This window comes from Muntiacus reevesi, chromosome 1 (assembly GCF_963930625.1).
Source record: "Muntiacus reevesi chromosome 1, mMunRee1.1, whole genome shotgun sequence".
Lineage (NCBI taxonomy): Eukaryota > Metazoa > Chordata > Mammalia > Artiodactyla > Cervidae > Muntiacus > Muntiacus reevesi.
Genome location: NC_089249.1, coordinates 245,519,429 through 245,591,517, shown reverse-complemented (window position 1 = coordinate 245,591,517; position 72,089 = coordinate 245,519,429).

Sequence of the window (72,089 nt, the reverse complement as noted above, 5' to 3'; positions counted from 1 at the left end):
TGTTTCCCTATTAAAGGAAGAGGAAGTTAATACCAAACAGAAAACTCTTATTGCTGGGAACCTACAGGAAGTGATCAAAGGAAGTAGGAACACAAACTCACCTGTCCATATAGTCAACTCTTGAGTGATTTTTATATCATTGAACAACCCTATTTTCTCAATACGGCAGCAATACAAGCCACTGTCAGATTGGACAGGATTCTCTATGGTCAAAGACAAATCCCTTTCACCAATATTTCCTTTTAGTTGATAACGTCTGTCCTTCTGAAAACTGACTTTGTGTCCATCAGTCCAGATAATGTTACTTCCGCAGCTCAGCAAAGAACATTCCCCTCGGCCCCAGCATGCGGTTGTGATTTCTCCAGTATATGAGCAGGGTAACGTGACAGACTGACCCTCTACTCCAGTCATTTGACTTGGACTGGCTTTACTGACGTCACTTGACTGACGATAAGAGGTTACACCATCTGTAAATAAAGAGACACCAGAGCATGAGAACATGTGGTCTCAATATTTTAATTTTAATCATTTTAATTTTTTTCATATAGCTTATTTGGTTTGAAATTATGTGACTGTATCTTGAGTTTTTAGAATTTAGTATAAGCAAATTTCCATGTTAACATGTTCTCCAGCAGCATCACTATTTACTAGATGTGATTGAAGATGAAAGATCATAGAGACATTTTTCTCACTTGATGAAAACATCCTATACTTCCCAATAGGACAGATTTTCTAGAGAAAATATCAGGATAAAAGTCAAATGTATGTTCAGTCTTTTTGGTGAATATGATCAAACTTTTCTCCAAAAGATTTGATTGAAACAAATGACATCTAGTAATGCATGATTATGTGGCTATTCATCCCGTACTTGACAGGTGTCTGTTAATTAAATATGTAAAACATACTGGTTGCTTTTCCTTTCTCTTAGATTCAATCACTGTCTTAACTGAAATCTGGTTTTGAAACTATATTGCACTCAAAGTTTTGATTTCCAATTTTTATTTGAATTTTCCAATGGCCATTGAACATAGTCACTTCATAATACCCTCCCTTATTTAAATTAAAAAAAAAAACAGGTCTAATATTTTATTAAACGTCATTGACTAGAAGGCAGAAGTCTTGTAAACTCTTTTGAAGTCAGTTCTTAGTAAAATGGGTTTATAACACTTTTAGGAGAAATCAAGTCTTATGGGCTTTAGGGTCATTCAAAAAAATTCAAGGAGGTATCTTGAGCAAGGTACAATGAATCACAGTCCACTTAACCCAGGCAAAACTGAAAAATTGGAGAACATTCAGTAAAATGCTAAAGTTTGCCTCTTAGAAACAAACAGGCAGGAAAACTCTCACCTGTGGCAGTGGCTTAAACACCCTGCATTGGCAAAAAGTTCCTAAAACAAATATGAGATTTAACAGCTAATCATAGCCAGGACTTCCCTGGTGGCTCAGACGGTAAAAAGCGTCTGCCTACAATGCTGGAGACCTGGGTTCGATCCCTGGATCAGGAAGATCCCCTGGAGAAGGAAATGGCAAACCACTCCAGTACTCTTGCCTAGACAATCCCATGGACGGATGGAGGAGCCTGGGAGGTTACAGTCCATGGGGTCGCAAAGAGTCCAAAGGGACTGAGAAAGTTCACTTTCACATTTCATGGTTAGGACTGGGCTGTGAGTCTGGGGAATGCTTTGGGAATAAGATACTCATTGTTACATAGTATAAGAGTATTTTCTTCACTGGAATTCTATTTTTTTTTTTTTTTTTTTGGTGTATTTGTTTTATTTTTTTTTAATTTTTTTTATTAGTTGGAGACTAATTACTTCACAACATTTCAGTGGGTTTTGTCATAAATTGAAATGAATCAGTCATAGAGTTACACGTATTCCCCATCCCGATCCCCCCTCCCACCTCCCTCTCCACCCGACTCCTCTGGGTCTTCCCACTGCAGCAGGCTCGAATACTTGTCTCATGCATCCCACCTGGGCTGGTGATCTGTTTCATCATAGATAATATACATGCTGTTCTTTCAAAACATCCCACCCTCACCTTCTCCCACAGAGTTCAAAAGTCTGTTCTGTACTTCTGTGTCTCTTTTTCTGTTTTGCACATAGGGTTATCATTACCATCTTTCTAAATTCCATATATATGTGTTAGTATGCTGTAATGTTCTTTATCTTTCTGGCTTACGTCACTCTGTATAATGGGCTCCAGTTTCATCCATCTCATTAGAACTGATTCAAATGAGTTCTTTTTAACGGCTGAGTAATATTCCATGGTGTATATGGAATTCTGATAATATTTAATTTTGTGTAATATCACTTTGGGATCACAAAGCTAATACATAGTAATTTTAAAAATTTGTTATAGAAGTATAATTTTAAATTGTACTTTTACTCATATTCCACCTCTAAAGATTGTTTTTAAATTTTAGGATATATCTATCACTAATTTTCTCCCCTCTCTCATAGAATGTTTTGAATTAAAATATTTTATCTATTAAAAAAAATTTTCCCATATAGCACAGATGGGGAATCTTAGTTCCCCAATGAGGGATGGAACCCACACCCACTTCATTGGAAGTATGGAGTCTTAAGCCAATGGAAAATGGGGAAGGTAACATATTTTCTTTTTTAAAGAAATAGTTGCATATGGTTAAAAAAAAATGAAAAAGCACAGTATGGTACAATAAAGGACTCATCTCCTTCCTATCTGTCCCCATTTCTTCTTTCCGTTCCCTTCCATGCCATGATAACAATGGTTACTGTTTACTGCATACACATGAGTAGCTCATGCATACACATGAACAACACAAATGGCAGCAAATGCTCTGTATCATGCCTTGTTCATCTAGCTCTAGATTTTATAATTCTTAGGGTTTAAGCAATTTCTTTGGCTTAAGGTTTCAGCCTTGTTCTTTGCTCACTAGTTGACCCCATTATTTTTAAACAATGCCCTAGAAATCTACCCTGCTTGACCATACCTACATACTCGCTACATTCCCCCATCCTCAGGGCTTCCAAAGCACAGCCCACCTGTTCACCTACCTGTCAGAAGGAGTAAGAGGCCCAGGATGGCTACCCAAGGGTTCATGATGCTACTGGCCTGAAGGAAAGAGAAGGTTGTCTGGTTTGTATGCTCCCAGGCAGATGGTATCAGATTGGACACCACGATGTGCCTTTCCAGGAGTTCCAAATAGCTCAGGTTCCTTATGCCTCAGCACAGAAATTGAGCCAGAGCCTGAGGGATGATAGATGAGAAGTGATCCATTAAAATAGGATGCTTGTAAGACTTACAAGGAGACAGGTGACCACGGTGCTGCCTCAAGTACTTGTGGGTTACATTTGTATAACCGAAGAAAGAAAGAGAGGGGAGAAGACCTCCTTTTTTTTCACTGTTAGTCTTCTTGGATGGGAGAATGTTTGATCCTGGATGGTGCATCCGGCACTGTCATGGCACTATGGAAAAATTATTCCAGGTCTCAGGACAATGAGGATTGTTCAGTTTGAAATGTCACATATCCAACTCTGGCAAATGTTTTAATCTCTACAAATATCAGTTTCCTCTCCTTTATAATGAATACAATAATAGAATCACCCCAAACATCTGGACAAGGGTTCACAACAAGATAATGCTCTGAAAACATCAAACCCAGCCCTTTCCTGTAATAAGCACCCAGTAACTATTGTTTATTATCAACAACTCCAAGAATAATATCGATAGTCCAGAATGCTCCCCTGTGAGATGTTACATACGAAAGCTTTGGTATAGTGGCAAGTCCCTATTCAGCACTTACACTGTATCATCACAGTAATGATTATTTGATCAGAGGGAGGTGCCAGTCATCAGACACTGTTGAGACCTGCACAACAACAGGGTTTCCCCGCCATACGGTAAGAGAACATGAAACAAGACACAAGAATTCAGAGGGATTCAGTTAGACAATCCCATTCAAGATTCAGTGAGGATCAGGGACCAACACCATTCCAAGGTGAAGGTGCTGAAACTGAATCCAAGCCAGCTTTATTATACTTTCAGCCATGAATGAAAAAATATGCGGGGAGTTAAACTATAACTCAAGTGGCCTTTGGAGCCAAAGAACAAAATGAACATTAACCATTGAGTAATTTAGGAAACAGTAATCAATAACAAATCAGTAACTAAGACTAATATTCTTATTTATAGATTTTCCACCAGATATGTAAAACATGTGACTCTGAGATGCCCGTTGAAAAACAGGCTGGGGTCAGTTTTCTGACCCCAGGATCACATCTTGTTTTAAAGATTATGAACTGTTCCCTCTGGACTTGTTCCAAGAGTCTCATGCCTTATAGCATCTAGTTTATCAATAATTATAAATTTCTTTTTGGCCCTTGCCAGAGCCTGCTTTTCTTTTATTCTTCCTATCTCCTACATCTCCCCCTTTTGATTTTGCACATGATGAGAAATGGTGAGAAATGCTAGTTGCTGTTGTTGGCTTCGTTGTCTCTTGATCATTCTTCTCCAGGCTATACAGAAACATAAACACATAATTATTAGCAGTCCCATAACCAGAGCAATTCCATATCCAACTGTCTTGATCTGTTTTAAGGGATTAAGAGAAAAAAGATTATTAGCAACAGTATCAAGAACACCTGATCCAGAAATTACACAAAGATGTTTATTAAAAGCTTTTAATATATCTTGTTGTAGATATTGAATATCTACAGAAATATTATCTTGGTTCAATTGGTGTTGTTTAACTTTATCCCATTTGAATTGAGTCTTATTATATTTGAAAGCCATTACACAAAAGGAAGTATAGTTCCAATCACATCCTTCCTTTTGTAAACTGACTAGTTGATATCCTAATAAAATAACAGATTTTTGAAGGTCAGCCACTTGGGAGGCCAACTTTCCATCAATTTTTTGTTGAGTGGTCCAAAGAAAATTATCATCTTTATGCCATTCTTATACAAAATGAACTGTTTGTACAGATTTATGAAGAGCCTTTCCAGCTATGCCTGCCGTAGTGGTAATAGCTATAATGCCTAAGATGGCAGCAATTAGCAATCCCAGAAAACGTTTAACATGTTTAAGATTTTTCAATATTTCTTCAATAACATATAATGTAGGGCTTTCTTGTCAAGGTCATTGTAAATCAACTGGAACCCATAGCCAGGTCTGGTTTTAAGAATGTAAATACTCTGCCAACTTTCAATAAAAGGAATGGTATTATTTATACATGTATAAAATGAACAGGTAAGACATGTTACTAATCACAAATTGGGATCATATTTTGCTGGTCTGATCATAAAAGCAAAATGAATTCTTACACAAGTCTGAATAGTGTGGGTAGAGATTTCTGTAAAATTAAAGGTAGATTTTCAGTCATTTAAAATATACTCAGTATATGGTTCCTTCCAAGTGATTAGTTCTTTTAATGCCATGGGTATTTTCCATATTTCATCATGAATAGGATACTGATCTAAAGGAGGCACAGGGGGAGCTAATCCTATCCCATGCCATATGAAGGGTTGACTAGCATAAATACTAATTGTCTTTTCTTTATATACCCATGGGGAAGACACTTTAGATTCTATAAGTTTGGGGTTCCTCAGGGTCCCCAATCAATAATGAAGCCTTCTGCAACATTTAATAATAAGTGACCTTCTGAGCCTTTGCATAATTTCCATCTAAACCAATTTTCAATACCACGGCTAATTTCAGCAACACAATCAGGAAGATCAGGTGGATTCATCATGCTGGAAGTTTCTTCTTTTTCTAAAAAAGTAAGAGCAGTTAACAGAAAGAGGGAAGTCTTATCATCATTTGATTCTTTGACAACTGACAGCCACTTTTGATACCCGGTTTTAAGACATATACTTCCAAAACCAATACAAATAGGAGTGGCATCAGAGCCAGTAGTATAATTTATCAACTGACTACCTTCTTCCTTTATAGCCTTTTTTCATGTGTCCCAATTTTTCATGTTGGTGACATCTTATATCTGTCTTTTTATTAGCTTTAGATAATGCTTGAGCTAGAAGTTGCACTTTATATGGTTCTGACCCAATATCTTGGCAAACTTTAAGATATTCTTCTAGAGGGGTACCCAGTGCTTTGAGAGGCTGAATCACCTTTTTACATTCTGAGTTAGCATTGTCATATGCAAGAACTTGAATCAGCAAACCTCTCAAACCAGGTTGTACAACTATTTTATTTAACTTTTGACATAACCTGACAATAAAATCTATGTAAGTTTCCCCATTTGATTGTTTAATTTGGGTAAATGAAATCAAGCCTTGTCTGGGTGAATTTATTCTCTCCCAGGCTTTTAAACATCATTCTCACTTGAGTGAGTAACTGATCATCAAATTGTAACTGAGCTTGAATGCCAAAATGTGCCCCGATACCCATTAATTGATCAAGTGTTATATCAACTGGCAGGTTGGCTGTTGCATTTCTGCGAGCTTGTTGATTTGCTTCATCTTGCCACCGGGTCCTAAACTGTAAAAATTCTGAGGTGGATAGACAAGTTCTGGCTATCATTTCCCAATCACAAGGAATTAACCGTTCAGCTTGTGAAAGTCCCTGAATTAGTCCCATGGTATAAGGAGAATTAGTTCCATATTGGGTACATGCCTGTTTTATCTCCTTTATAGTTTTAAATGGTATGACATTATAATCATAATGCATTCCTCCTTGTGGGAATTGAGGATCTGGTGGGATTTGAGTTACAGCCACAGGGAGAACTAAAGCATCTTCATCCCCCTGCAACTGTGCCATACGAACTCCCTTTTGTAAAGGCGTCATTTTGTTAGGCACAGTTATCTGTGGTTTAAAAGCAAATCCATCACCCCAAGGGATTTCAGGATTGAAAGGAGGGGGCTCGACCAAAGGTGCAGTTGGTCGAGTGAGAAAGATCTATTTTGACTTCTATCATTCTTTTGGCTCTTCTTTTTCATTTTTATTGATTGCTTCTCTTCCTCATCACATATGTTATCATATAAATTCATTTCCTCCATTTGCTCTTGTATTTGTTCTACAGAATCCCCAGAATCCAAGGTTTCAGTTTGCAGTGGTCCTGAAGCTGTGCTAATAAGATTCCCTACTGACCATACAGACAGAAGAATCTTTTCGCCGCATTGGTAGGCACAGCGCAGGCAACACATAACTTCTCCCCATTCCTCATGCCTCAAAGTCCCTTTATCTGGATCTAGCCAGTAACAATATTTTTCAATGGCAGAAAACAATTCTTTAAAAGAGGAGTGAGATATCTAGACCCCCGAACTTTTTAACCAAGTTTTTAACACTTGCATATAGTCACTATGCTTAGAAGGATTTTGCCCCATCTTTACCCTGATTGACAAATCCGCAGGGGTGTACTTACCGCCTACTTTCCTTTTCCGCCTACCTGGCCGGATTTCCCTGCGTTCTCTGCTGCTAGGAGCTAGCCTCACAGACTGGATTCACTTTTGGGTCCCTGTTTGGGCGCCACTTGTTGAGACCCGCTCAACAAGCAGGGTTTCCAAAAGTACAGTACTGCGAGAGAATATGAAACAAGACACAAGAATTCAGAGAAAAGTGAGGATCGGGGACCAACACCACTCCAAGGTGAAGGTGCCGAAACTGAATCAAATCCAGCTTTATTATACTTTCAGCCATGAATGAAAAACTATGCGGGAAGTTAAAATATAACCCATGTGGCCTTCAGGGCCAAAGGACAAAATGATCATTAACCATTGAGTAATTAAGAAATAGTAATCAATAACAAATCAGTAACTAAGACTAATATTCTTATTTATATATTTTCCACCAGATACATAAAACATGTGACTCTGAGACTCCCATTGAGAAACAGGCTGGGGTCAGTTTTCTAACCCCAGGATCATATCTTGTTTTCAAGATTATGACCTGTTCCCTCTGGACTTGTTCCAAGAGTCTCATGCCTTATAGCATCCAGTTTATCAATAATCATAAATTTCTTTTGTGGCCCTTACCAGGGCCTGCTTTTATTTTATTCTCCCTGTCTCCTACAAGACACCAGTCCCAACCGAGGCATCTGTAGGTCCACCCAGCCCCACATTTCCAACTTCCTGTTAGACATCACCCAGGGGCACCTCAAATTCAAGATCACCCAAATATTTTTCATTCTTTCTTCTGGGGTTCCTTCACCAGTGAGCCCATCACATCACCTACAATCCCAAGTACAGAGAATCAGTCATCCTTCCTTCTTACTCCAGTCACCAGCTCATCTCAATTCCAAGTCCTAATGGCTCTGGCTCTGTCCCTTCTCTGCTGTTACTGCTGCCGTCACTCTAGCTTGCAAACTCCTCTCCTGTCTGAATAACAGCAGGAGCCTCCTGGGGAGCCTCTCTGCCTCCAGGCCTCCTCCTCTCCAATGCAGCTTCCACAGTCTTGCCAGCACAGTATCTCCAAAAACAGAACTGAAAGTGCCATTCCCTTCTCCAAACACATGAACAGTTTCTTAGGACCCTGGGGTCAAATCTAAGTTCCTCAGTCCATCAGTCAAAGCCTTTAAAAGCGTAGGCTACTCCTAGCTTCCTGTCCCCATTAGATTAAACTAGACTCTTAAACAATCACAGAGATTCCATGCTCCTATAAGTCCCCCTATCTCTGCTCAGACTGTTACCCCTCCTGTTCACTCTGCTCAATGAAATGCTCTCATCCATGAAGAACCAATTCAAGGATCTCTGAGACAAATCATTCTGGCCCTCTTTTCCCAATTAGAATCATGCTCTCCTTCCTTTGGTTCCCCAGGGCACTTCTTCACACTTCTACCCCCAAACAAAGCCCACTGAGTGGTTATTTGCTCACCCCAGCCTTTGTATCCCACACCTTTATGGACAGAGGTCAAGATTGCCTCATTTGATATGTTGTGGTCCCTGCATAGAGAAGCAAGAGGTAAGCCATGTTTAATGCATCATAGATTTGAAAGGCGTTTACCAAGTATCATGCTACATATTTCTATGTATCCAAATGAAGTCCCAAGAAAAAGATATAAAATCTCATCTCCAACCATTTTTCCCTCTAAGAATCCCTTGATTTGCTGGAAAGGCCAGCTTTCTCAGACCGTGGAGCTTCGGCTGGTTTTGTAAAACAGAGAGACGTGTAAGAACAAATGCTCCTAAAAGTTCCCCATGCCCACTTTTCCACCATCCAACCCTGAGACCAAGAAAAACCTATTGTAAGAACCTCAAGGAAAGAAAAATGTGACTATTATCAGAGCAGTGTTCACTTTATTTCCAGATTTCCTGGATTGACAGCCAAGTCATGCATATTTGGGGTGCATTAAAAACTGCTTGGACTTCATACTGTAGATGAGCATGAAGATCCAATTCAGGGCTGAGAAAAAGTGAATATTGATACTTGAGGAGCAGATAGGAAAACCTGCCCTCAGGGAGCTCTCCTGAGAGACAGTTGCTGCCAGTCACGGGACAAACGGTAACTGTACATGGGGTCAGAGGAACTGGCCTCTGGTCTCAGCAGTCTCCCTAACTCACTGCAAGCCCGCTCTCAGCTCACTGGCCTTTTCTGGGCCTCACTTTAATATCAGTTTCCTACTGACAACATCACCCCTAGGGGTCTATGGGCCCAAATTGAAACCATCTGAAACCGAGGAACAAGTCTAAGCTCTCCCTCTGCTTTGCTGAGGGAAAGTCACACCATGTCTCTGAGCTCCATTTCTAGGCAGCCACAGAGCGGAGTTAAGGATTTGCCAGCCTGGGAGGGTTTCTTCAGATGGTGTCTGCAGACCAAACACATTCAGAGGACCCTAGAGCAGGAGATCCATCTTTGAGATGTCTTATAAAATAAACAATACAAGTCAGGAAGCCCTTGCATGGCATATGTGACCACAGCTCTTTTTCCAAAAAATAACAATGTCTGAGCCTAAATCATAGAATGGAGCCTCTCTATTGAGTGATGTGAGCAGGACAAAACAACTGAGAGGCATCAGAAGATTAAATATGTCCATCCAGAGGAACAAAACCTAGAGAGAAACAAAACAGAGTTCTGTAGAGCCATGTAAAAAGGAGTCAGTGGAGCTTTCAGAAGCTCAGATTTATTCTAATCGTGAGATTTTTTTTTTTTTTTAATTTTTGTCTCTTCCCCAAGTTTGTAATTTTGCCACCCATCAGCTGTTCCCCTGGTGTGATGAACAGTGGGAAAAAAATCATAAAACCAAAAAAGTTCTGTGTACTTGGAAGGAACTAAGTCAGCTGGGATCTGGTAGATGTGGCCTCTTGCTCCCCAGCCGGCCTGGCCTGAGAATGAAGGTGGGTGAGTAGGAAGAGCAGCAGAGATGCAGTGAGAAGAGGGGGTGGGAGTCCCACACGAGGGCTCTCATTCAGTACCAGGAATTATGGACCAGGCACTCTCATGCATTTTCTAAGTCAACAGCCCCATGAAACATGTACTCTTATCTCCATGGTACATTTTGAGGAAAGAGATTTAGAAAAGCTTAGAACAAGAACTTGAGATTTTAAAAGAAAAAATTAAGCATACAGTGGTGGAGCTGAGACTTACACTTTTCAGTTGAGGTCTTTTAACCTCCACCTAGAGCTACCCAGATGACTGGGAGGGGAAAGGACTAGGAAAAAGGATTTGGGATGTTATTGAGGTAGTAAAAGTGAGGCTGAGGCATAAACAGGGAACTTAATCTCAGGCCACTGGATTTTGTTTAGGAAATGACTTAGTTGTGTGGGTCTCCTCATGCTGGCTTCAGGCTCCTGACTCAGTAGAGATGCTGGGTCTGTAGGAAACAATTTGGGACCATTTCACACATCCTGTGACCAAATGAGAAATGAAATTAATCCTCAGGCTCAAAGGAATGATCTGAGTTCCCATCTAACTGAGGTGTAACAGTTCATATTCCCCTAACAGACTGCATTTACCTGGGGCTAGGAGACCTGGGAGAAGGCAATGGCACCCCACTCCAGTACTCTTGCCTGGAAAATCCCATGGACGGGGGAGCCTGATAGGCTGCAGTCCATGGGGTCGCGAAGATCGGACACGACTGAGCGACTTCACTTTCACTTCTCACTCTTATGCATTGGAGAAGGAAATGGCAACCCACTCCACTGTTCTTGCCTGGAGAATCCCAGGGACGGGGAAGCCTGGTGGGCTGCCGTCTATGGGGTCGCACAGAGTCGGACACAACTGAAGCAACTTAGCAGCAGCAGCAGCAGCAGCAGCAGCAGGAAACCTATGAGAATGTTAATTGTGTTGTTGTTATTGCTGTTTGTTTGTGTTTGAATCAGGTTCCTCATCATTTGGGGCATTGCAGAATTCTTGGAGAATCTAATAAGAGTTCTAGAGTTTTATGCATACACAATTATATGTGTGTGTGTGTGTTTATGTTTAAAGTGGCCTTCAACCATCCGCTTGCCACCCAAAAACTAAATGGAGAAACTAAGAAGGAATTGGGAATATTTAGTCAAAGCAACAAAAATCCCACAGAGGCATGCAGGTTCTCTGAATAGGTTGAAAGCATTTTTATGCAAATGAAGTTTTATTCAATAAGTGGTTCCAGAGGGTAGATGGGGTAGGGGCACTGGCATGATGTCAGAATGGCACCAGAATTGAGCAGACTTGAGTTAAATCAAGGTCTATCATCTACCAGACAAGTGGTATAACCCTTATGGATTCTAAAATGTTAAGTGATAATGATATCTATTTCATAATATTTTGTCAAAAACCAAATGAGCTAATACACATAAAATGTATAATGTTGAAACAATGACAGACTTCAGTATGTGTTAGCTTCTCTAATAACTTTGATCCTCCATATCTTTACTTGTAAAGTGGGAATAATATTTGCACCTGGCTAGAAGGTCATTGTGAGATGTAAATAAGAGAATACATGTTAAAACCCTTATACAACGGCTAATACCTACCTAAAGCCTCCGTATGGATTATAAAAGTTTCATTACAAATACTATAGGGGAAAAGGAAGGTCAATGACAAAAATAGGATATTTTATTTCAGACTGGAAGATAAGGCAAAATAAAATAATATCTAAAAGTATGGAATCAGAGCTAGAATTCCTGGATCTGGCAATCAAGGCTTTGCAGCCTTGAGAAAGCTATGCCAAAGAGAGACAGAAGCATTGCTAAGAGGGATTGAATGACATGGCCCATGAGAACAGTTGACCCCACACCAGCACATGATCTGTGCTCAGTAAACCCTGGTTGAGTAGATGTCACAAAGGGACCAAGAGATCTCCTCTTCAACAGTGCCACCTATGGGTATGGTCACAAGTGTTCTCTCTCCCAGGATTTATCAAGTAAAATGAAATTATCAGGAGAAAAATTTTATAAAAGATATTAAATTTAAAAGCACACATTTCTTTGAACCTAGCATTTTTCCTTCTTGGTCATTGCCCTAGCTGGAAAGACACTTGCTTCATCACTTAAAGAGATACCTACAAGGATGCTCACTGCAGATTATTTAAGAATGAAGCTTTGGAACAACTAAGTGCCCTTCAACGGGCAATGGATACTATAAGTATTCATATAAAAAAAATGGCCTGGGTGAGGCAGCATGGCTGCCCAATCGCTCAGTCCTGTCTGACTCTTTGTGACCCCTTGGACTGTAGCCTGCCAGGATCCTCTATCCATGGGATTTTTCCCAGCAAGAATACTGGAAATGGCAACCCATTTCCTCCTCCAAGGGATCTTCCTGACCCAGGGATCAAACCTGTGTCTCCTGTGTTTCCTGCATTGCATGCAGATTCCTTATTTCTGAGCCACCAGGGAAGTACAAAAGACTACACAGCAAATTAACATAGTGATGAAGATCTACATGGACCAATAAAGAAAGTGGTCCAATGTTTAATGTTAGGTGAATAAACATGCAGAAGGCTGAAAGTATATTTCAGAACTTTACACATAATGCTGTATATTTCTATAACTCCATACATAAGGGACTAGGAAAAGATCTGAACAGTGATCACCTTCAACTAATATCAATCATTAATCTGGAGAGGAACTGGGATTAAAGACAGGGAGTCAAAGAGCATGCTATTTCTACATTTTAAAAAATTTATCTCTAACGAAAATATATTTTTGAACTGTTTGTAAATTTTGAATAAATTAGTAGCATTTTGAAAGATAAATGTGGGTTTTTCCTACTAGCAGTCCTAGCTTTAGATCCCCAGACTGGTTTCAGAAATGAGGCAGAGAAGGGAAGGAGCCAGCGATGATGCTTTTAGCCTGTTTCACTCTTATCCCAGCTTGCAGGAGGATGTAGGCGGTGACCACAGTGCTACCCAAAGAGCAGAATCCTAGACAAGCAGGCAGGTGACAGACTGTTCCCATGGCCAAAGGCAAATCCCTCACAGCAGCACAGTCCCCTTATCTCCTGACTCAGAAGTCACCAAGTCATTCACTTCCTGCATCAAAATCTGGGATTTCAACTGAAGAACCCAAACTTTAGACACTGGGGGAAAAAAGGGAAAGGAGAAAGCAAACTTAGGTAAATGCCTGTATTCCTATCTGGGGAGGCCACACAGTTGCCCTAAACTCACTTCTGTCATAAAAAAAAAGAAGAGCAAAGGTTTACTGAGTAAACCTTTTATTTAGTACATGGCAGACAGTGTTCTATGTGATCTACATACACTCTCTCATATAATCCCCAGAAAGAGATAAGGACTGGGGTTTCATTATTTCCATTTGACCAATGAGGAAGCCAAGGCCCAGAGAGATTAAGGAGCTTTGCCAAAATCACAGCAGAGAAGAGGTATCATGCAGTGGACACCAGAACACACACATGAACCATTCTACTTCACTGCCCCCTACATTCTACTCTCACAAGCATTGATTTACTTACCTCATGGAAGTCTGTTTTCCTCTTCCTGAATATAAGCTTCACTAAGGTAACAACTACCTTTTGTATGTCTACTAGCTAGCCAGGCACTCATCTAAATTTCATATGCATGAGGTTACACAACAGAGGCCAGAGACCCCTAGGGAAAAGTAGTAGCAGCTGATAATCAAACCCAGGCAATCCCCTCTAGCACCTCCAAGGATTTAAATTATTTTCAGGATATTCTCCACCCCTGGACCCTAGTAAACACCTAAAGAAATCTGGCTAGAGGGAGGAAAGGACAAATGAATGAAAGAACGCTCCTTCCACTATACAGAGTCAAGGGGTCTAGTGAGTTCACCCTCTGGGGCTTCAAGGAAGAAGACCAGTGTATTTGGAAATGGAATGAGACAGCCGAACTCCACCCAGCCTAGAGTGGACAGGCAAATATTCTAGAGATGATCTACCATGGAGAACTGCACAAACAAATCAAGTCAATGGTCTCCCTCACTCTCTAAAATCCACAGGGAGGAACAAGCCACAGACACTGTCTTCACACCAGCGTGTCCCAGGAGGGCTTCATGGCTCACAGGACCCAACAGTCATCCCTAGTCATCTGACTCAGTGACACTCTGTTCAGTGTTTCCCCTCAACCTAAGGCGAGAGGAAAGAAAGAGAACCACATCCACGTACCCTTGGATGTGAGCAAGGCTGTGTCTCTGAAATTGCCTCTGTCCTTCTCTGAGAGGTCCTGGGGTGGACACTTTCTGATTCTGGATGAGAGAAAAGTATGATAAGTGCATTTAAAAAGAAGTATTTGTGCTGAGTGCTGGGATTTGGAGTTATTTTTATAGTTGTCTTTTTGCTTTCCTATGTTTACTTCAATTTTTTTCCCCAATGATTTTAAGTAATTTTTAGAATCTAGGTGAAAAACTGCAAATGTTGTATTCTAACATGATGATTTTAAAGACCAAAGGAATAAAATTTACATATAAAAATTGGCTTAGGATTCATGGACCTTAGGTCACTACTCATAGTATAATGGGTTTGACCAATTAAATACTATAAAATTGTTTAAGTTAATCCAGCTCCTATTGAGGCAGCAAAAATGCCTAAGTCTTCAAGCTTTCTCATGTTTCTTTTCTGAAAATCTTACCTCAGAATCAGAGGTTGAAAGATGGTGGGAGCTCTGGTAAGTCCCCATAATTATTGGAGCTAGTGACTCAGTGAGAGTTCCAAGATAGAGTATTAAGAAGGTTTCAGCAGGAAGGGAGGGACAGAGTAAGAATAGAGAGAGACAGAGTGGGAGAAGGGGAGGGAGAGAAAGGACAGAAGGAAGAAAAAAGACAAGTAGAATCAGTTCTGGGTCATGAAGATATTTTCGTACAGTTCTGTGTATTCTTGCCACGTCTTCTTAATATCTTCTGCTGCTGTTAGGTCCACACCATTTCTGTCCTTTATTGAGCCCATTTTTGCATGAAATATTCCTCTGGTATCTCTACTTTCCTTGAAGAGATCTCTAGTCTTTCCCATTCTATTGTTTTCCTCTATTTCTTTGCACTGATCACTGAGGAAGGCTTTCTTATCTCTCATGGCTATTCTTTGGAACTCTGCATTCAAATGGGTATATCTTTCCTTTTCTCCTTTGCTTTTTGCTTCTCTTCATTTCATAGCTATTTGTAAGGCCTCAGATAGCCATTTTGCTTTTTTGCATTTCTTTTTCTTGGGGATGGTCTTGCTCCCTGTCTCCTGTACAAAGTCACAAACCTCCATCCATAGTTCATTAGCATCTCTGTCTATCAGATCTAGTCTCTCAAATCTTTTCTCATTTCCACGGTATAGAACTTCACAACCCAGATAATCACGAAGGTGTGATCACTCACACTCACCTAGAGCTGGACATCTTGGAATGTGAAGTCAGGTGGGCCTTAGGAAGCGTCACTATGAACAAAGCTAGTGGAGGTGATGGAATTCCAGTTGAGCTATTTCAAATCCTAAAAGATGATGCTGTGAAAGTGCTGTACTCAATAGGTCAGCAAAGTTGGAGAACTCAGCAGTGGCCACAGGACTGGAAAAGGTCAGTTTTAATTACAATCCCAAAGAAAGTTAAGGCCAAAGAATGCTCACACTACCGCACAATGCACTCATCTCACATGCTAGTAAATTAATGCTCAAAATTCTCCAATCCAGGCTTCACAAAGTTCTGGGAGGCCCCTGTCTTTGCCTGAATGGGCTCATGGCAGGATTCAGGGCCTTGAGAGTGTAAAGCCAGCAGAAGCCAGAAGACAAGAAACAGTAGTCTGCACCTGACTCCCACCCCTGTCGTTAGCATCGCTGCTGTTCACGAGGAAGAAAAGCCAACCATCCATGTGTATTTCTTGTTGCTTTCTGGAGTATAACGCTGCAGTCCTACGAGGACTTCCTTTCGAGTTTCTGGCATTTTCAGAAGAAACAGGGGGAAGAGAAGGAGAAAGAGAAGAGAAAGTACTGTTTGGTATCACTCAGCAGTGTTTGTCTCCCTTGAGAAGACTCCAGTTTAAAATACAGATTAGCTCCTACAAAACCACCCCAGGCTGACTTTTCTCTTTGATGGTTTCAGTTTGGGGCTTACCCATCACAAATGATTGTAACACAACAGGATTCTGTCAGGCCAGGGTAGGAATTTTGAATATTTACCTGCAATTTCCAGCTCTAGGGAATAATAACTAGGAGAAAAACAGCATTAACTAAATTGCAGGATATGAAAACATGCTGAATTTCCCCCTCCTGGTTTTCTGCTCCTGGGTATTCTACAAGTCACTTTCCCTTGAAACATGCTCTCTTGTATGAAATTATAAACCTTACAAAATCTGTCACATTTCTCCTTTTGCCTTGAGTGCCAGGAAGCTTGGGGGAAACAGTGATCAATTTCAAGAATGCTTAGCCTGGATATTTGTTACATTCGGGCCTCCTCTATGTGTGGCTCTGTATTCTGCTTCTATGGAAAGTTTTTCTTGCACAGAAGCCTTTGCATCCCTGCCGGACTTCTCCCCTGCCCTGGGACACTGCTGTCACTCCCTGCTCTCTGCCTGCTTCCTATTCCTTCTGCTCCACCTCCTCTGACTTCCTCTTTCTGGACACGCAGCCCTGGGTTTCTTGTACACTCTGAGGTTTGTATCTGCTCCCTGGGTCCTGATGACTCCCAAAGCAGTATCTCCAGCTCAAACTTCTTCCCCAGTTTGATTCGGATTCAAATCTGTCAGCTACTTATTATGCAAATAGTGTTTGCATGTTCCTGGGGTACCTTCCATCCGTGACTCTAACTTTGAGCTCCTCACCTTTCTCCCCCTGCCTTGCACATCTGCTCTTCCCAATCTGCTGACACTGGGTCAGGCAATGGCCCAGTGACACCAGGAAGAATAAGCTTCAAGTTATCTGAGACTCATATCAGTTCTGAGACTAACTCAGCTTTGAGTTATCTGAGACTTATCTCTTCCAGGAGATAGTGAAGGGCAGGGACGCCTGGGGTGCTGCAGTCCATGGGGTCACAGAGACTGGACGCGGCTTAGCTACGGAACAACAGCAGTACTTCTCTACTGTGCTGTAAATTTCATGCGGGTGGGGTCACGCCATATTCATCTCTGCATTCTTATAATGCCCAGCACCATGCTTAGCCCTCGGTAGATTCTGGTTTCCTGGTTGAACTCAACTATGTTACAAATAAATGATTCCATGTCTCAGCTTAAATTTCACATTCTCAAGAATGTGACCCTCAAGAACAGGTCAGTCATCTTTATGATATATTCCTCTGATATCTTATACTATTTCTGCCCAGAGTTTTGCACAATTACTTTTCCAGCTATTCACAGTATTTGTTTAGATTTTGTTGTCTGTACTAACTTGTAAGGGACTTACTAAAGAGCCTTTACTGGTGGCTCAAAGGTAAAAAATCCACCTGCCAATGCAGGACACAAGGGTTTGATCCCTAGGTCAGGAAGATCCCTTGGAGAAGGAAATGGCAACCCAGTCCAGTATTCTTGACTGGGAATTCCCATGAACAGAGGAGCCTCGCAGGCTGCAGTCCCTACGATCCCAAAAGAGCCAGACAAGTCTTAGCAACTAAACAACAACTAAGTTGTAAATTCCATTGAGAAGGCCGACAGTACGGCTAGAATAGTGCATGGCCTATTATAAATGCTTAATAAAAATTTGTTAACCGATAGACCGAAAATTTTTCTTTCAGGATAAAAGTCCTGAATTTACCACTGGTGGTTAAAGAAAAATTAAATTCAATTGCCTGGTGGCCTAATGACTCACTCTACCCATCTATAAAATGGAGATGCTCCTGGGGGATAATATTAGATAGAAGATGAGCTTTAGATAGAAACATATCAAAACAAAAATGGATAAATAAATTATGCAAAAAAGGAAAGCCAGGATTAAAAGATTAAGTACATCAACTAAAATGTTTCAGGATGTAGCATTTTATTCTCCCATAGGAAATATAAGCATTATTTTCTCTTTCTCCTCAGCACCTGAGACATCATTTCTTGTGCAAAATGAAATCGAACCAGAACAGGTAAAAATTTGCATGAAGTATTTTGAAGTATATGACTTAGAGTTTTAAAATCCACAATAAATGTTTGCAGAAATGGATTAAGGGAAGCATATCTATCCAATGGCAAAATGCATTACAACTGTTATGAAATAGTGAAGGAATTTGTAGGCACTCTTGGCAGAAATGACATTGATATCATCAATTCTATATGTATAGATGCTTTGAAAAGAAAACAAGAAATATATATATATATATATATATATATATATATATATATATATATATATATATAAACATTGAAACCATTATGTGGCCCAGGATTAGGGACATCCTACAGCATCAACACCTGTCTCCAGCATTCCTCTTATTTCCTGAGCTTATCCCTCATTCATTCTTATTATTACAAAAGTGATTCAAACTGCTTCATGGGAATCCTTCAGGCAGTATAAACAGCCTATAAAGGAAAAGTGAAGGTCTCACCACTTCTTCATTCTTCCCTTTCTCTCTCCTCAAAGAGAGGTGACTGGGCTGCCTTTACTGCCTTGTAAGAGAAGGGACTGGCAGTAGAAGGGATGCAGCCTGGCCTGGCCAATGGGACCTGGTGTAGCCCCCAGGGAACTGCATGCTGCCCAAAGAGCGGTGCTTCTCAGACTATTTGGTGTCAGGACCCCTTTATATTCCTAAAAACTAGAACTGAGAAATTAAAAACAATATGAATTCATTAAAAGGGATAACAAATGTGTTAACGCAAATAATATTTTATGAAAAAGAAGGACTTTTCCCATTCTCCCCTGGTGGTCCAGGCATAAAGACACTGTGCTTCCAATGCAGGGAGTGTAAGTTTGATCCTTGGTTGGGGAACTAAGATCCCACATGCTGTGTGGTGTGGCCAAGAAAACAAACACAAATAACCTACTTTTTCCTGAATGAAAAAACTATTAGCGAGGAAAGTGGCATTGTTTCCTTTTTTGCAAGTCTTATTAATGTCTGGCTCAGTAAGGGATAGAGGATCTCATGTCTGCTTTCATATTACATCATCAGAGCCTTGACACCTTCACATTACAGGTCATACAATCACAACCTCTGGGAAATTGGAATGCAGGTCTCATGAAAGAATGACAGTAAAAATAGCAAATAATGTGTCCTGAAAATCATTTTGATCTCATGGAGGGATCCCCTGGCTATACTTTGGGAATCACTGCTACAGAAAATTTGAGATCGAGTTCCACTTTCTCTTTACCTGGTTACCTCTAGAAGTCTAAGTCAGCCAGGAGAAGAACATGTAGTGACATGTAGACTTGGAGTTTCACAAGTCCACTTGAATGCCTTCAGTGACAGTGAACTCACTATTGCACCTAAAGAAGTCCATTCAATCTCAGGGCACTTCTGACACTTAAAAACATTTAAAACAAAGTCCACGGAATCACACCATCATTTTGACTTACCTCTAAAAGGCCCAGATTTTCTATTATTTTCCATTCACAATTATGTATCTTTATAGATGACCATGGTGTCACATCTTAATTCTTGCTTGGGGAATTTAATTTTGGAAACAGGCAAGAGTTGATCAGAGTAAGGGAAGGTGAATAACGTGGATGTTCAAACAGGGCCAGTCCCTGGATGATGTGACTGAGGCAGTCCAGATCAGTTTGTATGAGTATATAGTCCATGGGAACTGGCTCCTCAATAAGAACAGGTTTATTTAAACACTTTCAGAGTCAGTAGCATGAGGAACCATGGAGAGAGGTTAAAACAAGCAGTCATTGACTGAATGGAAAGAATGTGCACCTCAGTGAGAGGCCTCTGGCTGGGAAAAAATGTGGAAAGTCAGCTGGGGCTGAAAGAAATTTGCTGAAAATACTTCCATGTATGTTTGAGGCAGTAGCTACTCATGAAATAGGTGCACAGTCTTTCCAGGTAGCCATGCTTTATATTTTGACTCTCTTGACATTACTTTAAGAGAGGGAAAAGGTACCAGTCTTATCACTTGACCACTACAGCCTCTAGATCCCTCCATTGTTAGTTCACATAAATAGAGCTGTTAGTAAAAGCAGCCCCTCCCACCCGAACACTTGGAGAACCACCCACCCAGGGCAGCCAGCCTTCTGCCTCCTCACCCAGTGCCAAGATGAGTGGAAGGGATAGCCTAATAAGGAAGGAAGGAAGGAAATAACTAGCAGCACACAGGTTGCTTCTTTGTTTGGCTTGGCTTTCCCCTCTATGTTAAGTTAAAATAACTTAATGACCAGCAGGCTAAATTCAGATTTAGAAAACTGGGGATGGGTGGCTGGTGCTATGGATCTAGAATCAGGTACAGGGCCTTAGTGTCCCCATCTGGAAAGTGGGATGGGACTAGATGAGCTTGTACAGACGGTCAGGTTTTAATATTTTGTGGGTTAATGAGACATCCCATCCTTACTTAGCTGGTGCTCCCTACCCACCTTCTGAAACCACCACCAGTACCACCACTGACTTGGGTCTGGCAAAAAAGATGACAGCAAACACCATGCCCCCTAAACCTAATATCTCAACTCAGTGAGTATATTCATGTCTTTTGCCAGGAGCCATCTACTATCTTCTCCCAAGTATATTTCTTGGGAAATATATTTCTTGATCAGATTCAGAAACACTGAAATGAGTAATCACAGTATTTTACAAATAATAATGTCCTCCAGGAGCCTCTAGTAGTAGCTTTCAACCCTAGCTGAATGCTGCAATTATCTGGGGAATTTTTATGTTCATTTATGGTCATTTCCACTTTTTAGGAGGTCTCTTGGTAATTGATCTGGGGTGTGTGACCTGGGCATCTGATTTTATTATTTATTTATTTATTTTTAATGCTCCAAGTGGTTGGCGAGAATCACTGCTCTCACGCTGGGGTTCTGAAACTAGGCCCTGCAGAACAGCAACCCGAGCATCTCCTGGAACCTGTTAATGACACGCATTCTCCTCCCCACCTCACACCTACTGACTCAGAAACCTGAGAGGAGCCCAGAGGTCTGTGTTTTAATTTGTTTTAAGTTAAGATGTGCCTTAGAATTTGAGAACTATGGCAGCATATAATTTCTAACAAGAAGGTGGAGATTTTAAGGAAAGACTCTTCTGTAACCAGGGCCCAGGGATGATTGGCATGGCCACAGAGGTGGGGTGAGGGTGGGGTGTTCGTTTCCAGCAGCCAATGGCCAAGGTCCCAGTGGAGTCATCAGCCCTCAGTCAAGCTAGCATTACTTTCTGCTGGATCCTGAGGGTAGCTTCTAACTACACTCACCAACTTCGCTCCTTTCCCTCTGCAATTTGCCCTCCATGCTGTGGCAGATGAATCTTCCAAATGCACATGTGAGATTCCTGTGTCCTATTTTCCACTCAAGGGGACTTAGAGGAAACACCCTCAGGCTCTGCCCCAGGCTGCAGTGGGGGACTCAGAGGCCGGGCAGCTGATAGGGAGGAATGAAGACGTGGGAGTGAAGTGGCCTAGACTGACATGGAATGTTGTGTGTCCACTTACAGGCACTCACACCACACTTAGTAAATAACATCTTCGAACTGGATGGCCACAAACTGGGACAAGGCAGTGTGAGAGTCAAAGGTTTAGGGGGTGGAGGGTCGGAGTCACAGGATAAAGAATGAACACATCCAGAATTCTTACGCTGAGACTCCTTGATCAGAGCAGGCGGTTGGCGTACTGGTTCCTCTTTCCCTCTCTGGGCCATCAGGATGAATTGGTAGCATCTACAAACAACCCCCTAGTATCCACTGTGTGGGTGGCCCAGAAGAGAGAATCGCTTCCCTCCAGAGCTTAAAACCTTAAATGAGACAAAACCCACATAGGAAACGCAATAGACAGGAACCAGTGTCATGTTTCCCTTTCCACAAGAAAAGACTTTAGTGGAGACAGGGCTCTGACAGTTGTTTTTCCACGGGAGGACCACAGTCAGACCTTGAGGATTTAGAGCAGCCTAATTCTGCAACCTGGACCTTGGCCTTTCTAGGCTAAGTGAAAGAGAGAACATCTCATCCTTAGAAGTATTCTCTGTGTTCCAGGGTCTCTACCACTTTGAAATATATACATTACCATGTAATGTTCTAGCCAGTGCTAGAACAGAGAGCTAAACCACAAACCCTAGATTTATCTGTATGTACTACATGCTGTGCTCACTCATGTCTGCCCCTTGCAACCCCATGAAGTGTAGCCCGTCAGGCTCCTCTGTACATGGGATTCTGCAGACAAGAATACTAGAGTGGGTTGCCATTTCCTTCTCCAAAGGATCCTCCCGACCCAGGGATCAAACTGTGTCTCCTGAGTCTCCTGCATTAGCAGGCAAATTCTTTACCACTGGGGAGCCCCAGGTGATAGGATAAGAGTATCTATGGCCATATGATAATCTTCTCAGAATTTTCTAATTCCACTTGGATCTGCTTGATTCTTTACTCTTTTGAAGTCACATTCCTTAAGTTCTTACTGGGCCTGCAACTCAGATTTCTTTCCCTTATGCTTTTCTTTCCCAGCACGCACGTGACTCTGTTGGACTCCCTCCTCTGCCCAGAAAGGAGGAATCGGACACTGAAGTGCAAAGCTTGACTGTTGATTTCTTAGAGCTGCTGCCATTAATTAGAGTGACCAATTTGTCCCAGTTTTAAGACTGAAAATTCTGGCATGCATGAACCTTACCACCTTGGTGTCGAAGAAACTGGGATGGTTGGTCAGCCCAAGTACAGAACTCAATTGGAGATCAAAAGCAACACTCCTCTGAGTTCTTTAATATAGTGTCCCTGTCCTTGGCTTTACTTCAGATTTTTTTTTTTTTCCTGTGACTTTGCAATTGGATCCACGTGGAGTTTAATTTTGGAATGGTTGCTCAGACTGTAAAGAATATGCCTGAAATGATCCTGTGTCAGGAAAATCCCCTGGAGGAGGGAATGGCTCCCCACTCCAGTGTTCTTGCCTGGAGAAGTCCATGGACAGAGGAGCCTGGCAGGTTATAGTCCATGGGGTCTCAAAGATTTGACATGACTGAATGACAATCCCTTTCACTTCCAGCATTGGAATAGACTACTAAATCTATATTCTAGACCCTTGTTCTGCAACATGTGGGCCTCAGACAGCTGTTGTTATCACCTGGGAGCTTGTTTGGAATGCAGAATATCAGTGGCACCCCAGATCTTCAGAATCTGCATTTTAACAAGACCTCTGTGTGATTCACATGCACATTAAAGATCAGGAAGTACTTGTCTAAAGCACTGATCTTCAAATGTGTCTGTATACTGGAACCTTGTTGGGAACTTCAAAAAATCCTGAAGCTGGATTCCCCTCTGCTCTCCTGGTTTAATTGCCATGGGGGAGACCTGGGCTTCAGGAGTTTTGAAAGCACCTCGGATAATTCTATACAGCCATGTTTGCAAACCACTGGTCTACAGGGAGGGCAGCTTTGCACCAGAAAGCAATGTTGCTAATTAATCAGGATATCTCTTGGCCTAAGTTACAAGTTTATGTGGGTCTAGTACACCCATGTGATTTTGCTCAAAGAAATGATCAATAAAATTTCTCAAGAAGATCTTAGGAGACAAGATAATGACCTCAAAGTCCCAATTACTGTGGACAAGGCCCATTAAAGCAATTAAAAACCAAGATATAATATTTGGTCTGTAGAAAGTGATAATAAGAAAACAGCAAAGATAAACAGAGAAGGAATGTCTGAGGGACAAGGGGATGCTATTAGTCTGTTAAGAGGTATCAGAGGGATAATGAGATGGCAGTAAGATGACAAGGGAAATGTGGAGAATGGGTTCAGTGGAAACCTTTGTGTAGAACAAGCAACTTGGTCAAAAGGCAACCCTGTGCGCTCTGACACCTAATTGTGATAGGAGTCCCCATGTATATGTGAATTTGGTGAGAAGAGTACTACAACCAAGCAGGCATCATTGTAGGTCACTGCTAGTTACAAGGAATGGGCATCTTAGCTGCGACACCAGGTCCCTGCTGGTCACGAGGAACAGGTAATGGTTTTAGTGCTCTTCTAATATGTGAAGATGCAAAAATCCAAGTTCATAAAAATTTTCTCCTGAAAATATCTAATTATCAGAAGGCCTGGTCTGCCCTTTTCCCCAGAGAACAGAGCGCCTCATTCCTGATCTCCACCCTGAGCTTCCTTCGGATATGTTAAAAGATCAGCAGCTGTAGGGGGAGTTACTCAGTCCTTGTTGAGCCAGATGGGGAGTGACATTCTTTAGCTGACAATGAGATGTTAGTCTTTGTGACTTTCCTTGACTCTTCCCTCTTGGCCCCGAGATGGCTGCCACAGCTCTAAAATACCCTTCCACAAAAACATCCCAAGCAGGAAGGAAGAGGCAGATGGGAAATGGGACTTTCCCCCTAATATGATACTTACTTTTTATCAAAAAGGGAAATATTTCCTAGAATCAAGCAGAGGACTTCCCCATATATTTCACTGCCTACACATTTCATTGGGTCACAGAGCCATCCTTTAGCAAGGGGGACTGAGCTGTCTGGGACCAATTTACACCAATGATTACAGGCCCGCACACTGCCATTCAGCCAGAACTTGGGATCAGTGTGCATGGGGAAACTGGGAATATTTGTTGGGTAAACAATCTTGATTTCAACCACATTCATTCATCTAACAGAAATGTGCTGGATGTCTCCTATGTGCCAAGGGTCCTCTCGGGTGCTGGGGTCTAAGAATGAACTAGACAGACCTGTTCCTCATTCCCAGACACTTATAGTCTCTAAAGCCTTTTCTGTCTTTATTAGGCTAAGTGCAAAATATAGAGACTTGAATCACTTCTAACGTACATGAACGGCAAAAAGAAGGAAGGGAGGAAAAAGAATGAAAGTTTGGAATTCAGCCTGCACACGTCGTTGCAGCGGTGCCTTTGATGCCAGTGCCTGGAGTCAGTGGAGGACGGAGGAAACATTCCACCCAGGAGTTGAAGGCGAACTAGAGCAACAGTTCTTAGCTACAGTGAAAGTTGATAAACTCGGTAGTGAGTGATCAGCTTGGTAAAAGTGCAGTGCTAGAGTAAGGGAAGGGACCACTTCTGTATTTCTATGCTGTCTCATGCTTTCCTAAGCATTTTCAAACACATAGCAGTCTGTGTCAGAGGAAGGGCAGAACTCTATTTTATAGAGGACATAAATGAAGCACAGAGAAGTCCAGTGACACCCCTGGTTCCCTCGATGGTGAATGAGATCGAACTAGAATCAAGCGTCCTGACTCCTCAACCCAGGGGGTCAGTATCATCTTCATGGGGTGCCTGCCATATGCACCCACCTTTGCACTTACACCTACTAACAGGGCCAACAGTCAGACAAACACGATTTGAGCACTTCTGTGTGCCAGGCACTGCCCTAAGCACTGTACATGCATTAATTTGTTTTACCATATCAATCTCTCTGTGAGGGAGCTGCCAGTCTTATCCCTGCTTGAGAGATGAGGAGGTGGAAACTCAGATACAGAATAACTCGTCTGCAGCCCAGCTGGGACTCAAGCTGCAGACCAGCTCCAAAGCCAAAGCTCCACCCTGTGCCGTGGCCCCTCCAGGCGCACACAGTGCTGGGGTGACCTCCCAGTGATTATGCTGGTGTGTGAGGTGGGAAGGGTAGATAGTCAGCTGGGAGTTGTAGGTCTCCCCCTCATAACCTCAGTAAAATCAGCTGTTCTCCTTGCATATATTGTCTGAATACAACCTAGAAATGGGGCAGGGGATGATGCCATGATGAAAAGGACACGATGCCAGAGGGTCTTAGGCCTGGGTCTCACAGTCTCGAAGAGACTGGCTTAGATTTATTAGCAAATGTGGCTGTGTTTTCAGGCACAGAGACAGTGATCAGAATTGAACCTTTAAGGCATACTACAAATATACTACAAATATGGCCTCCTTTCTCCCTTTTAAGATAAACAAGGGATAAACAAGAGAAAGAAAGGCAGAGTCCTGGAGAGCCTGCAGAGAACCCAGTCTTCCTCCCTGGCCTTGCCTCATCCCGCCTCTTATCTCCGCGCTCCACTCGGTTATCTCTTCCCTCTGCTCTGTTCTCTTTGCCAGCCCAGCCCCCCTTTCCCTCTGAGATGCGTTCGGTGTCTTATCTTCCTTCAGCAGCTCCATCAACAAAATTCTATCATTTTTTCCCCTCGTGATTCAGGATGCCTCGGCATCATTTTAATCTATTCCTCTGAGCTTTGGTTTTCAATCTCTTCCCAAACTTAATCTCAGACCCTTCATCACTGAAATGAAAAAAAAAAAAAAAATGGCCCAACGAGATTACATAACCTGAGACTCCCTTCTGGCTGGGGGATCAAGATGATTAGAGAAGACAGTCCAGTCTTGCTTCCCCATAATGCCCTGGTCTTGCCATGGTGAAAAAGGTTTTTTTCCATTAACCAAAGACTCGGCATCAACTAATGCTAAAACCTCCTCTTCTATGCCCTACATTTTTAAAACAATTGTTGAAACATTTTATAAACTGTGGTATATGGAAAGAGCATAGGTCTTGGAGTCAAACTGGCCCAGAACCTGAAGCTGCTCCAGCCTGGCCAGGAGGCCCAGGATACACTGCTTTTCTTCTGTTAGTCTCAGCTTCATCATCTATAAATTGGGCCTGATCATGGGGCTCTCCTCATAGGTAAGCATTAACTGTAGCAATGCCAGGAAAGCATGGCACAGGGTGGGTGCCCCGTGACTGGTAGGTGCTACTGTCATAGTTCCCTCTCCAGCCCCACAAGCTCAGAGTCAGTGTTTATTAAAACTCGCTGGCAGGACCTGCAAGCTCCTAGCGTGGATCAATCCTGTGGGCTAGTGTTGAACCTGGGGACTGGTGGTCTATCTCAGAAGCTGAATGAATGATCTGTAGTTATCAAAATTTAGAGAGCATGAGAAGCATCTGAAGTAAAGTGAAGTAAAAGTTGCTAAGTCGTCACCGACTCTTTGCGACCCCATGGACTATACCGTCCATGGAATTCTCCAGGCCAGAATACTGGAGTGGGTGGCCTTTCCCTCCTCCAGGAGATCTTTCTGATCCTTGGAATCAAACCGAGGTCTCCTGCATTGTGACCAGATTTTTTTACCAACTAAGCTATCAGGGAAGCCCACAAGAAGCATCTGGGAACAATGCTAAAATGCATACTGTTTGTGGCTCAGTCCCTAAGTAGTATCCAGCTGGTTGTGTCTGATCCCACAGACTGCAGCACACCAGGCTTCCTGAATTTTCTCAAACTCATGTTCATTGAGTTGATGACCTTATCCAACCATCTCATCCTGTGTCGCCCCCTTCTCCTCCTGCCTTCAATCCTTCTAGCATCAGGGTCTTTTCCAATGAGTCGGCTCTTCACATCAAATGGCCAAAGTGTTCGAATTTTAGCATCAGTCCTTGCGATGAATATTCAGGGTTGATTTCCTTGAGGATTGACTGGTTTGGTTTCCTTGCAGTCCAAGGGACTCCCAAGAGTCTTCTCCAGGCCCACAGTTTGAAAGCATCAATTATTCAACATGAAACTTTCTTTTTTTTTCTTTTAACTAAACTTTCTTTACAGTCCAGCTATCACATCCATACATGAATACAGGAAAAATCATAGCTTTGACTAGATGAACCTTTGTCAGCATCTATCTCTCTGCTTTTTAATAAGCTGTCTGGAGATGCTGATTCAGTGAGTCTGGAATTCTGTCCTATTACTTGTGTTTTTTATAACTAACTCAGTAGAGCTCTGAAGCAGGGTGCAGGAGACCCTCTAGAGCGGTTCAGAGGCCCACGTTCACACAGTGCTCCTATTATCCTTCCCAACTCCTGACCTCTCTGCCTGGACAGGCTGTGCAGAACTCTGACCTCGTTTCATCTTTATCTTTGTGCCTGGTGCTCGGCTCTGATTGCTCTTCTGTGGTCCACCATGGTCGACCTCAGGGCGTTGTCCTAGTGTCTGTGGTTCTTTCTCTCAGGTATTACTCCTGGTTCACAGCTAATTTTCTTGAGCACCTCTGAGGTTTGGCTTTTGACTTAATTCTGTTTTCCATCCTAAATTCCCCCAAGGTAATGCTGGCCCTCTTGTGACTTCAGTACATCTGTTGATGGTTGTCATTTGCTGTCCTTTCCTGCCTCTCATTCATGTCTTTGGTACCCACCAGCCACCCCTTTGGATTTCCAGTAGGATGGAGAATTTTGGACTATGGTAAGAGCACCATTTTGAATTTGAATCATAATTTTAAAAGACCAAGAATGTGGAATGTAGACAGTGCATTGAATGTTTATGTTACTGTATGTTGAGTTATTTTCTATTTGAATTTTAAATCCATCTTATAGATCTTGGTTCATTATGGGGGTTTTCCACCCCTACCAAGTGGTGAAGGCTATAAGAAAATTGCTCTGGTTTCTATCTGAATTCTTTCTTTGAAAAAAATTTGTCATTATATATATATACACACACACATATAGAACATAAAATTTGCTATTTTATCCATTTTAATGTATAATCAGCAGTATAATTACATTCACAGTGTTGTACAATAATACATACATTATATATTTCCAAACCTTTTTAATCATCCCAAGCAGAAACATGGTAACTATTAGGCAGTAACTCCCCATTCCCCACTTCCCTCAGCCCCTGGCAACTGCCATTCTATTTTCTGTCTCTGAATTTGCCTGTTCTAGAGATTTCATATAAGTGAAATCATATAATATTTGTCCTTTTATGTATGGCTTATTTCATATAGTGTAATGTTTGTAAGTTTCATCTATGTTGTAGCATGTATCAGAACATCATTCCTTTTTATGGATAACTCATATTCCATTGTACGTATACACCATGTTTTGTTATCCATTCACCTGCTGATGGACACTTGAGTTGTTTTTACTGTTTGGATATCGTGAATAATGCTGCAGTGAAGACTGGTGTATAAGTATCTGTTAAAGTCCCCGCTTAGTATTTTTGGGGGTGTATATCTAAGATGAATTGCTGGGATATATGGTAATTCTACATTTATCTTTTTGAGGAACTACCATGCCATTTTCCTCAGTGGGTACACCATTTTATATTCCCACCATCAATGTACAAGGGTTCTAGTTGTCCTACTTTCTCATCAACACTCGTTATTTTCTTAAAAACAAACAAGTTTAGCCATTCTAGTAGGTATGAAGTGGTACCTCCTGGTTCTGACTTGCATTTCACTGATGGCTAATGACGGTGAGCCTATTTTTCGAGCCATATGTTTATTGGTCATTTGTGTATTTGCTTTGGGGAAGCATATATTTAAGCTCTTTTCCTATTTTAAAATTGGATTTGTTTTTTTGTTATTGAGTTGTAGGCATTCTTTATATATTCTGGATGTTCATTTCTTATCAGATACATGATTTGAAAGTATTATCTCCCATTCCATAAGTTTTCTTTTCACTTTCTTGATAATGTCCTTTGCACAAAAGTTTTTAATGTTGATGAAGTTCATTTTGTCTATTTGTTTATTTTGTTGCTGGTTATCTTAGTGCCATCTTTAAGAATCCATATCCAAACCCAAGGTAATGAAAATATACCCTGGTGTTTTCTTGTGAGAGTGTCTTGCCTTAATCTTTTGTTGTTGAAATAGAGCTGATTTACAATATTGCTTCAGTTTCTGGTGTACAGTAAAGTGATTTAGTTACGTGTATATATATTCTACTATTTGAGGTCTTTCCAGCTCTTCTTTGGTTATCCACTGTGTCTGTCGGTTCTTACTCTTGTTGTCTTAATTTCTTATATGCCTGGCTATCTTGATTGTATGAGCCCCAGTATAATCTGATCTTCTCCAGAAAGAACTTTTTGAATTTGCTTTTTCTAGGCTTTTTGTCACCAGTCTAGGGTTCCCATAATTCATCTTCAAAGCTTGAAGTTTCATGAATTACTTAGATGACTTGGTGACAGTTGCAAGTCAGTTTGACCACAGGTTCATCCTGATCCTGAGGGTATAGCCCATTTTGTCCTAGTTTATGCTGGATAGTGGTTTATCAAAATCCCTCACTCTGGTGAATTCTAGACCTTGACACTTTCTCTCTGACTTAATCAGGCAGCCCAAACAAAATTGCAGATATCCCTTCCAGATCAGAAGATGCTTCTATGGTAAAAGAAACTTCAAGTTGTACAATTATGTCTCGGTTTAGCATATTCTTTTGTTTTAGATCTAGTCGTTTTTCATTATTTTGTTAGCTCTTTGATATTTTAAAGAATATTTTTAAATGGTTTGTTCAGGTTTTTTTGTGTCCTTAATTGGATGGTTGGTGTAAATTACCTAATTGATATTACTTAATCAACTCATCTTGAAAATGTTTATTTTCCAAGTAGCCCTGCCAGTGTTATTAATAAAACCAGTTTCTTTGAAACAAAGGTAAACAGAATGAAAAGTTATGTTTAGTTTCACAATAAGATGATAAAATCTGCTTAATAACATAACTTGATTTATTCTCAATCTAAAAAGTCTATTTCCTGGTCTGTCATACATTTAATGTGGAGGACAGCAGACCGATGTCTATCTAGAAAAGAGCTGAAGAACTGCCATTGGGAAGAGAAAAGTGTCTTGCTCTATGTGATTCCAGAAGGCAAAGGACTGGGAATGGAAATTCCAAACCTCAATTTACATCTAAGTAAAGGATTGCTTTCCTAAGACAAGTTAGAGTAATGGTCAGTGGTGAATATTGTGTAGAGTAGGATTTTGGTCAGTAAGTATTCATTTGTTCTGCTTTTCTATTTGGACTGACTCCTTCAATACCTCTCTTCTTCCCTTTCATTATCATTCCATTGCAGCTGACTCATCCACCTGCCAACTGTGGCATGTAAACTGAGCCTGGGATATCAGAGCACTGTACAGACCTACCCCACTTCTCACAATGATGAATGAATCAGGGATGGGCCCCAGCCCAAGTTAAGCCAATCAGAGCCAAAAACAATTCTGGGTTTCTTTGAGTTATCGAGGTGTGGAGCTCTACCTACTGGCTCTGAAGGACAAAACAGAGGGCTGCAGCTGCCATTGTGCCACCACAAGAGGAGCCCACTTGGGAAGAAGAGCGCTCAGAGTATATATGGGGATAAAGTTTAAACCCTGGTGACGCTGATGGAGTCTTGATTATGCCAAGACTAAAAGTATGAAGTTAGATTATTCGTGTTCTGAGATAGGATGCAATAAATCCCCATTTTGCTTAAGCTAGCTGGAGTTGAGTTTTCTGCCACTTGAAATAGAAAGAGCTTTATCAAAAATGGGTAGTAAAGCCCCCACTGACAGCATTTACACAAAAGAGGATGACCAGCCTTCAGACTAAGTTGGAAGGGCCACCCAGGTTGTGCAAAATGTTGGCTTTGAGGACTTTTGGCTTTCAGTTCTTGGCTTCTCCAAAACTCTCCATTATTTGCTTTTGTCCTACTCAGTAGGCTGGTAGTTTCATAGAGACTCCCAGAGGACTGCATTAGCTATCTCTCGGGACTGAGTAATATAGAAGTTAATATGTGCCCAGGTCTGGGATGCATATTTAATGGAGAAATCCATAATGTTTAATCCTGAAATGAATGATTTATAGAGAGTTAGGTTATTCACTTTGCACTTAATTTAGTTGTCTTGTTTAGCCAAAGCAAGGCTTCCTAACAGGATTTTCATCATAGCCTTGGCTGAGTAATGAGTTTCTTTGCCAAGATGAATTACTGATTAAACCTTTGTATCATCTGCCTGGCAAATTAAGGAAACTGTTTCATTTTAAAGATGTCCATATTCAGGTATATATGCACAAAAAATGTTTGAGTATTGTCATTTACTTCTCCAGCATTTAATCATCAAAAAAGTATTTATGGAAACTGGATCTGAGCTATATCATGGTGTTGTGTTATTTTTAAATCCCAATAAGTAATAGTCCCCATCTGTGGATAAAAATGTTTTCTCTCCTTTTGTTGTTATAATTATATACATTTTAGGTCCAGATGTTTAAAAATAGGAAAATTTCTTTTCAAATCAATATAATATCAAGTACTTAATAATGATGACAACACTTTTATGATGTATTTAATTTTTTAAAATGTTTTGTCTCAATTTCCTCAATGTTTAATAGTTAATTAACACTTAGCATGTACCAAGCATGTTGCTGGGAACATTACATGGGTTATGTTATTTAATTTTCATGCCTTCCTACAAACTAGCTACTATTATTATCCCCATCTTAAAGTTAGAGAAATGGAAGGGCTGAGAGCTGGGAGGGTAACTAGCTTCCCCAAAACCACGCAGGCTCTCATAGAGCTAGGGTGTAAACCCAGATGTTCTGACACTGGAACCCAAGCTTTTAACCAATATCCTAAACAAAGTCCACAAATCCCATGGTTATTAAACATTTGTGGCCATCTGCGTAGGAATCTCACAATCTATCAGTAATCTTTGTGAAGTTATGTCATCATTATCTCCACTTGTCAGAGGAGGAAAGTAAGACACAGAGAGACAAAATGACAAGTAGTCACATTGCTTTTCATTTGACTATAATTCCTTTCATTATCAAACAAAATCAAAGTGTTAGCGCTGGATTAGACAGGACTTTCACTGAGGCAAGAAATTGTTATTTGAGTCCCTTCACAATACTTCATACAGTTATAATAGAAATAAAATTTAAACAATAAGTGCAGATATAAAACAAAATCAAAGCATTTCATTTCCTCAAAGTCAAACTAAGCCTATAGCCTGGGAGACTGTAGGGAAAGTACATTTCAGTCATTTCTGGAGGCTCCATTCCCTTTCCCTCGGTCACATCCAAGTTTTGGAGACATGAGCTATTGCTAGAAGGTGGGGGAAATAGTTCTTTATTTTCAATCCATTCTAGACTGCACTGAGATCCCCATTACCAAGTCTGAGTGGGGAAAGTGGAATCTCTTGAAGACAAATGTCTCAGTTCCCTTTGTGCCAAGGCTTTGTTCCAAGAATGTTTGTTCACCCAGGTGAGATCTTCAAGGACTGGAGTCCAGCTCCCCCAGTCCCCTCTGGCAGGCACTCCACTCTCCAAAAGCAGACCACATCTATTGAATCTAACACAGCAGAAGTCTCTACAACTTTGTGGATTATCTCCATCTCCTGCCCATACTTGGGGCATCTCGTCTTTTTTTCCCTCTTGCTTTAACCCTTCTATTGCATTGGCACTGCTCTAGCTCTGCTTGTTTTGCCTGCGTGCATGTTAAGTCGCTTCAGTAGTGTCCAGCTCTTTGTGACCCCATGGACTGTAGCCTGCCAGGTTCCTCTCTCCATGAGATTCTCCAGACAAGAATACTGAAGCAGGTTGCCATGCCCTCTTCTAGGGGATCTTCTTGGCCCAAGGATGGAACCCTCATCTCCTATGTTTCCTGCATTGGCAGGCAGGTTCTTTACCACTAGTGCCACCTGAGAAGCTCTCTGCTCTTCTTGCCACCCTCCAAGTTCGCCAAGTACAAGATCCTGGAAAAGAGAAGTTAAGAACATTCTGGGATCAACTTCTCTTATCTTTGCAATGCAAACTTCCCCAGAAGCAGGGGAGCACAAAAGTCCCATTACCTGGTCTGGGTGTCAGGTTGAGACAAATGAAAGAACAAAACATGGACTATATCTCAAAAAACATCCTGCCATATGATGTGATCCTTTCACTTCCTTCTCAAAGAAGGGAACCAGCAAAATAGCCCTAATTAAGTCCTGCCCTATTCCACTTCCAGAATATTGATTTCAAGTCCAGGTGCTCTGCTTTGAAAGGGTTGTGAGCCTACTAAAGAAATGCAAGACAACATCTTAAGAGGAACCAGGAATGCTTAATTAGGGAACACAAGCAGAAAGGCTATGCTAGAGAAGAGAGCTGAGGGGCTTTATAAGGAAGAGACTGTCCTGATAGGTAGAAGGCCAGAAAGTTGCTCTGTGGTCCATAACCTCAGGGAAACTTCTAGAGAGTGTCACTCGAGTGTATGCTCCTCGGTTTTTTGTCTCATCACAACAAAAATTTGGAGTGACGGACATTAGAGCCCCTTGGCTTGTCACAGCTCTCGGAGGACAGACTGTGTTATAGCTCTTAAATAAATCAGTGTTACAGCTCTATTTATTTAGATAATAGCCGGAAAATCCATCTTTGAGGCGTGAGGGCACGTTGATCCAAAGATGCGAAGGGAAGATCACCCCAATGTGCGGGAGGAGGGGGGGCAGGGGTGGGTGGGGAGAGAGAGAGAAGAGTGCTTTTGCTCCTCTTTTTATGTTTTTTGTTCCCCCTGGGCCTGTCCTATGCAAATTGAGCTTAGGCAGGAGCATTGTTTGTTTTACCTGAGGTTCTCACTCCGGTCCTCGGACCTTCCTTTGTTCTATTTTCACAGGCTTTCCCTTCCAGGTCTTTTAGCCACCGCCATTTTGGACTCTTTTCCCCTATTCTAACTACCTAACATTCCCCCCTCAAGATATGGGAGGCCCAATTCTTTGGGAATAGGGGCATTGAGGTCTCTCTGGCTACTTCCTGCTGAATGGAGACGGCGAGGGTCATTGGGCCTCCCCTTCTTGCTAGTCTCAGGCCTCAGAGTACTTATAGTGGTGTCCATCTAAGGGTGACTGATATTTTCCGTGGTTGGCTGTAGTTTTATATCCTTGTTGAACTGGCGCTGCATGTCGTAGCTTGACCTGGGCAGAGACAAGACAGGTTAGACAATTGACAGTACATGGAGCATTCATAAGCAGCATCAGTATGGCATAACAAGGACAGAGGGGCATTAGCCAATTTCAAATTCATATCGCCAGGATGGTTCAAGTCCCTCCTTGTTCAGGGATCAGAAGATCTACCTCCTGTCTGTTTTGGAGACAAGCTGTGTTGGCTCTTTAGAGCTGTCTTGAGAAATCTTATCCCCAGAGACCAGATTTTGGGGTTGTTTATTAGAATGGCACTCATTTGTAGTTTTGAATAGGTATCTGAGATCTCCCAGGGGCTCACAGGTGTATTGAGTGTCCTCTTCTGTTTTCTTCCATGGCTTGACTCGTGAGTAGTGAATCCAGGAGTCATGTCCTGGCACCTTGACCGCTGTGGGAGTAGAAAGTATTACAGGGTAGGGACCCTTCCATGTGGCCTGGAGTTGAGCCTTTGGGGACCCATCTTTCCAGATTTTAATTAGGACTTGAGTCCCTGGAGCATATAGTGGCGAATCCTTAGAGTCTTTTGGGTCCTGGTTCATACCCCACAAGCGTATATCCTGTTGAAATTGCCCAGTGGCTATGGTGTAAGACTAGAGGGTCTGAACCTCTGGATCTAGGAAGAGGTCATTGACATAAACAAAAGGTCTCCCATATAGCATCTCATAAGGACTAAAACCAACCTGTTCCTTAGGGGCAATACGGTACAGAGGAGAGCTATTGGTAAAGCCTCCTTCCATCCCAGGGAGGTCTCTAGGGTTATCTTTTTTATCGCTGATTTTAAGGATTGGTTGGCTCTTTCTACTTTTCCTGAAGACTGAGGCCTCCAGGCACAATGGAGATAATAAATAATGCCCAATGCTTTAGAGACTCCTTGGATGATCTTAGAAGTAAATGATGTCCCATTGTCACTTTGTAATGACCTGGGCAGACCAAACCTTGGAATGATTTCATGGAGCAGTTTTTTTACTACCTCCTCAGCTTTCTCAGTCTGGGTGAGAAAGCCTTCAATCCATCCTGTGAATGTATCTATCATGACTAATAGGTATTTATACCCTTGAGAAACTGGCATCTGGGTGAAGTCCATCTTCCAGTCCTCTCCTGGATAGGCCCCACGTCGTTGGACGGGCTGGGCCAGCTGGGGTCTTCGAGCTCCTTGGGGGTTGTTTAACTGGCAAGTGGCACAAGAGGAGACCACTTGTCTTACAGTTGTTTGGAAGCCTGTTCCTCTGAAAGACCTTTCTAGTAATCTTTGGAGGGCCTTTTCTCCTAAATGAGTGGTGGCATGTAAGGAGTTAACCAACTTCCATTGGAGGTTCCCAGGCAGAAAAAGGAGCCCCTCCCTTTGCAACCACCCCATATGATCTTCTTGAAAGCCCTCACTCTTGGCTTAAGAGTTTCACCTTCAGTATATGAAGGAGTTTCTGGCAAGTTAGTCTGTGGAACTAAGGTGGCAACCCCTATTAGGTCATGGTTCTGTAACGCTGCTCTCTTAGCTGCCTGATTGGCTGCTTGGTTCCCTCGTGCCACTTCAGTGCTCCCTTTTTGTGTCCTTCAGAGTGGGAGACTGAAACCTCAGGGGGCAGATGGACTGCCTCCAAGAGTCTAAGGATTTGATCACCATATTTGATTGGGGACCCTCGGGTGGTCAAATGGCCCCTTTCTTTCCAAATAGCTGCATGTGCATGTAGTACCAGAAAGGCATGCTTGGAGTCAGTGTAAATGGCTATTCTTTTTCCTTTTCCCAGCTCTAAAGTTCGAGTCAGGACTATGAGTTCAGCTAATTGGGCTGAAGTACCTGGTGGCAGAGACTTAGCCTCTATGATCTCAAAATTTGAGACTACTGCATATCCAGCTCTTCTTATTCCATCCAAGACAAAACTGCTTCCGTCAGTGTACCAGATTTCTTCAGGATTGATCAGAGGATCTTCTGACAATCCCTCTCAGGGTTTTGTCCAGTGGTCCAAGGTTTCTAGACAGGAATGAAAGGGGAGAGAGCCCTCAGGGGTAGGCAGGAGGGTGGCTGGGTTAAGAACCTCACAAAGGGATATAGTGAGGCCTGGATTTTCCATCAGTATTACTTGATATCTGAGGATTCTTTGATCAGACATCCATAAATGGCCTCTCCCATTTAGGAGTTGTTTTACTTGGTGGCTGGTAAAAATAGTTAGTTTGCCCCCAAAGGAGAGTTTTAAAGCATCTTCTATCATGATTGCAATAGCTGCAAGATTTCGAAGGCAGGGTGGCCAGCCTTGGGCAGTTGGATCAAGTCTCTTGGATAAGTAAGCTACAGGCTGGGGCTCAGATCCCAACCTTTGAGTTAACACTCCCGAGGCTATTCCCTCTCTTTCATGGACATAAAGTTGGAATGCTTTTTTGGATCTGGCAACCTCAATGCAGGTGCCTGAGTTAAGGCCTGTTTTAGTGTAGCCTCTGCCTTCTTTTGAGGAGTTCCCCACATTAGTGGGATTGAATCATCTCGTCCCTTTAAGCTTTTCTATATGGGCTGGGCAATTAGACCATAGTTGGGTATCCAGATTCTACAGTACCCAGTTAGCCCCAGGAAACCTGCAATTGTTTTCGAGTCATGGGGGAGGGCAACTGGAGGATTCCTTGTACCCGATCAGAGGACAGCCTCCTGGACCCATGTGTAATCTGAACTCCCAGGTAATTGACCTTTGTCTCGACCGTCTGTGCCTTAGCACGGGAGACTTTATATCCCCTTTCTGCCAAAAAGTTTAGAACCTGAATTGCATGTTGTTGGGCACTTTTCTCATGGGAGCAGATTAGTAGGTCATCTACATATTGTAATATTTTCCTATTAGGTCCCAGGTCCAGATCTAGGAGATCCTGGCTAAGGGCCTGTCCAAACAAGTGGGGGCTATCTCTAAACCGCTGAGGTAATACTGTCCAGGTCATCTGTTGGTGTTTTTCTCCTGGGGCCTCCCACTCAAAGGCAAAAAGATATTGGGATTCTTTAGCCAGTGGTATGCAAAAAAATGCATCTTTGAGATTCAAGACTGTAAACCACTTGGCACTGGGTGGGATTTCTCCCAAGATTACATAGGGATTGGGTACTGTGGGATGGAGAGGGACCACAGCTTCATTTATGATCCGGAGATCTTGAACCATTCACCAGGTTCCGTCCTTTTTCTTAACTGAGAGGATTGGTGGGTTACATGGCGAACTGGTGGGGACCAATAGCCCACAAGCAAGGAATTTATTTTTTAAAAGCTGTAGTCCCTCCTGTGCCTCTCTTTTGAGAGGATATTGTTTCCGGTTAGGAGACCGAGTGGGATCTTGGAGGACAATAATGACAGGTTCAGCTTGGTGGGCTTGTCCAGGAATCCCTTGGTCCCACACCTGGGGGTTAATTTTGTCCTCCCATAGTCTTTGCTCTCTCTCTATTGGAGGTGTGATGGATTCCTCAGTAGTAACCAGAAGCTGTAGGGCCCTAGGGGCTGAAAAGCTTCCCATCACAAGGGTGGTCCCCAGTTTAGTGAGTATGTCTCTTCCCATTAAGGGGGTAGGACACTCAGGGACCACCAGAAACTGGTGGGAGAGAGAATATCTGTCCATCCCAGCAACAAAGAAGTGCTTGGGTGAATCTTCTAGTAGTTGCTTTTCCTGTAGCACCCAAAGTGGTACAGGTTTGGGAGGAGAAGGCTCCGGAGTAGGAGATCAAGACAGTGTAGATAGCCCCTATGTCGACCAAGAAATTCTCGAACCTACCTGCCACATCCAATTGCACCCTTGGCTCCAGCCCTGTGATGGTATCTGTGACAGGCGGGCTGGCTTGAGCGGGCCGCTTCAGTCCTCTTGAACCATCGTGAGGGAAGGCTTGGCGCTTGACCTTGAGGCTCTTGGGTCCCGAGGGCAGAGTGCCGCCCAATGTCCCAGTTGATGGCATTTGTAGCAAGCTGTTCTAGGAGACTTGTCACGGTTAGGACACTCTTTGGCCCAATGCCCCGCCTGTCTACAGATTAGGCATTTGCCTCGTGCCTTGTCCTTCAAGGACTCGGGGTGTGCCATAGGGCTTCCCTGGAGGGCGGCCAGCATCTGGGCATGCCTTGCCTCTTTCCTTCTCTCCTTCTCCTGGGCCTTGGCCTCCTTCTCCTGTTCTCTGTTATAATAGGTATTGGTGGCTGTCTGGATCATCTCATCTAGAGAGTCCTGCTGCTGTAACTGTTGTAACTTAATTCTGATGTCTGATGCACATTGGGACAGGAATTTGTCCTTTAAAATCACCTGTCCTTCGTAAGAGTCTAAGTCTAAATTGGTAAACTTTTGGAGGGCCTCTTTTAGCCTTTCTAGAAAGGCAATGGGGTTCTCATTGGACTCCTGAGTTATTGCTGAGACCCGGGCATAGCTGATTACTTTTTGCTGGGCTGTTTTCAGTCCTGCCTTTATACAGATTAGAAAATGATCCCTTTCCCAGATGTCCTCAGGGTCATTATAATTCCAGTTAGGATCAGAGGAGGGGACTGTAGTTTCCCCTACTGGGTATCTATCCCTTGACATGTGAAGCCCTGTTGCATACCTCTGGGCTTCCTTTAAGACCCTAGAATGTTCAGGATTAGATAAATTTTGACTAAATAGGACCATGATGTCCTTCCACGTCAAGCCAAAGGCCAAGATAATATGTTAGAACATATCTATATATTTGCCTGGGTCATCTGTATAGTTTTCCAGGTCTTATTTGATCTTAGTTCTAAGAGGGAGAAGGGTTTATGGATGCGGGTTGGTCTGAATTATCCTCCAGTTTCAATTAAGGGACATACTCCAGCTGGCTTTTGTGGGGGGGGGTGCTCCTGGGTATGGGGGCATGCTTGGATACAAGAAAGATGCACCAGGCAACTCGGGAGCTGTGGGAGGTGAGCCTTCATGGGGTGGTTTCCTTCTCTTGGTTGCCTGTGCCTAACACCATTTGCCTAGTGGGCTCAGTTTTAGGGTGTACAACAATCCCATACTTAAGACAGAGTTCCTTCATATCTCTCAGTCTGAAGAAAATTTGGACATAGGGGATCTCTGTCCACTTCCCTTGTCTTTTGCAGAATAATTCTAATTACAGGATGGTATTATAATTTAAAGTCCCATCCTCAGGCCAGTGTTCCTCATCCCCCAGTGGATACCGTGGCCATGCAGTGGCACAAAATAATTTTAATCAACTCCTCCTCAGAGTTAGAGGATCGAACAGCTTCCAGTTATCAAGGATGCATCTCAAGGGCGTCTGCCGGGAAGTGGACTGGTTATTTCCCATCTGAAAAACAGTCATGTTAGGGAGGAAAAGGAAAAGAAAAAAACTAATAGGCTTTTTGAAACTTATCCTACCTAGTATTGTCGCAACCTGAGAGCCAGGCGTCCCTGGGTCAGGATGCAGATCCCCAGGCAGGCTGAGGCGTGACAGCTTCCTAGAGATTAAATCCCCGGGCAGGTCGAGGCGTGACGACCTCCTGGAACCCTTGGGACTAGCGGATCTCCAAGTAGGTTGAGGCGTGACAACATTTCAAGGACCAGATCCCTAGGCAGGTCAAGGTGTGATGACCTCCTGGGACCCCTGGGCTGGAGTTTGGGCATCCCCAAGGTCTCCAGCGTGACCAGTGCTGGGTAGAATTAAGGAGTTGTAACTCATTGCTAGTTTGTCCATTGTGGATGGGAAGATACCATGATGTAAGCTCATTCTACCTAGTATTGTCAAAACCTGAGAGCCAGGCATCCCCGGGTCAGAATGCAGATCTCCAGGCAGACTGAGGTGTGACAGCCTCCTAGAGATCGAATCCCCAGGCAGGTCGAGGCGTGACGGCCTCCCGAGAATTGGGCCCCTGGGCAGGTCGAGGAGTGATGACTTCCTGGGACCCTTGGGACTAGAGGATCCCCGAAAGGCTGAGGAGTGACAACCTTTCAAGGACCAGATCCCTAGGCAGGTCAAGGCGTGATGACCTCCTGGGATCCCCGGACTGGAGTTTGGGCATCCCCAAGATCTCCAATGTGACCAATGCTAGGTAGGACTAAGGGGTTGGATATTATACAGTTCTTCCCTCCCAAGGCCAGCTATTTTTTGGTTATCCCTCTAGAAGATTGTAGAGGCAACATTTTGGGCACGGATGGGCTGAGGAAAGGAGCATAGAGCAGGAAGGAAGGGGTGCAGAGCACAACCTTTGGAAGAATGACATAGCACCAGGGCATAATGTAAACTGATTAAAGTCAATTGGGTCCAACAGGACAAGTCAAATTCGAGCAAACCTGAATCCCCAATCTGTAAGCCAAAAAACACACCCAGAGGTGGTAGAACAGCTCTAAGGCACCATCAACAGAGGGAGGAGTGGGTGGTTCCCCAATGGCTGAGATGATCCTACCACTCATTAGCATATGAATTCGCCCCGCTTGCAAAACTTAGACCACATTCCTTGGCCAGTACCCTGTAGAATGGGCGCTTCTCTCTGAATCCTAGCAAATCCACCTCCCATTTATTGCTTGGTCTCTCACTGAATTTTTGCAGTAAGACCTCAGAGCCTGGGCATCCTGGGTTTTGGTCGGGCTCGAGTCCTGGGAGAAAGAGCTGAAGGAAAAGAGGAAAAAGCAGTGGGGAAAACGTGCCAAGGAATCCCCTTCATAGCCTACTGGAAAATTTGCTAGATATCTGACCGGTGCTCAGTTTCCATTGGCCTGATTCTTGGAACAGAGAAGAGTAGGGACAGAAGAACCCCCACCGGCTTGGGTAACAGCTACTGAAACCCAGCAGATAGTGCCTTTGGGACATACCGAAGAGTAGTCTCTCCAGAGTCCCTCAATTGCGCCCACTGCTGCCCGCCTGTTCACGGGGGGTTCAAGGAAACGAGAAACGAGAGATTGTAAAGGAATTAAGATTTTGTTAGGCACGTCCCTCCAGCCATAGGAGCGAGGCGGAGGTCTGGAATCTGAGGCTGAGTCGCGTGGGCTTTCTGCTGAGTTTGTTTTTCACTGCCCCGGTTTCTAGCACGACAGGCCTTCCCCTGTGCTGGGTTTTCTTCACGTTCCTCTTCTACCGCAGGAGCTTCGCTGAGTTGGGCTCCTGCTGCGCTTGGCCTCTTCCTCGTGGAGGTTGTTTCAGCCAGGTTATATCCGAGTCACGGCACCATAAATGTCACTCGAGTGTATGCTCCTCGGTTCTTTGTCTCATCACAACAAAAATATGGAGTGAAGGAAATTAAAGCCCCTTGGCAGGTCACAGCTCTCAGAGGACAGACCGTGTTATAGCTCTTAAATAAATCAGTGTTACAGCTCAGTGTTACAACTCTATTTATTTAGATAATAGCAGGAAAATCCATCTTTGAGGCATGAGGGCACACCGATCCAAAGATGCTAAGGGAAGATTGCCCCATCGAGCAGCGGTGGGGGGTGGGGGGGGAGAGAAGAGAGCTTTGGCTTCTCTTTTTATGTTTTTTTGTCCCCCCGGGCCTGTCCTATGCAAATTGGGCTTAGGCAGGAGCATTGTTTGTTTTATGCGGGGAGCCGGCCTGCTCAAGGCCCAAATAGGCCCTGGGAAAAGGCCTTGAAAGAGGCCATTCCTTGTCCCGCCACCCCATGATAAAGTAGTAAAATATTTGCTGGGCCTCCTTTGTTCTTCCTTGAGCAAAATGTAGTAGTGACCTTCACTTTGTAGTTTATTTTGGGAATGTCAAAAACAAGATGTAAGCTTCTGCAATCACTTAAAACAAAGAATTGTATTGATGTGACAAACACCAGATGGCATTTTTTATGAATTATGTTTTCTGCTTGTACTAGTATAAAAGTAGCTGTTCTACTCAATAAAATCGCTGACTTGCCTAAAGAGCATTCAGCCCTCTCGACCCCATCCTTTACTATCATCTTTTTTTTTCTCAGCCTTCCGTGTGGTTGCGGTCGGACTTGTTCATTTTGCCGGCTGGTCCCGGCAGTTTTACCTGAGGTTCTCACTCCTGTCCCTCGGTCCCTCGGACCTTCCTTTGTTCTATTTTCCCAGCCTTTTCCCTTCCAGGTCTTTTAGCCACTGCCATTTTGGACCCTATTCTAACTACCTAGCAAGAGCAAGTGGAATGGTGTGGCTGCTATTGGTTTTACTAAAGATGGTGATATTCAGAGCCTGAAGGACAATATATCAGTGCATTATAAAAGGGATATTTAAATATATTTTGGACTTCTCTGGTGGCTCAGTGGTAAAGAATTCAACTGCCAATGCCCGAGACTCGGGTTCAATCCCTGGGTCAGGAAGATCCCCAGAAGGAAATTGTAATCTACTCTATGTCTTGCTCAGAAAATCCCATGAACAGAGAAGCCTGGTGGGCTACAGTCTCTGGAGTTGCATAAGAGTTGAACATGACTTAGCAACTAAATAACAATAAAAATATAATTTAGGGTCCTTGATCTTTAAGGATCAAATTTAAGGAGACATTTTACTCCAGAATCCTGTGTTAACAATAATCAGCTGTGCTGAATGCCACTGTGTCTGGTGTTTATCCCTACGTGACAAATACCAAAATGTAGGAGCTGCTGCTGCTAAGTCGCTTCAGTCGTGTCCAACCCTGTGCGACCCCATAGATGGCAGCCCACCAGGCTCCACTCTCCCTGGGATTCTCCAGGCAAGAACACTGGAGTGGGTTGCCATTTCCTTCTCCAATGCATGAAAGTGATAAGTGAAAGTGAAGTCGCTCAGTTGTGTCCAACTCTTAGCGACCCCATGGACTGCAGCCTACCAGGCTCCTCTGTTCATGGGAGTTTTTAGGCAAGGGTACTGGAGAGGGTGCCATGGCCTTCTCCAAAATGTAGGAGACAAGAAGAATAAAAGAAAAGCAGGCCCAGCAAGGGCCACCAAAAAATTTATAATTATTGATAAACTGGATGCTATAAGGCATGAAACTCTTGAAAGAAGTTCAGAGCGGGCAGTTCATAATCTGAAAACAAGATATGATCCTGGGGTCGGAAAACCGACCCCAGACTGTTTCTCAACTGGCATCTCAGTGTCACATGATTTATGGATCTGGTTGAAAATCTGTAGATAAGAATATTAGTCTTAGTTATAGATTTGTTTTTGATTACTGTTTCTGAATTACTCAATGGTTAATGATCGTTTTGTTCTTTGGCCCTGAAGGTCACATGAGTTATAGTTTAACTCCCAGCATATTTTTTAGTTCACAGCTGAAGGTATAATAAAGTTGTCTTGGATTCAGTTTCAGCACCTTCACCTTGGAGAGGTGTTGGTCCCCTGATCCTCGCTTTTCTCGGAATTCTTGAGTCTTGTTTCTCATTGTCTTGTTGTCGGTCTCGACACCAAAACAGCTAAACTGTTTTCATCTTCACAGACTCTGTATGTGTATGTGTGTGTGTGTTATCCTTCTTTCTGGAAAGGGACCAGGTGTATTGAGGAAAGCTCAGACTTTCAAAAATCTGTGTCTTTAAAGTTACTAAGAGAACTCGCTGAAACAGAAATCTGAGAAATGCAGAACAGCTGGCCCCAAGTAAATGCAGAGTCTTGTGGCAGAGTGATGTGTGGTTTAACACAACCAGGGAAGTCAGAAAGAGCTAAAGAGGCTTTCCCACAGGGGCCCTGTGCATCCAGGGATTAGTGAAGTGGGGAAATGGGAGGGAATTTTGATCTGTGATCTGGAGACCTCTTAGTGGAGATTCTTTTGCTCAGTGAGAGAACTATAGACCATCACTGCCTAGGCAAAGGCTTAGAAGACTGTCTGGTTCTGAAGTCTTCATGTTACTGATGAGGAATGTGTGATCAGAAAGGATAGAGGACTTGAGGACAGCAGACCAAGTTCGAGATTCAGCCTTCATTGCAGCTTTGCCCACCTTCCTTCCCTGGATGCCTGGTGAGCTGGGGATGATATGCTTCTCTGCAGGAATATCTTCCCAAAGTCAAGATTTGAGAAAATAGTGAGTTTTGAACATTTTGTAAGGTGAGAGTGAAAAAAGGAGGGCCTCCCCCTCTTTTCTGCTTCTTTAAATACAGCCAGCATTTCCCATTGGCGCTGCTCACCCTCAGTGCTCCTCACATTGTGTGTGCCTGTGCATTGCCTGAGGGGCTTGTTAAAATGCAGATTCTGTAAGTCCGGGGCTGGCCCTTAAATCTGCATTTCTAACTTGCCCACAGGAGCCTCTACAGCTTTTCCTGGTGATGGGGGGGCTGCCACTGAGCCCAGACTCAGCCCTCTGTCCCTCCCAGCCTCCTATGACCTGCAGCTGGTGGACTCAGCTGTGGGGTGGGCGGCGGGCAGGACCCCACGTGGACTCATTGGGGAGGGAGGGGGCAGCCATTTTCAGTCAGTCCGCTTCTCTTTCTGCAGAGAGCTGCCCAGGTCAGAGTTTGGTAACAAGTCTCCTGTTGAATGCTCAGAAGAGGCTCCAGGTGAGTTAATTTGGCAGCAGCTACTGTCGCCATTGGTTCCCACTGCGTTTAATTTTCCAGTCTCTCAGATACTATGGCTTAACAATGTTTGTTGCGTGGAATTAGGGCAAATTCACAGATCGAGGCTTTGGGGGCATCCTCACTATGCTGCACAATCAAATTGAGCGTGTCTAGACCTTCAGACTATTAATGCTTGCCTTTCCCCTTTCTGCCCACCCTTCACCCCACCAAGAAAACCTGTTTGAAGCCCGCAGAAGTACGTTCTGAGAATTTCATTATCATTGTGCCATTCATAATTCGCTGCTTAACCTCTGTGGATGGCAGCAAATGCGGTTTTGACAGTCCCACTGGAATAAAATCACAGGGTTAATAATCTCTGCTCTTTGTGAGTAATTGGAAAAATGGTCTCCTGGAAACAAGCCATTAGCAGAAAACTATTTTTTGACCAATTTCCATAGAATATAAGAAGTCACACAGTGACTAGAATAATTTCACTGTAAGTTATGTTCCCCCTGACGCGTTCACAACTGGTGCAAATCTACGGGCACTGCATTTCTGAGACTGACCACTTGAAACTTAAAAACGGCATCAACCAGAGCTGTTTGATAACAGTACAACCACCTACAGCCCTTTCCTAGCTGAAAGAGTGCCGTACACACCACTCTGCATTTTTCTTCTTTGTGGCACCGAGTGTAGTGGTGGGTCCATCCCAGCAGGCAGAGATGAGCTTCACTGATCTTTCTTTTAAGTGTTGAATGGCGCTGAACTGCATGGAAAGTATGTAATTGAATAACCATCACAAATTGGGTGGGCTTTTTGGATGTTCCCCAGGGTTGGAGGAATCCTTAGGAATATATGTGCTCAGTTGTGTCCAATTCTTTGTGGCCCCATGGACTGTAGCCTGCCAGGCTCCTCTGTCCATGGAATTTTCCAGGCAAGAATACTGGAGCGTGTTGCCATTTTCTACTCCTGGGAACCTCCCTGACCCAGGGTTGGAACCCACATCTCTTGTGTCTCCCACATTAGCAGGCAGGTGCTTTTACCACTGGGCCACCTGAATGGTGCTGAACTGTATGGAGTCCATAATTGAATAACCATCACAAATTGGTGGACTTTTTGGATGTTTCCCAGTATCTTGAACTTGCAGTTTCAGGGAACAGAGTGAGAGACACAGAAGGAAGCTCATGGTTCCCTGAAGCTAGATGAAGTAACAGTCTGGGTGAGAGATGTTCAGATGCAAGCTTTGGAGTCATCTAGAAGTTCTTACTGAGAGAAGACGTTTCTCCCAAACTGGGAGCCATGAAGACAGAGGGGAACTAAGAAGGCTGTTGTGGAGGCAGAGGGATGAACCACCAGGGCTGAGGTTCTGGGAGTTGGGCTGAGGCGGAGTACAGAGCTCTCTCCGGGCTGGGGGAGAGCTGCTGTGGCATCAGGGGCAGCATTCACGAGCTAGTAGTGCCTTCCCCTAGGGAGAGGGGCCCTAGGGTATCGGGTTAACCTAGCTACCGGCTGGCCCTGCCGCAGATCAACCCAGGGAGAAGGGGAGAGAGTTTGCTAAGCGAGGGAGGCTGGGAATATGGAGAACCATTTCCAGTCCTGGCTTACTGAGCAGGGCTGCTCCTAAGAGCCAGCTGTGGGTTTTGCTCTGTTTTTGCAGCAGGTGGCATACAGTTTAGTTGTGTGGATGAATCTGCTGTTTCAATACCTCATGTAGAGTTAAAGCGGTCTGAAGGCTGGTGGGAACCTGGTGAATTTTAGCCTGACTTGGGCTCCTAGTTTCCAATAGCCTGTTGCCTGTGTTAGCCCTCATGTTCTGCTGTTGTGAGAAGTTGTGTTCCAAATGTCATTACTGAATGCATGTTACAAACAGAGCATCTGATGCCTGACCTCTCCTCCTGGGGCTTCCTTGCATCCATCATCTCACAGGGCTTCAGGCCCTCATTACACACTATCACAGTAGCCTCCTGACTGGCTTCTCTGCCTATGGTGTTTTCCCCTTCCATTGGTTCATCAAAGGCCAAGGCTTACAGGAAACTGTTTAAACTACCACTTCAATCAAGGTCCTTACTTTCTTCAGAACCTTTGATGGCTCACTTTGCCCAGAGATACCATCACCATGCCTGAGCTGGACATTTAATGGGTTCTGTGGGCTATCTGCCCACCCCCCACTCCCTTTCTAGGTAGATATCTTAAAAAACAAACAATCAAACAAAAAAAAAACTTCTTATTTTGTATTGGGCTATAGTTGATTAACAAAGTTGTGATAGTTTCAGGTGAACTACCTCTTCTCATTTCCCCCAGTGCCTGTGAGCTTACTTGACCCTAATGGTGAGAATAAAGTCTAAAATCCTGGTCCCCATCCCTGCCTTTCTGGTTTATCTCATTGCTCTTCATTGTACAGGGCAGACAATTTCAAAAGCAAACCACACATCTTTAATAAATCAGAATATATGAGTATTGGCATTTTCTGGATTAATTACCTTTCCTAATCTCAGATATGCAGATGACACAACCCTTATGCCGAAAGTGAAGAGGAACTAAAAAGCCTCTTGATGAAAGTGAAAGAGGAGAGTGAAAAAATTGGCTTAAAGCTCAACATTCAGAAAACAAATCATGGCATCCAGTTCCATCACTTCATGACAAATATATGGGGAAACAGTGGAAACAGTGGTAGACTTTATTTTCTTGGGCTCCAAAATTTCTGCAGATGGTGATTGCGGCCATGAAATTAAAAGACGCTTGCTCCTTGGAAGGAAAGTTATGACCAACCTAGATAACATATTAAAAAGCAGAGACATTACTTTGCCAACAAAGGTCCGTCTAGTCAAGGCTATGGTTTTTCCATTAGTCATGTATGGATGTGAGAGTTGGACTATAGAGAAAGCTGAGCACCAAAGAATTGATGCTTTTGAACTGTGGGGTTGGAGAAGATTCTTGAGAGTCCCTTGGACTGCAAGGAAATCCAACCTGTCCATCCTAAAGATCAGTCCTGAGTGTTCATTGGAAGGACTGATGCTGAAGCTGAAACTCCAATACATTTGCCACCTGATGGAAAGAGTTGACTCATTTGAAAAGACCCTGATGCTGGGAAAGAGTTGAGGGCAGGAGGAGAAGGGGACAACAGGATGAGATGGTTGGATGGCATCACTGACTCAATGGACATGAGTTTGGGTAAACACCTGGAGTTGGTGATGGACAGGGAGGCCTGGCCTGCTGTGATCCATGGCGTCACAGAGTTGGACATGATGAGCGATTGAATTGAACTGCACTGATACTAAATATAAAATAAAAACTTAAATTTAAAATATCAATGAATTTGAAAATATAATTTAAAAAAGGAAATTTGCTTCGTGGAAAAGATTAATAAAATTGATAAATATCTGTCAAGACTGATTACAAAGAAAAATTTTCCAGAATTAAGAATGTTTATCATTCGAGGTTTTAGAGGTTTTAAAAATAAAAACATTTAACTTTAGATAAAATGTAGAAAGTCTTAAGGGATCACTGTACCCATCATATAACCTAAAAACATACCTGAATCTCCCCCATCATATTTAAGATATAGAAGACTTGCAGACAAAAGTAGTCTAAGGAAATTAATTTACAGACAAGTTTAAGGGATTTCTAGGAGAGCAGATACCACCAGTGGCCAGATTCTATTCTGCAGTCTCCCAAGGGCCAGTGAAAAGCTGAACTTCAAATTTTGCTGGAATACTTGCAGACCTTGTGAGCTGGCATGAATAGACTGAAATCAGAAGTGCCAAAGGCAGGGAATTTGTTCTTGCCTGCCAACCTTCGCCAAAAGAGCTTTGCTGAGTGTGTGTCAGGGGCATGGAAGCTGAACTAGAAAGCAGAAGGGAACATTCTGCATCCAACAGTGCTTAGATCGCAAAGTCCTACTAGAGGGAGTAACTTATAAGAGACACAGGACAGAATAAGTTAGATCTAAAGACATTTGAAAATGTGGAGGGAACCTAACCAAAGCTGTAACTCTGCCACAATTCCGCTCGAATCCTGATCAGATTGTTAAGACGGACTCTTCTGTAACTTATTGACAAGAGAAAGGCCATGCCTTCACTTGTACAAAATAATATTTACTCCAAAGACTACAATTATTTTCAAAACACAATTGTGGGAATGAAATAAAATGTGAAAGCAGTGTAGAAGCAATATGATTCCTAATTAAGAGGAAAAAACTGTCAATGGGAGCAGACTGAGGAATGGCTCAGATATTGCAATTAGCGAAGACTTTAACTAAGGGCTTCCCTGGTGCCTCAGATGGTGAAGAATCTGCCTGCAATGCAGGAAACCCCAGGTTCAATCCCTGGGTCAGAAAAATTCCCTGGACCAGGGAATAGTTACCCATTCTGGTATTCTTGCCTGGAGAATTCTATGGACAGTGGAAGCCGGCAGGCTGCAGCCCATGGGGTTGTAAAGAGTCGGACAGTACTGAGCGACTATCACTTTTCTTCACTTAAAATAGCTATTAAAATAGATTGAAGAGATTAGAAGAAAAAACAGACAAAATGGACACAAAAAATGAGAATTTTAAGAGAAAAGTAAAATTTCTACAGTAGAACAAAGTGGAATTTTAAAACTAAAAAATTATCATAAATGTATTTAATGTATTCAAAGCAGAATGGGCATAGCTGAGGAAAAAAATTTCAATTATTTCATCCAGGTCATAATTGTCAAACTGGTTTAAACCAAAAATAAAGGAAAAAAATTTAAGGACAGACATAAAATAAATTCTTACATGCAGACAGAAAAAAATAGGTAGGTTATATTCAGGAAAACAAACATAAAATGATAAGTAATTTTCATCAGAAAACAAATGCAAGACAAAAGACAACAGAATTGACTTCTGTAAGTGCTGAAAGAAAAAAAATTTGGAATTAAAAAAAAAAAGTCTGTATAAAGACAGTTTTAGATAAATGAAAACTGAGACAATATGTCACCAGCTTTTTAGACTAAAAAGGAACAATCCATGACATCAGCACAGATCAGCCACACAAATCTGCAGACCAGACCAGAAAAATCAAATACATGCAAAAATGTGCAATAATAGTTTTAAAAGTTAAAAGTAAATTACTGGATACTTTTTAAAAACCACGATAAGAACAATACATTGAGTTCATAATACATGTGGAAATAACATGTATGACATCAATAGCATATTTGGAGAGAAAAATAAATGTAATTATACACTTACAAAGTTGTATATTGCTCATGGAGTAGCAAAACAATAATTCAATTATCTTGATAAGTGAGGTAAAAATTGAGGATGTTTATGGTAATCCCTAGAGCAGTGTTTCTCTACCAGTAGTAATTTTTCTTCCAAAGGGACATGAGCTACTTACTTCTGGCTATTTCATTTTGGTTGGGAGAGATGGGGATGTTTTTACTGTCATCTAGTGGGAAGAAGCCAGGGTTGCAGCTAAAAATGCTACAATGCATAGAACAACTCTCACAGAAAGGAAACATCTGGATTCAAACATCAAAGTGCCTTGAGGTTGAGAAAGCCAACACACAAAGTGGTCACTGAAATAACCATTGAAAAAGGTATGGGTGCACAAACCAGCTCTTCAACAAATGCTAAAGGATCTTCTCTAGACAGGAAATGCAGAAAGGTTATATAAACGTGAACCCAAAACAACAAAGTAAATGGCAACAGGTCCACACCTATCAATAATTACCTTAAATGTAAATGGGTTGAATGCCCCAACCAAAAGACAAAGATTGGCTGAATGGATACAAAAACAAGACCCCTATATATGCTGTCTACAAGAGACCCACCTCAAAATAAGAGACACATACAGACTAAAAGTGAAGGGCTGGAAAAAAATATTTCACGCAAACGGAGACCAAAAGAAAGCAGGAGTCGCAATGCTCATATCAGATAAAATAGACTTTCAAATAAAGGATGTGAAAAGAGACAAAGAAGGACACTACATAATGATCAAAGGATCAATCCAATATGACAATTATAAATATATATGCACCCAACATAGGAGCACTGCAATATGTATGGCAAACGCTAACAAGTATGAAAGAGGAAATTAATAGTAACACAATAATAGTGGGAGACCTTAATACCCCACTCACAACTATGGATAGATCAACTAAACAGAAAATCAACAAGGAAACATAAACCTTAAATGATACAATGGACCAGCTAGACCTAATTGATATCTATAGGACATTTCACCCCAACACAATCAACTTCACCTTTTTCTCAAGTGCACACGGAACCTTCTCCAGAATAGATCACATCCTGGGCCTTAAATGTGGTCTTGGAAAATTCAAAAAAATTGAAATCATTCCAGTCATCTTTTCTGACCACAGTGCAGTAAGATTAGATCTCAATTACAGGAAAAAAATTGTTAAAAATTAAAACATATGGAGGATAAATAACACACTTATGAATAACCAACAAATCATAGAAGAAATCAAAAAAGAAATCAAAATATGTATAGAAACCAATGAAAATGAAAACATAACAACCCAAAACCTATGGAACACTGTAAAAGCAGTGCTAAGGGGAAGGTTCATAGCATTACAGGCTTACATCAAGAAACAAGAAAAAAGGCAAATAAATAACCTAACTCTACACCTAAAGCAATTAGAGAAGGAAGAAATGAAGAACCCCAGGGTTAGCAGAAGGAAAGAAATCTTAAAAATTAGGGCAGAAATAAATGCAAAAGAAACTAAAGAGACCGTAGCAAAAATCAACAAAGCTAAAAGCTGGTTTTTTGAAAAAATAAACAAAATTGACAAACCATTAGCAAGACTCATTAAGAAACAGAAAAGAACCAAATTAACAAAATTAGAAATGAAAAGGATGAGATCACAACAGACAACACTGAAATACAAGGGATCATAAGAGACTACTACCAGCAGCTCTATGTCAATAAAATGGACAACTTGGATGAAATGGACAAATTCTTAGAAAAGTATAACTTTCCAAAACTGAACCAGGAAGAAATAGAAGATCTTAACAGACCCATCACAAGCAAGGAAATCGAAACTGTAATCAAAAATCTTCCAGCAAACAAAAGCCCAGGACCAGATGGCTTCACAGCTAAATTCTACCAAAAATTTAGAGAAGAGCTAACACCTATCTTACTCAAACTCTTCCAGAAAATTGCAGATAAAGGAAAACTTCCAAACTCATTCTATGAGGCCACCATCACCCTAATTCCAAAACCAGACAAAGATGCCACAAAAAAAGAAAACTACAGGCCAATATCACTGATGAACATGGATGCAAAAATCCTTAACAAAATTCTAGCAAACAGAATCCAACAACATATTAAAAAAATCATACATCATGACCAAGTAGGCTTTATCCCAGGAATGCAAGGATTCTTTAATATCCACAAATCAATCAATGTAATACACCACATTAACAAATTGAAAGATAAAAACCATATGATTATCTCAATAGATGCAGAGAAAGCCTTTGACAAAATTCAACACTCATTTATGATTAAACCTCTCCAGAAAGCAGGAATAGAAGGAACATACCTCAACATAATAAAAGCTATCTATGACAAATCCACAGCAAGCATCACCCTCAATGGTGAAAAATTGAAAGCATTTCCCCTGAATTCAGGAACAACACAAGGGTGCCCACTCTCACCACTGCTATTCAACATAGTGTTGGAAGTTTTGACCACAGCAATCAAAGCAGAAAAAGAAGTAAAAGGAATCCAGATAGTAAAAAAGAAGAAGTGAAACTCTCGCTGTTTGCAGATGACATGATCCTCTACATAGAAAACCCTAAAGATTCTTCCAGAAAATTACTAGAGCTAATCAATGAATATAGTAAATTTGCAGGATATAAAATTAACACACAGAAATCCCTTGCATTCCTATACACTAACAATGAGAAAACAGAAAGAGAAATTAAGGAAACAATACTATTCACCATTGCAACAAAAAGAATAAAATATTTAGGAGTACATCTACCTAAAGAAACAAAAGACCTATACATAGAAAACCATAAAACACTGATGAAAGAAATCAAAGAGGACACAAACAGATGCAGAAACATACCGTGTTCATGGATTGGAAGAATCAATATTGTCAAAATGGCTATTCTACCCAAAGTAATCTATAGAATCAATGCAATCCCTATCAAGCTACCAATGGTATTTTTCACAGAACTAGAACAAATAATTTCACAATTTGTAGAGAAATACAAAAAACCTCGAATAGCCAAGGTAATCTTGAGAAAGAAGAATGGAACTGGAGGAATCAACCTGCCTGACTTCAGACTATACTACAAAGCCACAGTCATCAAGACAGTATGGTACTGGCACAAAGACAGAAATATAGATCAATGGAACAGAATAGAAAGCCCAGAGATAAATCCACGAACCTATGGACACCTTATCTTTGACAAAGGAGGCAAGGATATACAATGGAAAAAGACAACCTCTTTAACAAGTGGTGCTGGGAAAACTGGTCAACCACTTGTAAAAAGAATGAAACTAGAACACTTTCTAACACCATACACAAAAATAAACTCAAAATGGATTAAAGATCTAAATGTAACACCAGAAACTATAAAACTCCTAGAGGAGAACATAGGCAAAACACTCTCCGACATAAATCTCAGCAAGATCCTCTATGACCCACCTCCCAGAATATTGGAAATAAAAGCAAAACTAAACAAATGGGACCTAATGAAACTTAAAAGCTTCTGCACTACAAAGGAAACTATAAGTAAGGTGAAAAGACAGCCCTCAGATTGGGAGAAAATAATAGCAAATGAAGAAACAGACAAAGGATTAATCTCAAAAATATACAAGCAACTCCTGAAGCTCAATTCCAGAAAAATAAATGACCCAATCAAAAAATGGGCCAAAGAACTAAACAGACATTTCTCCAAAGAAGACATACAGATGGCTAACAAACACATGAAAAGATGCTCAGCATCACTCATTATTAGAGAAATGCAAATCAAAACCACAATGAGGTACAATTACACACCAGTCAGGATGGCTGCTATCCAAATGTCTACAAGCAATAAATGCTGGAGAGGGTGTGGAGAAAAGGGGACCCTCTTACACTGTTGGTGGGAATGCAAACTAGTACAGCCACTATGGAGAACAGTGTGGAGATTTCTTAAAAAACTGGAAATAGAACTGCCATATGACCCAGCAATACCACTTCTAGGCATACACACTGAGGAAACCAGATCTGAAAGAGACACGTGCACCCCAATGTTCATCACAGCACTGTTTATAATAGCCAGGACATGGAAGCAACCTAGATGCCCATCAGCAGATGAATGGATGAGGAAGCTGTGGTACATATACACCATGGAATATTACTCAGCTGTTAAAAAGAATTCATTTGAATCAGTTCTAATGAGATGGATGAAACTGGAGCCCATTATACAGAGTGAAGTAAGCCAGAAAGAAAGAACATTACAGCATACTAACACATATATATGGAATTTAGAAAGATGGTAACAATAACCCTATATGCAAAACAGAAAAAGAGACACAGAAGTACAGAACAGACTTTTGAACTCTGTGGGAGAAGGTGAGGGTGGGATGTTTCAAAAGAACAGCATGTATATTATCTATGGAGAAACAGATCACTAGCCCGGGTGGGATGCATGAGTCAAGTGCTCGGGCCTGAGGAACTGGGTGGAGAGGGAGGTGGGAGGGGGGATCGGGATGGGGAATACGTGTAACTCTATGGCTGATTCATGTCAATGTATTACAAAACCCACTGAAATGTTGTGAAGTAATTAGCCTCCAACTAATAAAAAAAAAAAAAAAAAAAAGGTATGGGTGCAATGAGGGGGCTAGCTTCATCTGGAATAATTTAAAAAAACACACGATTAATCCAAAAGAAGTCAAAGGAAACAAAAGATGGGACAAATAAAAAGATAACAAACCACTAGACATAAAAGTAAATATGTCAATGATTACGTTAGATTTTTCTTTTACGGACAAATACTCCATCAATTGGCATAAAGTGGTTCATAATAAGACAGACTGGCAGGCAATCTGGCAGACAATCTTTGCAGACAGACTAGAAAAAATAAAACTATCTTTTGTTTACAAGATACCCTTTAAATATAAATGCACAGATAGGCTGAAAGCAAAAGAATTAGAAAAATACACACTCTAACCAAAAAAGCTTGTGTGACTGTGTAAACATCTGACAAAGCAGGCTTTAAGACAAAGAGTGTTGATAAGTAACTTTGCATAATAACAAAATAGTGGTTAATCAGATATCATTCTACGTACATAAATAATGTCATTTCAAGATGCATGAAAGGAAAACTAAAGCTAGATTTGATAGAACTGAGAAGATAAAGACAAACCCACATAGTCAGATGTATTAACTTATCTCTCTCAGAAACTGAAAGAGCAGTAATCAATAGAAAAAAGTGTTTAATAATCTGAATTTAGGTAGAGAAGATTTCAAACAACACTGTTAACCAATTTGACCAAATAGATGTGCATTTAATATGACAAACAACAGCTTCAGAAGAGTCTTTTCAAATGCTCAAGGAACAGTCGTTAAAATAGACCATATGTTGCTCTATAAAACCGGTCTCAAAAGTTTAAAAACAATGAACGTGAAAGTGAAAGTCACTCAGTTGTATCCAACTCTTTGTGACCCCATGGACTAGTCCATGAAATTCTCCAGGCTAGAAACTGGAGTTGTTAGTCTTTCCCTTCTCCAAGGGATCTTCCCAACACAGGTCTCCCTCATTGCAGGTAGATTTGTTACCAACTGAGCCATAGGGGAAGCCCTAAAACAATGAAAGAAATTTCCTAAAGTTCCCTGCCCAGAAGTCAATGATAAAGATAACCAGAAAATCTTCAAACAATTTGAAAATCAAATAATATATTTCTAAATAACCCATGAGTTAAAGAAGAAATAATATTTAAATTCTGAAAACAATTTAAAGGAAAAACAATGACAATTCAACATGTCAAAATTTATGGGATGGAACTAAAGCAGTTTGGATGAAATTTTATTGCTTTAAATACATATATTAGAAATGTGTTTAAAATCAATTATTTAAACTTCCTTCTCATAAAACAATAAAATTGGGGCAGGCGGGCAGTGTGGAAAGAAAGAGCAGAAATCAAACAGAAAAGAGACAATTGAAAAAGCAGAAAAAAAAAATGATTTCTTTGAAGAGATCATTAAAACTGAACTTCCTTTTAAGACTCATTAAGAAAAAAAGAAAATACAAACTATGACTGTCAGGAGTAAAAAAAAAATAACACCACTACATATATTGGAAGATAACAAGAGAATGTTATAAACAAACGTTATGCCAATAAATTTGTCCAGCTATGTGAAATTAACAAAGTGCTTGAAAACACCTTACCAAAACTGACATCAGAAAATAAAGAAACACTAAGTATTTCTGTATTACTTACCATTCCACAAAGTAAATTCCTGACCTGATGGCTTTAGTGGTATATCTACCAAACGCCCCCATACACGTGAATAATACTAGTCTTGTGCCTGTGTGCTAAGCCGCTTCAGTCGTGTCCAACTTTTATGTGATTCCATGGACCACAGCCCACCGGGCTGCTCTGTCCATAGGGTCTGACACAAAGTTATTCAGGGACAAGAGATAAAAGAAACAATTTCCAACTCATTAACGAGGCCAGCATTATCTAGATACTAATACCCAACAAAATTTTTTATGAGAAAAGAAAGGAAAAGATATAAAATCTCTAAAAGAATCCATCAGCAAATAGAATAGAGCAATACATGAAAATAGATTATATATACTGACCAAGGGAGTTTTAACTCAGAAACGTAAGGTTAGTTTAACCTATAAAAATCAATTAAATAGAGATATATTCCATATTCATAAATTGGGAGATAAACTATTATTAAGATATCAATTACTTTACCCCCAAAATTAATATATAAAGTCAATGCAATCACTACCAAAATCCCAATAGGCTTTTTTTTTTTGCAAATATTGACAGAGATACTAAATTTGTTTAAAATATAAAAGATCTAGCCTAGGTATGGGTTTCCGTGGTGGCTCAGACAGTAAAGAATCCGTCTGTAATTTAGGAGAGCTGGGTTCAATCCCTGGGTTGGGAAGATCCCCTGGAGGAGGGCATGGCAACTCACTCCAGTATTCTTGCCTGAAGAATCCCCATGGACAGAGGAGCCTGGCGGGCTGCAGTCCACGGGGTCACAAAGAGCCAGACATGACTGAGCGGCTAAGCACAGCCTAGCTATGAAAATCTTGAGAAAAATAAAAAGTTACACTACTAAATTTCAAGATATTCTATAACACTTTAGCTATTAAGACAATGTGATATTGGGAACAAGAATAGACATATAGGTCAATGAAACAGTCTAGAGTAGGAGGTAGATCTACACACGTATGGTTGCTTTATTTTGCCAAAATTATAGAGAAAGGAAGGCCTATTCAATAAATGATGGAACAGCTGAGGGAAAAAAAGAACTATACTACTCTACACATAAAAGTTAATATAAAGTAGATTCTTAATTTAAAGTTGAAAACTATAAAATTCTAAAATAAAACTTTGGTGCACGTATTCATTTTACTGAGGCAGACAGAAGTTCTTAAGACACAAAGAACACAAATTATTTTTAAAAAAGCTATAATTGACTTAATCAAAACTAAAATCTTCAGGTCAGTAAAAGATACCTTTAACAAAGTGGAAAGAAAAGCCACAGATCAGGGGGAAATATTATATCTATATCTATATCTATATCTATATAGATATGATATATAGAGATACATAGATATGAGAAGAGATTCATGCATAATGAGAAAACAACTCCTATAAATCAGTAAGAAAATGCTCAATGTTTAAAAAATGACACAAATTGCTATGTATAAAGTAGATAAGCAACAAGGATATATTGTGCAGCACAGGCAAATATAGCCATTATTTTATAATAACTTTAAATGAACTATAATCTATAAAATACTGAATCACGTTGTACATCTAAACTAATATATTGTAAATCAACCATACTTCAATAAAAATATTCTAGAAAAAAATGAGCTCTCCATCCCTCACATTTACTATTTCAAATGGATTGCAAAAGGCACTGCCCCAAGAAGATATTCAAAAGGACAATAAACATGTGAAAAGATTCTCAACAGTATTCTCAATGGGGAAATACACATTAAACTAAGGGATACTATTGCATTTGCATCCATTATTAATGCTAAAATTTAACACATTGACTAAACAAAACATTGGAGGGTGTGTGGAGAAATTGTGAACAATATATATTACTGGTGGAATATACAGTGGCTCAACCATTCTTAACAACTGCCTATTAGTTTCTCATAATGTTAAATTTATACCTACCCTATGACCCTCAATTCCATGCCTACATATATTGTAAAAAGAAATGTCATATATCTACAAAAATATTTGTACAAGAAGATTGATAGAAACTTTGTAATAACATAAAATAAGCTATCTGTCCATTAATAGAAAAATTGATTTAAAATTTGTACTATATTTATATAATGGAATATCATATGGCAGTAAAAATAAGAATACATTACTTATGAATATAAGAATATAAAAATATATTATAAATATAAAAATAAGGATATAAATCAATATAAGAATACATTACTGATGAACATAACACCAGATGAATCTCAAAATCATTACAGTCAGAAGAAGAAGTCAAGCAAATATATATACTGTTTATATGTTAATATGTATTATTCTGTTTATATAAAATCCAAGAACAGATAAACAGATATTATTTTGCCTTGTATATCAGAATAGGGGTTACCTTGGGGGCAGGTGTGAGTATCAACTGGCAAGTTTTATAAGGGAACTTTCTGAAGTGTCAGATCTTTATCTGGGTGATTTTTATACCTGTATAATCATAGGTTAAAAACTTAGTGAGCTATATACTTAAGACTTGCACATTTCACCTTATTTAAACTATACTCAGTTTCAAAAGAGATAATAGGAGGAAATTATGAACAACTTTATGCCAACGTATTTGAAAGTTTAGTTGAAATGGAAAATTTTTTCAAAACTTACATTTTAAAAGTATAAATATTCATCTATCTAATAAAGCTGTTTAATCTGTAATATATTGTCTATGACAAGCAAACTCTAAACCTAGGTGGCCTTTGCCTATGGCTTTCTTCCAAGCATTTATGGAAGAAATAACAATAATGTTACACAAATTTCACCAGAAAATGGGAAATGAAGACTTCTAAATTGGTTTAGAAACCAAACTAGCATATCTTGATGCCAAAACTTGACAAGGACATTACTAGAAAGCCAAACATTAGGCCAGTCTCTCTCATGTTTAAGATCTTAGGCACAGAAATTTAAAATATGAGCAAAATAAACACACCAATAAATATATAGAAGATATTACATCATGATTAAGTCAGATTTATTCTAGAAATAGAACATTAGGTTAACATTTGAAAATCAATCATTGTGATTGCCACATTGACAGAAAAAAATATCAACTCAATACATAAGCAAACACTTTTGATAAAATTCAATACCCATTCATAATTTTATTTTTGATTTCCCAACCTGGGGATTGGCAAAAAGCACTGGGAATCCCCAGGGAATCTGATTTTGAAGGACAATGGGATTTGATAACAGGATTTCCACATGAATATGGGAAACAGAGAGTCTTGGAGTACACAAACAAAATTTTGTATGCACCAGGATACAGGGAAGAGGAGCAGTGAACCCACAAAAGACTCAAACAGGCCTGAGTGTTTGAGGGCCTCATGCAAAGGCATGGGTCAGCAGTGGCCTGATACAGAATCACAGGCACTGGAAGCAGCAGTCCTGGGAGACACACGTTGGAATGAGCCATTTTAGAGGCTGCCTTTAGCCATACCATAGAGGCTATGGGCCGTCTCAGACCGAATCAACAGAGAGGGAGCACAGCTTCATCCAACAACAGAAAATTGAATTAAAGATTTACTGACCATGGACCTTTCCACCAGAGCAAGACTTCAGTTTCCCCACAGCCAGTCTCTCCTATCAGGAAACTTGAACAAGCCTCTTGTCCTCATCCATCAGAGGGTAGAAGAAGAAGCAAGAACTATAATCCCACAGCCTCCAGAACAAAAGCCACAATCACAAAAAAACTAACCAAAATGATGGCATGGATCACAACCTTGTGTAACTCAATAAAGCTATGAGCCATGCCATATAAGGTCGCCCAAGACGTATGGGTCATGGTGGAAAATTCTGACAAAACGTGGTCCACTGCAGAAGGGAGTAGCAAACCACTTCAGTATTGTTGCCTCAAGAAAACCATGAGCAGTATGAAAAGGCAAAAAGATATGATACCAGAAAATGAGCCCCTCAGGTCAGTAGGTGTCCAATATGCTACTGGGGACGAGCAGAGAAATAGCCCCCGAAAGACTAACGAGGCTCGGCCAAAGCAGAAATGACACCCAGCTGTGGGTGTGTCTGGTGGTGAAAGTAAAGTCCAATGCTAGAAAGAACAATATTGCATAGGAACTGGGAATGTCAGGTCCATGAATTAAGGTAAACTGGATGTGATTAAGCAGGGGATGGCAAGAGTGAACACTGACATTTTAGGGATCAGTGAATTAAAATGGATGGGAATGGGCAAATTTAATTCAGATGACCATTATATCTACTGCTGTGGACAAGAATCCCTTAGAAGAAATGGGAGGAGCCCTCATAGTCAACAAAAGAGTCCAAAATGCAACATTTGGGCACTATCTCAAAAACAACAGAAAGATCTTGGTTTATTTCCAAGGCAAATCATTTAATATCACAGTAACACAAGTCTATGCCCCAACCACTAATGCCAAAGAAACTGAAGTTGAACAGTTCTATAAAGACCTACAAGATCTTTGAGAACTAACACCAATAAAAAGATATTCTTTTCATTATGTGGGACTGGAATGCAAATGTAGAAAATCAAGAGATATCTGGAGCAACAGACAAGCTTGACCTTGAAGTACATTAAAAAGCAGGATTTTTATTCCAAGAGTACAGAAGTACAAAAAAAGCTTAAAGGACTTTTGCCAAGAAAACACACTGGTCATAGCAAACCCCTCTTCCAATAACATAACAGACATCTCTACACGTGGACATCACCAGATGGTCAATAACAAAATTAGATTGATTATATTCTTTGTAGCTGAAGATAGAGAAACTCTATACAGTCAGCAAAAAGAAGACCTGGAGCTGACTGTGCCTCAGATCACCAGCTTCTTACTGCAAAATTCAGGCTTAAGTTGAACTAGGGAAAACCACTAGACCATTCAAGTATGACCTAAATCAAATCCATTATGATTATACAGTGTAAGTGACAAATAGATTTCATGGGATTAGATCTGGTAGAGTGCCTGAAGAACTATGGACAGAGGTTCCTAACACTGTATAGGAGGCGGTGACCAAAACCATCCCCCAAAAAACAAAATGCAAGAAGGCAAAATGGTTGTCTGAGGAGGCCTTGCAAATAAGTAAGAAGAGAAGAGAAGCAAAAGGCAATGATGAAAGGGAAAGATATACCCAACTGAATGCAGAGTTTCAGAGACTAGCAAGGAGAGACAAGAAAGCCTTCTTAAGTGAACAATGCAGAGAAATAGAGGAAAACAACAGAATGGGAAAGACTAGAGATCTCTCCAAGAAAATTGGAGATACCAAGGGAACGTTTCATGCAAAGATGGGCACAATAAAGGACAGAAAAAGCAAGGATCTAACCAAAGCAGAAGAGATTAAGAAGAGTTGGCAAAAGCATACAGGAGAACTACACAGAGAAGGTCTTAAGGACCTGGATAACCGTGATGGTGTGATCACTCACCTAGAGCCAGACATCCTGGAGTGTAAAGTCAAGTGGGACTTAGGAAGCATTACTATGAACAAAGTGAGTGGAGGTGATGGAATTCTGTGTGCATGCATGCTAACTTGCTTCAGGGTGTCCGACTCTTTGCAACACTATGGACCACGGCCCGTGAGGCTGCCCTGTCCATGGCATTACCCAGGCAAGAATATCGGAGAGGGTTGCCATTCCCTCCTCTAGGGTTTCTTTCTGACCTAGGGATTGAATCCATGTCTCTTATGTCTCCTGAATTAGCAGGTGGGTTTTTTTCTTTCTTTCTTTTTTCTTTTTACCACTGGTGCCACCTGGGAAGCCTGGAATTCTTGCTGAGCTATTTAAAATTCTGAATGATGATACTGTGAAAGTACTACACTCAATATGCCAGCAAATTTGGAAAACTCAGCAGTAGCCACAGGACAGGAAAATGTCAGTTTTTCTTCCAATCCCAAAGAAAGGTAATGCCAAAGAATGTTCAAACTGCAGTACAACTGCACTCATTTAACATACTAGCAAAATAATGCTCAAAATCCTTCAAGCTAGGCTTCAACAGTAGGTGAACTGAAAACTTCCAGATGTACAAGCTGGATTTAAAAAATGCAAAGGAACCAGTGATTAAATTGCCAACATCCACTGGAGCAAAGAAAAAGCAAGAGAATTCCCGAAAAAACATCTACTTCTGCTTCATTGATTTTTTTCTCACTTTATTTTTGCTTCCTTTTATTCTTCCTTCCATTTATTCTTGCTTCCTTTGTCATAGATTAATTGACCATTAAGTGTGGACTTATTTATGGGCTCTCTAGATTGTTCCATTGATCTGTGTGTGTCTGTTTTTGTGCCATAGCCATACTGTTTTGATTACTATAGCTTTGTAGGATACATTGAATTTAAAGAGCATGATACCTGCAGCTTTGTTCTTTCTCAAGAATGCTTTGGCTATTTGGGTCCTTTTGTATTTCCATACAAATTTTAGAATTATTTTTTCTAATTCTGTGAAAAAAAGTTTCATTCTTAAGTTTTTAACACTTTTGCAAACAACAAATAGTAGGAAGCTTCCTTGATTTGGTATTATGTCTAATATCTTAATGATAAAATTCTGAAAAATTCCTCTTGCTGTGTAGAAATGTACAAAGATGTCAGGTATCACTGCTCCTATTTGACTTTGTAAAGGAGTCCTGACTAATGAAATAAGGCATAGAAAAGATGCAAAGAGCATGGAATTTGGAAGTGAGGAACTAAAACTATGTAAAAATCTAAAAGAATCTATAAATTAATAGAATTACTAAGTGAACTTAGCAAAATTGCTGAATACAAGGTCAATATACAAATTTCTGTTGCATTTTTCATGTAAGCAAGACCCAGGAATGTTAAAAAGGAAATATAATGTAATTATACTATTATTTATAACAACATAAAAAACAATCATATGTATGGGATAACTAGCAACAGATAAAGTCTTACAGAGAACTATAAATATTGCAAAGAAAAATTTTAAAAGATACAAATAAATAAAAGGAAATAATCCATGTTCAAGGATTAGAATCTTCAGTGTAGTAAAGACGTCTCTTTCTCTCAAATTTATCTGCAGATTCAATGGAATCCCTATCAAAATACCAGTAAGCTGCTTTTTTTAAAGAAACTGACAAACTTTAATACAAGTGAAAATGCAAAGTGCCAAGATAAACTCAAATAAAAAGAGCAAAGTTGGAGAATATATTACTAGGTAACAATATTTATATGAAGTACTAGTAATTGAAGTGCGGAACTGGCACAAGAATATACACACAAAGCACAGAAGGTAGAGAGTTCCTAAGTAGATCCACACATTGTTTTGGTTACTAAACTTACAACAAAGGAGAAAAGTATCTTTGAAATGCAGTAAGGAAAAGATAGTCCTTTAATAAACTATGCTAGATTAGATGGATATCCATGCTAATAAAATCTCATGGTTGCCATTCCTTTCCCCATTTTATAGAGGAAGATTATGGCACCGAAGAGGAGAATGCTGTTAACTAAGACCAAACAGCTAATAAACCAGAGCTACCCAAAAGGTGTTAGTCCCGGTTACAGGCCAAGAGTTTTATACACATTGTCTCATTTGACTCCTCCAAATAGCCTTGTTTTGTCAAAAGTTTGTACATAAGAAAATAAACTAGAAGTTAAGTAACTTTCTTCCCACAACCTGTGATAGGCAGAGGGAGTGAACCCGTCTTTGTCTCTGAAAAGACGCCCATGTCCTAATCCCCCAGAACATGTGAATATGTTACTTTACATGGTGAAAGAGACTTTGCAGATGTGTATGGATCTTGAGATGGATTATCTGGATGGGCCAAATGAGGTCACAAGAGAGGCAGAAGGGTCATAATCAGAGAAGAGATGTAACCTTAAAAGAGTATGTCAGAAAGAGTGAGTTAAAGATAGTACATTGTTGACTTTGAAGATGGTGGAAGGGGCCTCAAGCCCAGGAATGTACATGACCTCTAGATCCTGGAAAAGGCGAAGAAATGGATTTTTTCTAAGAATTCCTGGAGGTAACAAAGCCCTGCTGATATCTTGACTTCAGCCTGCTAAAGATCGGAAGACTTCTGACTTCCAGAATTGTAGGGTAATAAAATTTTGTGTGACTATGTTTGTGGTAATTTGCTACAGCAACATGAAACTAATGCACATAACCAATTAAGATTTGCTTCCAGGTTTCTCTGTCTCCACAGTCTGTGCCTTTAATCACAGGGAACATACCTTAATGGAATTACTGTAACAGGGAAGCAAAGCATTTATCAAAATGGTTTGCCCTACAGATCTTTGGTGCTGTCTAATTGATCATTGATCATGGCGTCTTTGAAATAGGCGGCAAATTACTAAAGCCTTTTTGATTTGTGTGAGAATTATAGGCATACTGAGCAACTGTCAGAATCTTCATCAAGTGAGAGCTCTGTGAAATCACTCACCTTTCTTTCAAATATATGTAAGTATACAGACATGTGAAATGTATACACATATACATGCCTGTGTGTGCACATGTGTATGTATATCCACACCACATGTTTGTCAAGATCTATATAACTATGCATACAGATACATGTATGTACATACAAATGGATGGATATATTTGCATGTATGTGAATGAAATGCCCTTGAACAAATACAGAAGACACTTTATAAAAAGTGCTTCCAAGGAGGAGAAATGAGTTCCTAGGGGGTATATGTTGGAAGCTTTTAATTTTACAATTAGATATCCTTGTGTCCCTTTTAAATATTGACTCATTTAACTGTTTTCCTTTTAAAAGCATACACACAAAATTTTATTTTAAGAGAACTATTGTATTATATCTTCATCAGCTAGAGTTAAGAGAAACTCCATGTGGTTCCCCCCAACCCTCGCCCAGGACCCTCAATCTCACCCAGCATTCACTTTCTCCACTCTCTGCCCTGAGACTGTGAGACCTCCTCCTCCTGCGTCCTTTGTCCCTCTTCACCTGCATGCCACCCAGGCCCTCCTATCTAGGCCCCAGCCCCGAACCTCTCATTTCCCATGGCTCCCTACATAAGTCAAGGATCTCCCCTTGCCCTTCTTTGCTGGCTTTACTTTTCCCTGTAGCATTTATCAGTATCTGGTACACTGATCTGTAAACCCCAGCTGCTTCCAAATCTTGAGGATTACCTGACCCCTCCACCAGGGAGCATGCTCCAAGAGGACAGGAATTCTTGCCTGCCTTGTTCACAACTGCGGCCCAGCACACATTAAAGTACCTGGCGTGGTAGGCTCTCAGTAAATACCAGGGAAGGAAATGAGAGAGGGAGTGAGTGAAGGAGTGACGGAAGGTTCAGTGCTTTGCTGGGAATCCCAGTTCTGCTGGCACCGAGGTAAAGAAGAGATGAGCAGAGAGAGGTCTGTTCTTTATGGCCACTCATCTGTCTGTCTGGCATGGCTGGGTAGAAAGAAGAAACTGCTATTGAGACATGTGTCCTCTGCTTTAGGTCAGGTCCCCTCCACCCACCACTGCCCTGTGGCACCTGCCGCAGCAGGAGCACAACGAGAAGGATGCTGGGGTGACCCACCAGCCAAGAGGTTGGGGTGCAGGGTAAGGGGCTCATGGCCTGGTAACTGCATATGACAGAGAGGGACCACATGACGGTCACATTCAACAGGCCAGACAGCACCATGAACAGCTGGGTAAGAACTTTCACACTTCTCTAAAAGGAAGAACAATCCTGCGGAAAGAGTAACTGAGAACCATGCTTGGAACTTGCTGCCTGATTTGTGTTAACTAGGGAAAATACTTCAGAGGATGAGGCCCTAACCTTTCTCATGTACAAATAGGGCCCTGGAAGTAAGCTTGTTTCTAAGAATACCACCTGTGAGAAGTTACTGAATCATTTAGTAAATACTGGCTGAGCACTCTGCTACATCGGGCACAGGTTTAGTGCCTGAGGACAGAACACTCAACAGGACAGAGAAGTCTGCATGGAGCCTTTGTTCCAACAGGACAGGCCAGCAATGAAGAAGACACCCAAACAACAGACACCGTCTTTGAAGGCTGTGCTGGGCGCCACAAAGGAGATGATGAAAGACGACGGGGAGCCCTCTCTGAGGACAGGTGGGCAGGAGGGCGGGGCAGAGAGAAATAGGGCGCCTCCTGCCCCCGGCTTCCCCTTGCACGGTGCTCGGGACGCTTGCTCCCCTCCAGTGGTCCTCAGAAGACCCCTGTGGCATCGTGGTATGTGTGTGAGCTGAGAACTGACAGACGGCCTGCGAAGATCTGGGAGAGGCCCTCTCTCAGTGGAGGCGACAGTTAGTGGAAAGGCCCTGCGGCTGGGAAAAATGGGCGATGCTCAAGGGTCAGAATCGAGGCCAGCATGGTGGCCTCACAGGAGCAATCTACACGGACAGTGGTGCGGGAGTGGAAGCGTGGGACGAGGGCTGACACCCATGGCACTAATGCAGGGGACAGAGGCAGGACCATCCACTGGATAGGCCCTGGGGAAGCCGTGCTAGGAGATCAGAGAGGCAGGTGGAAGAGTTTTGACTCTATCTCCTGGCTGGAAGACATTCACAAACGGTGAATATACCATGACTTATGACTAATGCCAAAAAATTAAGCCTGTTCTTCAATATTACTTGTCCCTAATATGACTCTGAGCTTCCCAGGTGTTCAAGTGGTAAAGAATACACCTGTCAATGCAGGAGACGCAGGCAGGAGTTGCAGATTCAATCCCTGGGTCAGGAAGATTTCCTGGAAGAGCAATTGGTTACCCACTCCAGTATTTTTGCCTGGGAAATCCCAAGGATATAGGTGCCTGGCGGGCTACAGTCCACAGGGTCACATAGAGTCGGACAGAACTGACTATGTGCACACACATACAATATGACTACACTAAGGACTTCCCTTGTGGCTCAGCTGGTAAAGAATCCACCCGCAATGTGGGAGACCTGGGTTCTATCCCTAGCTTGCGAATATCCCCTGGAGAAGGGAAAGCCTACCCACTCCAATATTCTGGCCTGGAGAATTCCATGGACAGTTGATGGGGTCGCAAAGAGTCAAGCACGACTGAGCAACTTTCACACTTACACACTAAGGACACAGAAATGGATACACCAGAAATGTTTGGTCCTTACATGAAAACATCTGCAAGCAGAAGCAGACATCTACTTCTGCTTTATTGACAATGCCAAAGCCTTTGACTGTGTGGATCACAACAAACTGCGGAAAATTCTTCAAGAGATGGGAATACCAGACCACCTTACCTGCCTTCCTGAGAAACCTGTATGCAGGTCAAGAAGCAACAGTTAGAACTGGCCATGGAACTACAGACTGGTTCCAAATAGGAAAAAGAGTATGTCAAGGCCGTATATTGTTATCTTGCTTATCATATGCAGAGTACATCATGCAAAATGCTGGGCTGGATAAAGCACAAGCTGCAATAAAGATTGCTGGGAGAAATCCCACTCCTGGGCAAACACACCAAGGAAACCAGAACTGAAAGAGACACATGTACCCCATTGTTCATCGCAACACTGTTTATAATAGCCAGGACATGGAAGCAACCTAGTTGCTCATTAGCAGATGAATTTATAAGAAATCAGTGGTACATATACACAATGGAATATTACTCAGCCATTAAAAAGAACACATTTGAATCAGTTTTATTGACGTGGATGATACTGGAGCCCATTATACAGAGTGAAGAAAGCCAGAAAGAAAAATACCAATACAGTATACTAACTCATATATATGGAATTTAGAAAAATGGTAATGATAACCCTATATGCAAGACAGAAAAAGAGACACAGATGTATAGAACAGACTTTTGGACTCTGTGGGAGAAGGCGAGGGTGGGATGACCTGAGAGAATAGCATTGAACCATGTATATTATCAAGTGTGAAACAGATCGGCAGTCCAGGTTTGATGCATGAGACAAGTGCTCAGGGCTGGTACACTAGGATGACCCAGAGGGATAGGATGGGAGGGAGGTGGGAGGGGGGTTGAGGATGGGGAACACATGTAAATCCATGGCTGATTCATGTCAATGTATGGCAAAAACCACTACAGTACTATAATTCAATTCAGTTCAGTTCAGTCACTCAGTCGTGTCCAACTCTTTGTGACCCCATGAATCGCAGCACGCCAGGCCTCTCTGTCCATCATCATCTCCTAGAGATCACTCAAACTCATGCCCATCGAGGCGGTGATGCCATCCAGCCATCTCATCCTCTGTCGTCCCCTTGTCCTCCTGCCCCCTATCCCTCCCAGCATAAGGGTATTTTCCAATGAGTCAACTCTTCGCATGAGGTGGCCAAAGTTCTCCAGTTTCAGCTTCAGCATCAGTCCTTCCAATTAACACCCAGGACTGATCTCCTTTAGGATGGACTGGTTGGATCTCCCTGCAGCCCAAGGGACTCTCAAGAGTCCTCTCCAACACCACAGCTCAAAAGATTCAATTTTTCAGTGCTCAGCTTTCTTCACAGTCCAACTCTCACATCCATACATGACCACTGGAAAAACCATAGCCTTGACCAGATGGACTTTTGTTGGCCAAGTATTGTCTCTGCTTTTTAATATGCTGTCTAGGTTGGTCATAACTTTCCTTCCAAGGAGTAAGCGTCTTTTAATTTCATGGCTGCAGTCACCATCAACAGTGATTGTGGAGCCCAAACAAATGAAGTCTGACACTGCTTCCCCTGTCTCCCCATCTATTTCCCATGAAGTGATGGAACCAGATGCCATGATGTTAATTTTCTGAATGTTGAACTTTAAGCCAACTTTTTCATTCTTGTCTTTCACTTTCATCAAGTGGCTTTTTAGTTCCTCTTCACTCTCTGCCATAAGGGTGGTGTCCTCTGCATATCTGAGGTTATTGATATTTCCCCTGGCAATCTTGATTCCAGCTTGTGTTTCTTCCAGCCCAGTGTTTCTCATTATGTACTCTGCATATAAGTTAAATAAGCAGGGTGACAATATATAGCCTTGATGTATTCCTTTTCCTATTTTGAACCAGTCTGTTGTTCCACGTCCAGTTCTAACTTCCTTCCTGACCTGTATAATATAGGTTTCTCAAGAGGCAGGTCAGGTGGTCTGGTACTCCCATGACTTTCAGAATTTTCCACAGTTTATTGTGATCCACACAGTCAGAGGCTTTGGCATAGTCAATAAAACAGAAATAGATGCTTTTCTGGAACTCTCTTGCTTTTCCCATGATCCAGCGGATGTTGGCGTTTTTATCTCTGGTTCGGCTGCCTTTTCTAAAACCAACTTGAACATCTGAAAGTTCTCGGTTCATGTATTGCTGAAGCCTGGCTCGAAGAATTTTGAGCATTACTTTAGTAGTGCGTGAGATGAGTGCAATTGTGCAGTAGTTTGAGCATTCTTTGGGATTGCCTTTCTTAGGGACTGGAATGAAAACTGACCTTTTCCAGTCCTGTGGCCACTGCTGAGTTTTCCAAATTTACTGGCATATTCAGTGCAGCACTTTAACAGCATCTTTCAGGATTTGAAATAGCTCAACTGGAATTCCATTACCTCCACTACCTTTGTTTGCAGTGATGCTTTCTAAGGCCCACTTGACTTCACATTCCAGGATGTCTGGCTCTATGTGAGTGATCACACCATTGTGATTATCTGGGTCACGAAGATCTTTTTGTACAGTTCTTCCGTGTATTCTTGACACTTCTTCTTAATGTCTTCTGCTTCTGTTAGGTCCATACCATTTCTGTCCTTTATCAAACCCATCTTTGTCTGAAATGTTCCCTTGATATCTCTAATTTTCTTGAAGAGATCTCTAGTCTTTCCCATTCTGTTGTTTTCCTCTATATCTTTGCATTGATTGCTGAGGAAGGCTTTCTTACCTCTCCTGGCTATTCTTTGGAACTCTGCATTCAAATGGGAATACCTTTCCTTTTCTCCTTGACTTTTTAATTAGCCTCCAACTAATGCAGATGGTGACTGCAGCCATGAAATTAAAAGACGCTTACTCCTTGGAAGGAAAGTGATGACCAACCTAGACAGCATATTAAAAAGCAGAGACATTACTTTGCCAACAAAGGTCCATCTGGTCAAGGCTATGGTTTTTCCAGTGGTCATGTATGGATGTGAGAGTTGAACTGTGAAGAAAGCTGAGCACCGAAAAATAGATACTTTTGAACTGTGGTGTTTGAGAAGACTCTTGGGAGTCCCTTGGAGTGCAAGGAGATCCAACCAGTCCATCCTAAAGGAGATCAGTCCTGGGTGTTCATTGGAAGGACTAATGCTGAAGCTGAAACCCCAGTACTTTGGCCACCTCATGCAAAGTGTTGACTCATTGGAAAAGACCCTGAGGCTGGGAAGGATTGGGAGCAGGAGGAAAAGGGGATGACAGAGGATGAGATGGCTGGATGGCATCACCAACACAATGGGTATGAGTTTGAGTGATCTCCGGGAGTTGGTGATGGACAGAGAAGCCTGGCGTGCTGCAATTCATGAGGTCACAAAGAGTTGGACACGACTGAACGACTGAACTGAAATGAACTGAATATACATAAATGAAAAAAAAAAAAAGATTGCTGGAAGAAATATCAATAACCTCAGATAGGCAGAGGATACCACTCTAATGATGAAAATTGAAGAGGAACTAAAGAGCCGCTTGATGAAAGTGAATCAGGAGAGTGAAAAAACCGACTTATAACTCAACAGTCCACAAACTAAGATCAGGGCATCTGGTCCCAACACTTCAAGGCAAATAGATGGGGGAAAAGTGGAAACAGTGGCAGGTTTTATTTTCTTGGGCTCCAGAATCTTGGTAGATGGTGACTGCAGCCTTGAAATTAAAAGATGCTTGCTCTTTGGAAGAACAGCCATGGCAAACCTAGACAGCGTATGAAAAAGCAGAGACAACATTTTGCTGACAAAGTTTCATGTGATCAAAGCTATGGTTTTTCCAGTAGTCATGTATGGATGTGAGAGTTGGACCATAAAGAAAGCTGAGCTCTGAAGAATTGTTGCTTTAATATGTGGTGCTAGAGATCAAACCAGTCAATCCTAAAGGAAATCAACCCTGAATATTCACTGAAAGGTCTGGTGCTGACCCTGAAACTCCAATACTGTGGCCACCTGATGCGAAGAAGTGTCTCACTGGAAAAGACTCTGACTCTTGTAAGGATTGAGGGCAGTAGGAGAAGGGGCAACAGAGGATGAGAGGGTTGGATGGGATCATCGACTCAATGGACAGGAGTTTGGAAGATAGTTGAAGGACAGGGAAGCCTGGAGTGCTACAGTCCATGGGATTGCAAAGAGCTGGACATGACTTGGCGACTGAACAACAACATTACAACATAGTGTATATTACATTAATATATTTTATATGTTGCAAAATTGCCACTGCTATTTACCTAAGACTAGTTACCATTTGTCAATATACAAAGTTTTGACAATATT